Below are 72,089 nucleotides of genomic sequence, written 5' to 3'. Positions count from 1 at the left end.
ATGTTCTGCAGATCTCTAGAGAAGTCAGTGGTGTAATAATCTGCAGAATATATCACTATGTATCTGTCAGGGGTAGAGGAGCAATGTCCTGCAGATCTCTAGAGAGGTCACTGGTGTAATAATCTGCAGAATATATCACTATGTATCTGTCAGGAGTTAGAGGAGCGATGTTCTGCAGATCTCTAGAGAGGTCAGTGGTGTAATAATCTGCAGAATATATCACTATGTATCTGTCAGGAGGTAGAGGAGCAATGTTCTGCAGATCTCTAGAGAGGTCAGTGGTGTAATAATCTGCAGAATATATCACTATGTATCTGTCAGGGGTAGAGGAGCAATGTCCTGCAGATCTCTAGAGAGGTCAGTGGTGTAATAATCTGCAGAATATATCACTATGTATCTGTCAGGAGTTAGAGGAGCGATGTTCTGCAGATCTCTAGAGAGGTCAGTGGTGTAATAATCTGCAGAATATATCACTATGTATCTGTCAGGAGTTAGAGGAGCGATGTTCTGCAGATCTCTAGAGAGGTCAGTGGTGTTATAATCTGCAGAATATATCACTATGTATCTGTCAGGAGTTAGAGGATCAACGTTCTGCAGATCTCTAGAGAAGTCAGTGGTGTAATAATCTGCAGAATATATCACTATGTATCTGTCAGGAGGTAGAGGAGCAATGTGCTGCAGATCTCCAGAGAGGTCAGTTGTGTAATTATCTGCAGAATATATCACTATGTATCTGTCAGGAGTTAGAGGAGCAATGTTCTGCAGAACTCTAGAGAAGTCAGTGGTGTAATAATCTGCAGAATATATCACTATGTATCTGTCAGGAGGTAGAGGAGCAATGTTCTGCAGATCTCTAGAGAAGTCAGTTGGGCAATAATCTGCAGAATATATCACTATGTATCTGTCAGGAGGTAGAGAGGAGAGAGCAATGTTCTGCAGATCTCTATTTCAGTGTGAGGCGGATGCTTCTTTTTACCGCTAGCTGATTTTTTCAACTAGTGGACAAAAGAAGCGTCCTGCCCGATCTGAAGTGAATGGGAGTAGGAATCTTTTGGTTGACGGCAGGAATAATTCTGCGGCCGATTTTGCAGCGGGACCCACCAAGCAAAATCCACCGTGTGAACATGGTCTTAGTGACCCCTTTGCGGTGCAACTTACTCGGCAGCAGCGGCAGTAAAATGGAAGAAACTAGACACCAAAAATAAAAAGTTAGGCCCGCTGTGTTTTACCATAGATAAGTTAGGTCCCCTGTGTTTTACCATAGATAAGTTAGGCCCCTGTGTTTTACCATAGATAAGTTAGGTCCCTGTGTTTTACCATAGATAAGTTAGGCCCCCTGTGTTTTACCATAGATAAGTTAGGCCCCCTGTGTTTTACCATAGATAAGTTAGGCACCCCTGTGTTTTACCATAGATAAGTTAGGCCCCCTGTGTTTTACCATAGATAAGTTAGGCCCCTGTGTTTTACCATAGATAAGTTAGGCCCCTGTGTTTTACCATAGATAAGTTAGGCCCCCTGTGTTTTACCATAGATAAGTTAGGCCCCCTGTGTTTTACCATAGATAAGTTAGGCCCCCTGTGTTTTACCATAGATAAGTTAGGCCCCTGTGTTTTACCATAGATAAGTTAGGCCCCCTGTGTTTTACTATAGATAAGTTAGGCCCCTGTGTTTTACCATAGAAAAGTTAGGCCCCCTTTGCACTAACAAAAATAAAGCTCACCTTACCCGTTCCCACGATGGCCTGATGGGTCCTGTCACAGATTTTTAGTCTCTAAATGACCGAACAATGAAACACAAAGTATATTGGAAAGTTGTAGAAATCTTTACTGTATACTGAATAAACTTTAACCCCTTAAGTACACGGCCAATTTGAGTTTTTTCATTTTAGCCTTTTCCTTCCCGCCTTCCAAAAGCCATAACTTTTTTTTATATTTTTTCGTCGACGTAGCCTTATGAGGGCTTGTGTTTTGCGGGACAAGTTGTAGTTTTTCATGGCGCCATTTATTCTACAGCATAATATACTGGGAAGCTGAATCAAAAATTATTTGTAATGTGAAAAAGGCAAAAAAACAGCAATTACGCCATTTTTTGGGGGGTTTTGTTTTAACCGCGTCCATCAGGCGGTAAAAAAAACTACATGTTTACCTTATTCTACAGGTTGATACGATTACGGCGATACCACATTGTTATGTTTTGTTTTATGTTTTACCACTTTTAGAAAAAATAAAACTATTTGCCTAAGGGCAGATACAGACGGACGTTGCGTTTTTGCGCGCGCAAACAACGCTGCGTTTTGCGCGCGCAAAAACCATTTGACATTTGCTGCGTGTGTCATCCGTGTATGATGCGCGGCTGCGTGATTTTCGCGCAGCCGCCATCATAGAGATGAGGCTAGTCGACGCCCGTCACTGTCCAAGGTGCTGAAAGAGCTAACTGATCGGCAGTAACACTTTCAGCACCCTCGACAGTGAATGCCGAACACAATATACAGCAACCTGTTTAAAAAAAAAAAAAAAAAAGAAAGTACTTACCGAGATCTGCCCTCCCGGCCGTTGCCTTGGTGACGCGTCCTTGGTGACGCGCCTCTCTTGACATCGGGCCCCACCTCCCTGGATGACGCGGCAGTCCATGTGACCGCTGCAGCCTGTGCTTGGCCTGTGATTGGCTGCAGCTGTCACTTGGACTGAATTGTCATCCCGGGAGGTTAGACTGGAGGAAGAAGCCGGGAGTTATCGGTAAGTCAGAACTTCGTTTTTTTTTACAAGTTCATGTTTTTTGGAATCGGTAGTCACTGTCCATGTTGCTGAAACAGTTTAACTCTTTCAGCACCCTGGACAGTGACTATGTCCTGACGTCGCGTACCGGACATTTTTTTGCCGGGTTCGGCCAAAACGAGTTCGGCCGAACCCGGTGAAGTTCGGTTCGCTTGTCCGGGTTCGCTCATCTCAAAGACACTCCGTTTGGATGTTCGGAAACAGAAAAGCACGTGGTGCTTTTCTGTTTACATTCATCCTTTTGACAGCTGGTGCGCTGTTTCAGTCGGTTCGCACGGAAGTGCTTCCGTGCAACCTGCGTGGTTTTCACGCACCCATTGACTTCAATGGGTGCGTGATGCGCGAAATACGCAGAGTTATTGAACCTGTCGCGTTTTGTACGCAGCGAACAAACGCTGCTCAAAAAGCACGGACTGTCTGTACTGCCCCATAGACTTGTATTGGTCGATGCGTGGCGCGTTAAAACCACGCGGCCCGCACGGACCGAATACACGCTCGTGTGAATCCCCCCTAAGAAAAATAATGTTTTGTGTCACCTTATTCTGAGAGCCATAACTTTTTTTTATTTTTCCGTCACTATACCGGTGTGAGGGCTTACATTTTGCGGGGCGAGCTGTAGTTTTCACCGATACCATTTTGGGGTACAAGCGACTTTTTGATCACTTTTTATTCTATTTGTTTGGAGCGCTAAGGTGACCAAAAAACAGCAATTTACTTTTTTTTTTTTGTAAACTCGTTTTATTGAAGAATCGTAGTACAAATGCAATCATGCCATGCACATAATACAGAAAATAAGGCAGAGATGTGTGTGAGACATAACACACCAACATTTCAAATAAAGGAGAAATACAGACATGTATTCAGACATTTAACATGTATCCAAAGGCAAAAAAACAAAACAAATCAAGACACTATTTTATGAATTATATACTGTAGATCCACAACCCAGTAGCTTCAATTGTGTGTCAATGACCGGCGGAGGTCATTATACCTGTGTGGGGTATACTGAGTCACCGCAGAGTCACACCAGGCTTCCCATATCTTATAGAATTTATCAATGCATTCTCTCTGTCTATACATTATCCTCTCATACGGAATGATAGAATTCACAAGTGATTTCCATTTAGCCATAGTGGGAGGAGGAATATTTTCAAATAATGAGGCCAATGTTCATCCTGTAGCATACCAAACAAACAAACTTGTGGACTAACTGGGACTGGTATATGCAGAATTCCAGTAGCTGCCCCAACTACCTCTTCCCAAAAAGAGGAAATAAATGGACATGCCCAGATCATGTGCCAAAAGTCTGACCTAGGGTACCGGCACCTGTGACATTCCGTGCTCGGGTATCTACCCATTTTGTGTAATCTAACAGGAGTAAGGTAACTTTGATGGATTATGGATATTTGTATCATCCTATTGTTAGCGGCTGGAGACACAAATAGTGGAGAGGATAGGATCTCGTCCCAATCCCCTTCCGTAAGGTCAGGTATCTGTGTAGTCCATTTGTCTTTTACCTGCAGGGGTGTTCTGGCTAATTTGGTCGATATGAGAGATGTGTATATGGCAGATATCAAACCTCTGGTGCCTTTGGATCTAAAAATTCCTATCAGAGGAAATTGCGAGAATGCCGTGTCAGAGGAAGGGTACTGGGCCCCGAGAGCATGGCACAATTGTAGGTATCTGTAAAAGGCAGTCCTAGGTATTGCAAAGCCAGACTGCAGTTGTGTAAACGATTTAAGAATATTATCCTCATACATATCCCCAACAGTGCATACCCCGTGCTGAATCCAAAAGGAGGGAGCCAAAGCATCTGACATCTGGGAGAGGAGTGGGTTAAACCATAACGGCATATCAGTTTGTACATCAGAGTACCCATAAATGCTTTTCGCAGCCATCCACACCTGAGACGCCACCCTATGAATGGGCAATACATTTTGAATTGCAGTCAGGGACCCCTCTAATACTGGCCAGAGAGTGGTCATTTGCAGATGAAACGCCAGATGATGTTCCCTATTCGGCAAGGTCATGTTGGCGACCCAAACTTTCAAATATCTTAATTGCCCCGCCAAATAATAGAGGTAGAGATCTGGCAAGGCTGCTCCTCCTAATGTTTTGGGACGCTGCAAAGTAGTGAGACTGAGCTTAGATCGATTGGAACCCCAAATAAATGCTGGAAATAAGGCATGTATCTGCTTGAAAAATGTTTTAAACACTGGTGTCGCTGCGTGTTCGAGGACATAAAGACATTTGGGAAGAACGACCATTTTAATTAAGTTTATTCTGCCAGTCACTGCTAGGGGAAGAGCGCTCCAGATCCTAAACTTAACCTTTACGTATTCCAGTAGCGACAATATATTAGTGGCATGATCATCCCCATGATACAGATTGATAATAATACCTAGGTATTTAAATGAGGAAACCACCCGTAAGCCATGTATGGAGTCTGGCCATCCCACCCCCTGTAAGGGCATAAAAAAAGACTTAGTCCAGTTGATATGGAGTCCAGCGAATCTCCCAAATATCTCCAGAGTAGTAATCGCCTGGGGTAATGTCACAATTGGCTGGCACGTAAAAAGAACCATGTCGTCTGCAAATAAGCCAATTCTATCCTCCCTGCCCCCCAAACAAATCCCTTTGTACGCAGGGTGTTGTCGTATACGTATAGATAATGGTTCAATAGCAAGAGCGAAAAGCAATGGGGAGAGCACGGACATCCCTGCCTAGTACCTCTCTGTAAACTGAAATATGGGGATAGTTCACCATTCACCAGAATTTGTGCCCTCGGCGCCTTGTATAGGAGCGAAATCCATCAAAGGAACTGTGGACCAAACCCAAACCTCTCCAAAGTCTACAGCAGGTATACCCATTCAATGGAATCAAAGGCTTTCGCAGCGTCCAGAGACGCCATTGCCCAATCAGCCTTTATAGCACCCCCTATCTGAGCAAGAATCTGCACCCTCCGGATGTTATCGGAGGTAGACTTCCCTGGCATAAAGCCGGACTGGTCATCATGAATAACTTGGGAAATGACTTTATTAAGTCTGTTTGCCAGAATTTTAGTAAGTAGTTTGTAGTCATTTTTTAATAACGATATCGGACGATAGGAGCCACATTCCATAGGGTCTTTATCGGGTTTTAACAGGACAATAATAGTGGCATCATACATGCTATCTGGTAATTGCCACACACCAAGGGCATAAGAAAACATAGCGCATAGTGAGGGAATGAGATGGTCTGAGTATTTGTGGTATACCTCTATAGCAGGGGTCTCAAACTCGGCCAGGTAAGTGGGCCGTATATAGAATAAATGGGAAGTTGACGGGCCGCATTACTTTCAAATTTGATACAATACAAAATTATTGTTAATCAATTAGTTATTTGAACTACTATAACACTATATTACTAGAATAATAATAATACATTACTATAATAGCGCTAGGTTTAAAATTTGAGATATTTCTCCACGTGCTTATTTCAACAATCCAGCTTTCCAGTTTAAGTGTCGCTAAATGCAGTCCGGCGGCTCAGTTAGCACACATGTCAAGATTGGGCAGCCCCTTTTTAGATAGTGCCGCAGTGCCCTCTGTGGATGCTGCCGCAGTGCCCTCTTTGGATGCTGCCGCAGTGCCCTCTTTGGATGCTGCCGCAGTGCCCTCTGTGGATGCTGACGCAGTGCCCTCTGTGGATGCTGCCGCAGTGCCCTCTGTGGATAATGCCAAAGTGCCCTCTGTAGATAAGGCCACAGTGCCCTCTGTAGATAAGGCCACAGTGCCCTCTGTAGATAAGGCCACAGTGCCCTCTGTAGATAAGGCCACAGTGCCCTATGTAGATAAGGCCACAGTGCCCTCTGTAGATAAGGCCACAGTGCCCTCTGTAGATAAGGCCACAGTGCCCTCTGTAGATAATGCAACACACCCCTAGATAATGCCAGTGTCCTCTTCAGATACTGCCACACACCCACTTGTAGATAATGCCACAGTGCCCTCTGTAGAGGCTGCCACAGTGCCCTCGGTAGAGGCTACCCCAGTGCCCTCTGTAGAGGCTGCCCCAGTGCCCTCTGTAGAGGCTGCCCCAGTGCCCTCTGTAGAGGCTGTCCCAGTGCCCTCTGTAGAGGCTGCCCCAGTGCCCTCTGTAGAGGCTGCCCCAGTGCCCTCTGTAGAGGCTGTCCCAGTGCCCTCTGTAGAGGCTGCCCCAGTGCCCTCTGTAGAGGCTGCCCCAGTGCCCTCTGTAGAGGCTGTCCCAGTGCCCTCTGTAGAGGCTGCCCCAGTGCCCTCTGTAGAGGCTGCCCCAGTGCCCTCTGTAGAGGCTGTCCCAGTGCCCTCTGTAGAGGCTGCCCCAGTGCCCTCTGTAGAGGCTGCCACAGTGCCCTCGGTAGAGGCTACCCCAGTGCCCTCTGTAGAGGCTGCCCCAGTGCCCTCTGTAGAGGCTGCCCCAGTGCCCTCTGTAGAGGCTGTCCCAGTGCCCTCTGTAGAGGCTGCCCCAGTGCCCTCTGTAGAGGCTGCCCCAGTGCCCTCTGTAGAGGCTGTCCCAGTGCCCTCTGTAGAGGCTGCCCCAGTGCCCTCTGTAGAGGCTGCCCCAGTGCCCTCTGTAGAGGCTGTCCCAGTGCCCTCTGTAGAGGCTGCCCCAGTGCCCTCTGTAGAGGCTGCCCCAGTGCCCTCTGTAGAGGCTGTCCCAGTGCCCTCTGTAGAGGCTGCCCCAGTGCCCTCTGTAGAGGCTGTCCCAGTGCCCTCTGTAGAGGCTGCCCCAGTGCCCTCTGTAGAGGCTGTCCCAGTGCCCTCTGTAGAGGCTGCCCCAGTGCCCTCTGTAGAGGCTGCCCCAGTGCCCTCTGTAGAGGCTGTCCCAGTGCCCTCTGTAGAGGCTGCCCCAGTGCCCTCTGTAGAGGCTGCCCCAGTGCCCTCTGTAGAGGCTGCCCCAGTGATGTCAGGGGCTTGCCCAGAGCTGGAGGCTCTTCCTGGGACTCCAGCTGTGCTCCTGACATCACTGGGACTCCTGCTCTGGGGAAGCCCCTGACATCATTGTCGATGTATGGACAGCGATGTCAGAGGCTCCCCCAGAGTCCCGGAGCAGAGCCGATAATAGCGCTCTGCCCGGGACTCCGCTCTGGGGAAGACCCTGACACACTGTCCATATATGGGCAGCGACGTCAGGGAATTCCACAGAGTCCCGGAGCAGAGCCTGTACTAGCGCTCTGCCCGGGACTCCGGCTCTGGGGAAGCCCCAGACATCGCTGTTCTTATGTGGACAGCGATGTCAGGGAATTCCATAGAGTCCCGGAGCAGATCCGACACCAGCGCTCTGCTCGGGACTCCGGCTCTGGGGAAGCCCCAGACATAGCTGTTCATATGTGGACAGCGATGTCAGGGAATTCCACAGAGTCCAGGAACAGAGCCGACACCAGCGCTCTGCTCCGCTCTCGGCAAGACCCTGACACACTGTCCATATATGAGCAGCGATGTCAGGGAATTCCACAGAGTCCCGGAGCAGAGCCTGTATTAGCGCTCTGCCGGGGACTCCGGCTCTGGGGAAGCCCCAGACATCGCTGTTCATATGTGGACAGCGATGTCAGGGAATTCCAGAGTCTCGGAGCAGAGCCGATACTAGCGGCTCTGTGTCCCGCGGGCCGCAGATGACAGCCCCAGGGGCCGCATGCGGCCCGCGGGCCGCGTGCTTGAGACCCCTGCTCTATACCCGATGCTTTCCATTTTGACATACCTTTCAAGGATTCCCGTATCTTCTCCTCAGTCACATCAGCTTCCAGGGCTGCTCTACCTTCTACACTGTTGGGAACGAAATACCATCCATATAGTACTGAAACTCAGACATATCATAACTGGATTGAAAGGTATATAGCTCCCTGTAAAACTGCACAAATGCCTCGGCTATTCCTTGGGAGTCCATCAAACAATCCCCAGAGCTACTGTGAATTTTGAGAATAGCCGGGCTTTTAGAGTTTTGATGGATTAAGTGGGCCAAGAGTTTGCTGGACTGGTTACCCAACTCAAAATACGATTGCTTCGCAAAAATATCTTCCTATTTGCCTTTTCCTGTAGCAGTAATAGGTATTTCCGCCCCATTTGCAGCCATAAATCTTTATTTATGTCAGTGGGATCAGCAGTGTATTTACCCTCTAGAGCTGCGCATTGCTTCTCCAACTCAATTCTGGAAGAGTCCTTTTTTAAATAGGAAATAGTGGACCGGAGACACCCTCTAAGATAGGCCTTCACAGTATCCCATGCAATGCTGGAATTTTCAAATGTGCTATTTTCTATATTAAATACCTCCATGAGCGGCCGCACTGCCGACTGCAGGGAATAAGGGGAGACCGCCATGACAGGATAGGAGGGAACAGGTGAGGAAGGGGTTAAGGTTGAGTAGCAGGGAGTGAAACGGAGTGGTTTGGAAGGGAGGAGGGAGGGGCTGGGAGTCTCAGGCTTCCCGCTGTTTTCCTCAGTGCGAGGGAGACAGCGGGAGGTAACACAGTAACAGGAGGAGCAGCAGCAGCGTTGTAGTGTTATATTTACTTACCTGCTCGTTGGAGATGGCATCTTTCAGTGAGCTTGTGGAGCGGCTCCGGGCGGCAGTTGATCAGCAGGATGTCGGATGGTTCGAGGAGCAGGTGACGAGACTTGTGGGGCTGACTGTGCCCCAGGCAGCTGGGCCCCGGCGCTCTCATCGCGCGGTGTCCAGGGAGGGGGGTGGGGCGGCTTCTTCCCTGTCGTCCCCTGTAGTGCTGGACTTAAATTTAGGCAGCCCTCTGCTGCTCAGCCCTCTGGCTAGTGGAGGGATCATGCCCGATGTCTGTTCACCTGAGGTCGTGCCTGCTCGCAGGTCACGGCGTGCCAGACCCCCAGGGAGACTTAGCCCTGACTAAATCCCGTGGGTACGGCGCCGCAGGGGAAGCCCCTTCAGGGTCGCTGCAGGCCGGTCTCCAGGGAGAGCTGCATCCCCTCGGTGGTCCCGGCCTGGCAGAAATCCCCAGCTGCGGCGGTGCTTGGCAGCTAGGGGGGGGGGGGGTTGGCTCCTGCCTTCCCAAATACCCCCCCTCCATCTGGTGTGGTGCCGGCAGCCCCGCCTGGTGAGGTGCCAATCAGGGGGCTGGCTGCTTCGAGGTCTGAGTCCGGAAGAATGGCGAGTCCGGTGGGCCGTGGAGTGCGGTCTGAGCTCTGGATACCGCATAACGGGCAGCAGGCGGCTGGCCCTATCAGCATCAGGGCTAGTATGGAGGCCGGCCCTTCGGGACAGTCTGGTCAGGGATCTCCGTGCTTGCATTGTGGGTGCGGGCAGCGGTCGCAGACGGCGGGTGACTTAGAAGAAGGAGACGATGTTGAGCATCGGCGTGTTCAAGTTCGTCCGGCTGGCGGGATCACAGCGCCTGAGCAGCCAGGTGGGTGTTTTTCTTCTTTCTCTTCTCCTAATACGCGCATGTTGGGGGGTGCGGGGGATGCGGCGGGTTCTACGGCTGTTGACGGGTCTTCCGGAGGAGGTGGTAGCGGTCTTGATGACTTAGAGGGATGCTTGCGCGAGCTGGTCAACAGATTAGATAGGTCGCAGGACCCGGTATCGGCGGGGGTGTCCCTGGTTGCGGTTTGGACGGCGCCGCCGTTGGTAGGGCAGCCTCAATATAGGGTGCAAGTGCGGGGGCGGTGGCTGTGTCGGTGCAGACAGACGGGGCTCAAGAGGGTGACAGGGTGCGGTTGGATGATAGAGCAAGAGGTGAGGTTTATGTCTGTTTTGAGGGCCCGTTGAGGGCGCATTTGAAACAGGAAGTTCAGGAGCGCATTTGGAAGGACGAGTATGTGGAGATATTTTCTCTCCTTCCATTGGCAAAATTTAATTTGGATAAAGGGAAGAGGGATGAGAGTAAGAAGGAAGAGGAGGAACGTCTGCGTTATCGGCTCATTCCGCAAAAATTTGTGAATTGGCTGCGGGCCTTCGCGATCTTGGCTAGTGTTGGGGAAAAGGCGCCGGAAAATTGTTCCGCAATTTTTTGTTGTATGGATGCTATCGGTGAGGCGCATCGTGCGTATGGCGGTATGGCTTGGCTGCGTTATGATGAGCAATTTCGGCAGCGGAAGGCGGTGCGGCCCAGCATTAGATGGGATCAGAAAAATATCGCATTGTGGTTGAGGGTGACTGCTCCGGTTAAGCCGGGACAGTCCTTTCCAGGAAGCGGAGGGTCTGTAGGGCAGGTCGGTTAGTCCGGTCAAGGTTCCGGTTCAAAACTCGGTTTCTGCTGGCAGTTTAAAGACGGCCAGTGTAAATTTGGGGCAGCGTGCAAGTTCAAGCACGTGTGTTCCCATTGCAGCGGGTCATCTCACGGCGCGTCGAAGTGTTTGCGAAAAGGCAAGAAGGGAGGTGGACCAGGGGGTTCAGCTGGTCAAGTTGGTGACGCCGGTGAAGCTGGAAAGGATGGCCCCCTTTCTAAGTAGATATCCGGATAGGGCTGGGGCGCAATTGATTGCGGATGGGTTTAGCATGGGCTTTGTAATTCCTTCTCCTCCTTATGACATTCCAGTGACTCATCGTAATCTCCGGTTCGCTTATCAGCACGCCGGGGTGGTGACTGAAAAACTTCGTAAAGATGTGGTTTTGGGTCGCATGGCAGGGCCTTTTGTGGAACCACCTGTGTCGGATCTTGTTGTTTCCCCGTTGGGTGTGGTGCCTAAGCGTGAGCCGAACAAGTTTCGGTTGATACATCATCTTTCTTTTCCCCGGGGTGCATCGGTTAATGATGGTATTGATCCGGTGTTGTGTTCGGTGGTGTACGCGTCGTTTGATAAGGCAGTGGCGTTGGTTCGCGAAGCGGGTGCAGGTGCCTTGTTGTCAAAAACTGATATTGAGGCGGCTTTTCGGTTCCTGCCAGTTCATCCCAAGAGTCAACGGTTGTTGGGTTGTTTTTGGGAGGGGAATTTTTTGTGGATCATTGTTTGCCGATGGGTTGTTCCCTGTCTTGCGCCTATTTTGAGGCATTTAGTTCATTTTTGGAATGGGCAACTCGGAACGTCGCAGGTGTGAATTCAGTTATTCACTACCTTGATGATTTTTGTGTGTTGGCCCGGGCAGATCGGCGATGTGCGCCAATATTTTGTTTGCGTTGCAGAGAGTCTTGAGGGATTTTGGAGTCCCGCTGGCTCCTGACAAAACAGAGGGGCATGCTACGGTTATTCGTTTTTTAGGCATTGAAATCGACTCGGTTTTAATGGAATGCAGGCTTCCGGAGGATAAGTTGGTGGCCCTTCGTTTGGAGGTTCAGGCGTTGTCTCGGCTTAAAAAGGTCACATTACGCAGTCTGCAGTCATTGTTAGGGAAGTTAAACTTTGCGTGTCGGATCATGCCCATGGGCAGAGTGTTTAGTAGGCGTTTGGCGGCGGCGACTGCTGGTGTGGTGGCACCGCATCACTTTGTAAGATTGAGAGGGGAGCATCGGGCCGACTTGGAAGTGTGACATCGGTTTTTGGGACAGTACAACGTGCGGTCCCTGTGAATGGCTGGGGCTTTCGATTCCGTGGATCTGGACTTGTTTACAGATGCGGCTGGGGGGGGGCGGTTTTGGGGCCTATTGTGGTGGCCAGTGGTGTGCTGGGGGGTGGCCGGTTAGCTGGGTGGAAAACGGTCTGACAAAAAACCTGGCCCTGCTCGAGCTATTTCCTATCGTGGTCGCTGTGACCATTTGGGGGGATATGCTCAGGGACAAGAAGATTCATTTTCACTGCGATAATCTGGGGGTGGTGTTGGCTATCAATAACATCTCGGCGTCGTCTCCTCTGGTGGTTCAACTGTTGCGGCATTTGGTGCTGGTTTGTTTGTCGTTAAGTGCTTGGGTGGTGGCGGTGCATGTGCCGGGGGTTGACAATTGTGTTGCTGATGCCCTTTCTCGCTCACAGTGGGATCGTTTTCGTCAGCTGGCGCCGGGAGCGGAGCAGATTGGCATGTTGTGCCCGGATCATCTTTGGGAGTTGGTTTCTCTGCGGCAGGAGCATTGATTGAGCGATCATTGGCAAGTTCTACGTGGGCAGCATATAGGGCTGGCTGGGCTCAATGGGAGCTTTGGTTGAGAGGTTTGGGCGACGTCCGGTCAGACCGGGACAGGCTGGTGGCCTTTTTGTATTGGTTGGGGGATGTGTATGAGTCAGGTGTGTCTGTAGCAAAAGTGAATAAGTTTGTGTGCGCTGTGGCGTTTCGTTTGAAATTGCATGGCGAAAAAGATGTGACCAAGGAATTTTTGGCGATTCAAGAATTAAAAGGTATTCGCAGGGGGAGAGGGTCGGTAGATCGGCGGCGGCCAGTTTCTTACCGGATTCTTTGCTTGTTGGGTACGGCGGTGGAGGTGGTTTGTAGTTCGGCCTTTGAAGTCCGATTGTTTCGCTTGGTTTTTTCGTTAGCCTTTTTTTGGGCTTTTAGAGTGGGTGAATTGGTGTCGCCGAGTGGGTTGCGTGCGGGGGGAATAAGTCAAGAGGATGTGGAGTTGTTTGCTGATGCGCAGGTCAAAAACTGACACGGTGGGTAAGGGGACGCGGATTGTGTTGTTTGCTATCGGGCGTTCGGCGGTGTGTCCGGTACAGTGTATGTCTGCTTTTGGGGTACAGGTGGGGGCAACGGGGGTTCCGTTATTGCGGCATGAAGACAGGTCCTTTTTATCCAGGTTCCAATTTGGGGCAGTGTTTAAGCGCTGTTTGCTGGCAATTGGGTTGAAGTCAGCTGAGTATTCTTCCCATTCGTTTAGAATTGGTGCAGCAACTGAAGCGGTGCGATGGGGTTTGGATGAGTCAGGGGTTAGGCGTATTGGGAGATGGGAGTCTAACCGTTTCCGCACTTATGTTCGGCCTCATTTGCTGTCAGACTGTTAAAAGGTTTCTAGGGGGTATGTTGTACCTTTTTGTATTGGTTGGGGGATGTGTATGAGTCAGGTGTGTCTGTAGCAAAAGTGAATAAGTTTGTGTGCGCTGTGGCGTTTCGTTTGAAATTGCATGGCGAAAAAGATGTGACCAAGGAATTTTTGGCGATTCAAGAATTAAAAGGTATTCGCAGGGGGAGAGGGTCGGTAGATCGGCGGCGGCCAGTTTCTTACCGGATTCTTTGCTTGTTGGGTACGGCGGTGGAGGTGGTTTGTAGTTCGGCCTTTGAAGTCCGATTGTTTCGCTTGGTTTTTTCGTTAGCCTTTTTTTGGGCTTTTAGAGTGGGTGAATTGGTGTCGCCGAGTGGGTTGCGTGCGGGGGGAATAAGTCAAGAGGATGTGGAGTTGTTTGCTGATGCGCAGGTCAAAAACTGACACGGTGGGTAAGGGGACGCGGATTGTGTTGTTTGCTATCGGGCGTTCGGCGGTGTGTCCGGTACAGTGTATGTCTGCTTTTGGGGTACAGGTGGGGGCAACGGGGGTTCCGTTATTGCGGCATGAAGACAGGTCCTTTTTATCCAGGTTCCAATTTGGGGCAGTGTTTAAGCGCTGTTTGCTGGCAATTGGGTTGAAGTCAGCTGAGTATTCTTCCCATTCGTTTAGAATTGGTGCAGCAACTGAAGCGGTGCGATGGGGTTTGGATGAGTCAGGGGTTAGGCGTATTGGGAGATGGGAGTCTAACCGTTTCCGCACTTATGTTCGGCCTCATTTGCTGTCAGACTGTTAAAAGGTTTCTAGGGGGTATGTTGTACCTGTGGAAGATAGAGTGCGAATGGGATTTGTAAGATGTGTGTTTTCTTTCTTTCGCAGGTTCGCGTCCTTTGCTGGTTTGGATCTTGGGGCACTCCTTTGTGTATTGAGGCGCACTAAGGGCGGAAGTTCGCCCGGATGGTCGACAACTGAGGATTCCGCGGGAGGATGCTGTCCTGCATTGGCTTGGTTTCCGAGGAATGGTTTGGTCCAGGGTGTTACCAGAGTTTCAGGTGTATACGCAGCTAGACCGGGTTACCGAGATTTTAGTTTTACATGTTGGGGGGAATGACTTGAGTGTGCGCCCTTTTCGTGATTTGGTGAGGGATATTAAGCACGATTTGTTGTGTTTATGGGCGTTACACCCGGGCCTGATTATAGTCTGGTCAGATATTGTGCCCAGAAAGACATGGCGCTTTGCCCGATCCATGGAGAGGCTCAATCAGGCCAGAATAAAAGTGAATAGGGCGGTGTCGGCATTTGTGGCAAAAAATCGAGGTGTGGTGGTCAGGCACAGGGACCTGGAAGCGGGTGTAGGTTGTTATTGGAGACAGGATGGGGTGCATTTGAATGAGGTGGGGATGGATTTGTGGAGTTTGGCCCTAGCAGACGGGATTGAAAGAGGGGTGTTGGTGTGGAGGAGCTCTTGGGCTTGAGGTGGTCAAGGTCCATGTCGCAGTGGCGGGGGGAGTCCTTGAGGTTGGTCAGTAAAACTGGTGGGGGGGTCGCATCAGGGGTATGCGTCCCCCAAAATATGAAGGCTTCTTAGGGTGTTACCCCTTTGAAGTGCTTTATGGGCAAAGCCATCTGCAAGAAGTGAGCGGTGCCTTCGAGCCGGATTACGGCTGGAGGTAAAAACAAGTGGTGGTGGCAGATGGCTATCTTTTCTAAGTTGTGGTAACCTCAAGGGCTTCCCCTGGTCATGTTATGGGTGTTATTTATATTGACCCTGTTAAGGGTTTGGTATGTTTATTCTGGAAGAATTCCAATGTTGGGGAATTCTAGGTTATTTAAGGTTTGGTTATAAAATTTCTAATTTTATAAAATTTATAATAAACGGCTGCTGTGGCCATTAAAATCCAACCTTGGTGTCATGTGTTATTATTCTTAAGGGGGTAAGGAATAATTACTGATCACTCGACTCTACATATCCAAGTCAAGTTGTTCAGGGATCCTATCCTGAGGGCCTGTCAGGGTCAACCAAAAGGGGTGTATTTTCCAGCTCCTAGGTAAGGAGGGGCCAGGGAGACTAAAGCTGGTCACCATAGGAGAATGATCAGACGCCGCTCTAGATTTATAAGTGACAGATTCAACCAAAGGTACAATGAGAGAATTTCCCAACATATAGTCTATGCAGGATAGGGAGTTTCTGCCTAGGGAGGAATACACTTTAGTTGTTGGGTGTTTATATCGGTAAAGTTCTGTCCATCCCATCTCAGCAAACAGTAAACCCAGTACAGATATGGCGGGGGGTACACGGTCCTGCCCAGAAGAAGCACTAAACCTATCCAGACTGCAGTTCACAACCATGTTAAAATCTCCCATGCCCAACACTTTAGCAGTCGGATATGTTGCAGCAAAGGTAGCCGCCATATGCAAAATCTGTAAAGATGCTGGTGGAGGAATGTACCCTCACTATCGGTTTTAGTATGGATAGCTTCCCATCTCACAGATTTGAGTACCAAAATGAACACGTCCCTCGAGTACGATGTGTAATATGAGTGGCTAGACCACTGGACCCAGGGCCTAAGAACGGTTTTCATTTTAGCAGGTGTTAAATGCGTCTCCTGGAGGCACAATATATGAGGGTTAACTTTGCGAATATAACCATACAATATTACTCTCTTCTGCGGGCTGCCCATACCCCTCACATTTCACGACATTACAGTTAAAGAAGACAATCATAAAATATACTTCTCACATGTAGGAGAGATCCACAATGCCTGATATACATCAACAATCCCGCCTTTCTCAGAAGCAGCTGATAATTATTCGGTGCATCCCTTATGCGTTTACATTTGTACATGAGTAGTATCATAACTGCCCGCACCCAAGGCACATTCCAACCTAGAACCCAAAAGAACAGATTGTAAATAGTAGAACAATACCGACAATGCATGTAGATGCATGTTACATTGCCGGAGCGTGCCCAAAAACGTGGCATTTAAGTATACGGGGGCCAAACAGCAACTTAGTTAAGCTTCCACCATTAAGGGGACGTGCGGCAGCCTCCTCAGGTATGGCGCCCCACAAATCCAAGGACACAAAAAGTCGCACTAGCCAGGCAGTAGGTCTAACCGATCTCTGTCAGACCCAGTCCAGATCACCATCAGAATGGAATGTTCCCGAAATCCTACGATTAGTCATGGAAGTCCGGTGATTCAGAATAGCCCAACATCATCAGTCATCCTTACACGAAACTCCATCTGTGTTATCAGGCAGAATTAGTTCCGTCGAGGTGGGCGCTTGTTTCTCACCCATTCATCAGCATCCTGCGGGGAGTTGAAAAAAACCGGATCTTTCTCCATCCACAATTCGCAACCTAGCTGGATATGACATGGAGTATGGAATACCCAGATCTCTCAGGCGCCTCTTAACAGCAAGAAATGTCGCACGTCTCTTTTGCAAGTCAGCCGAGGTCAGGGAATATAGAGACTTTTGCCCCATTATAAGTAATTTCCGGTAGCCTGCGTGTCAGGCGTAAAATCGTGTCCCGGTCATTCCAATTTAGCATGCTTCTCCTCCTTTAGAGCGCTGAGGCAGAGGAGGGCGGCCGCCATCTTGCCCCTCACCCCGTGCAAAGCCTTGCAGCTTCTCCGCGGCCGACTGACCTCTGGTGGGGCTCATACTGGCTCCGGTAGTCACCCTCGACCGTCTAGATCGTTTGGACGGTATTTTTAAAGCCTTAGGAAGCCTCAGGATGTCTGCAGGATAACATTAGCGCGGGCTCACTGCGGAGCTCCTAGAACATGCGACCGCTCTCGCTGCGCGCTAAGCCACGAACCAGCAATTTGCTTTTTACATTTTCTATATATATATATATATATTTTTTTTTTACAGCTTTCACCAAGCGAGTTAAATAACGCTATATTATGATAGTTCAGACTTTTATGGACGCGGCGACACTAGTTATGTTAACGTTAATTTTTTTTTTAACATTGCTTTATGGAATAAAAATGGGAAAAAGGGGTTTTTGAACTTTAAACATTTTTTTTTGGAACCTTAAGAAAAACTTTAACTGTTTTTTTTTCTTATTAGTCCCCCTAGAGGACTTGAACCAGCGATCATTGGATCGCTTACATGATATACTGCAATACTAATGTATTGCAGTATATCGCTATACTGACAGTCTCCTTTAAAGCCCTGCAAGAGGCCCCCAGGCTGCCATAACATGCATCATTCTGGCAGGGCTTCAAAGGAGTACAAAGATGGCTGACCAGGGGGCCTTTATTAGGGGGCCTTTAATAATATATATATAATACATAGATGTGTGGCAAGATAGGATGCAATTCTGTATGAACAAGCCAGGTATTATGGGGCAGGTGTTTCACTGATAGATGGTGTCCTTTCTTATCCCTCTTTTCTGACACGCTCTGCTTCTTTTTAGATCCTTTCCTTCTTTACAGTTTAGAAAACGTTGCTGGGAAAATATTGTGCTAGTATAAACCGGGTGCCCTCGCTTCGGGCAGATGTGGTCGGGCCCTCCCCTACCTGGTTCCCAAATATTAGGGCCTTCATAATGACCTCATGAAACTAATGTAATGTTCCCCTCTGGCCTGCGAGGGGTGAGCTGGCCTGGGCAGGTCCACCAGTAGATTTTTAGGACCCCATCATTCTCATGACCACCCCCATGGCTGCGCTACACCTGTGACGTCTGTTAGAACACTTTTCTACTGGGCTGGTGTTAGGAGGGGGTCAAACTGGGCAAATGCCTAGGGCCACCATCCCCACAGGGTCTCCTGTCAGAGGATAAAAATATCAGCCCACTGTTATCGGGGGTCCCTTTCCCATCTGGGTCTGGTAGCAACCACTACAATCACAACTGGGCCTGGAGGAGAAGGGGGCCTGTTAATGGCAGCATTACTGTATGGGGGGCATAAAGGAGGCACGTTTACTATATGATTGCACAAAGGGGGCACTATTATTGTGTGGGGCACAAAGTGGGTATCATTATTACTATCTGGGGCACTGTGGGTGACGAGTTTGTTTAGAGGATGCGGCATAGGTGGGATGAATGCTAGAAAAGCAGGAAACCAACTTGTCTGTATTTTAAATTCTGCAGAGGCGATCGTGGCTAGAAGAAGTCGTCATAGCGCTCTGGTCAGGATGGAGAAGAAAAGGTAAAATGAACAAATCTAATCTGAGAAGACATCACCTCTGAGTCACTGGATGTCACTGTGCTGTATATGGTCTACAGACCTGTGTAGGAACAGTATTTACCACTATATGGTCACTGGATGTCACTATACTTTAATCACTTATATTGCCTGTAGAGCCCCTGTGTAGAACCGGTGTCTACCACTATATGGTCATTGTACTGTAATCACTTATATGGTCTGTAGGGCTCCTGTATAGGACTGGTATCTACCCCTATATCGTCACTGGATGTCACTGTGCTGTAATTACTTATACCGGTCCTACACAGAGCCCCTGTGTAGGACCGGCATCTATGACTATATGCAGTGGCGTAACTACCGCCGTAGCGGCCGTAGCGGCTGCTACGGGGCCCGCGGCATGAGGGGGCCCGTGTCGCCCGCCGGTACGGGCCCCCACTATGGCTGGAGGCTCCGCTAGCTGCCGCTATGGCTACTACAGCGCGACGCCACTAAACACTATGGCAGAGCAGGGAAGTATCTCCCCGCTCTGCCATTAAAGGGGTTGTTCCTACAAAAGACATGTATCCCCTATCCACAGGATATGGGATACATGTGTGATCGCTTGCAGCCATAGGGAGAACGGGGGACCGAAAGTCCCCTGAAGTTCTCCATCACAAACCTCGGACTTCCGGGGTCTGTGTCGGCAGCTCCGTAGAAATGAATGGAGCGCCGGTCGCGCTTGTGCGCATGCGTGACCAGCGCTCCTTTCATTTCTATTGAGCTGCGCAGACTCCTGAAGTCTGAGGTTAGTCATGGAGAACTTGGGGGACTTTCGGTCCCCCGTTCTCCCTATCGCTGCCAGCGATCACACATGTATCCCCTATCCTATGGATAGGGGATACATGTATTTTGTAGGACACACTATAGGTCAGATATTTTTGGGGGTTTGGGGCTGTATGGCGTTACCTACAGGGGGGGCTGTATGGCGTTACCTACAGGGGGGGCTGTATGGCATTACCTACAGGGGGGGCTGTATGGCGTTACCTACAGGGGGGGCTGTATGGTGTTACCTACATTGGGGGGCTGTATGGCGTTACCTATAAGGAGGTGGGCTGTATGGCCTTACCTACAAGGGGGGGGCTGTATGGCATTACCTAAAGTGGGGGGCTGTATAGCGTTACCTACAGTGGGGCCGTGTAGCGTTACCTACAGGGGGGGCTGTATGGCGTTACCTACAGGGGGCTGTATGGCGTTCTCTACAGGGGGGCTCTATTGCGTTATCTACAGGGGGCTGTATGGCGTTATCTACAGGGGGGGCTGTATGGCGTTATCTACAGGGGGGCTGTATGGCGTTATCTACAGGGGGACTGTATGGCGTTATCTACAGGGGGGCTGTATGGCGTTATCTACAGGGGGGCTGTATGGTGTTATCTACAGGGGGGCTGTATGGCGTTATCTACAGGGGGGCTGTATGGTGTTATCTACAGGGGGGCTGTATGGCGTTATCTACAGGGGGGGCTGTATGGCGTTATCTACAGGGGGCTGTATGGCGTTATCTACAGGGGGGGCTGTATGGCGTTACCTACAGGGGGCTGTATGGTGTTCTCTACAGGGGGACTGTATGGCGTTATCTACAGGGGGGCTGTATGGCGTTATCTACAGGGGGACTGTATGGCGTTATCTACAGGGGGGCTGTATGGCGTTATCTACAGGGGGGCTGTATGGTGTTATCTACAGGGGGCTGTATGGCGTTATCTACAGGGGGGCTGTATGGTGTTATCTACAGGGGGGCTGTATGGCGTTATCTACAGGGGGGGCTGTATGGCGTTATCTACAGGGGGGGCTGTATGGCGTTACCTACAGGGGGCTGTATGGTGTTCTCTACAGGGGGACTGTATGGCGTTATCTACAGGGGGGCTGTATGGCGTTATCTACAGGGGGACTGTATGGCGTTATCTACAGGGGGGCTGTATGGCGTTATCTACAGGGGGGCTGTATGGCGTTATCTACAGGGGGATGTATGGCGCTATCTACAGGGGGGCTGTATGGCGTTCTCTACAGTGGGGGCTGTATGGCGTTATCTACAGGGGGGGCTGTAAAAAAGGCACTATCTACAAGGGGGGGTTGTGTGACACTCAGGGGAGGGGGGGGGCCAGTCAAAAGTTTGCTATGGGGCCCAGTCTTTCCTAGCTACGCCCCTGGTTTTGTTCAGTGTTTTTATTCAGTAACAGTATGGTAATATTATTCACTATATGATCATTGTGTGGCGGAAGTATTCAGAAACAATATGCCGGTAAGAGCAGATTCACATCTGCTTTGGAGGTTCTATCACAGATCTGGGTAAAAATACCGGAAACAATAGCGCAGACTGCTGCGCTTTTGTTTTTGGTATGACCACGGACACCATGACTTGAAACCAGACGATATTTTTGTTGTTCTGCTGCTCAACGGAAACACTGACGCAGGTGTGAACAGGCCCTAAGCAGGATTAGTTTGCGTGTGCAATCCCAACATGAAAACACAATCAGCTGCCGTCTTTTAACAATTTAAAGCCCAGTTTCCTCTGCCGCCTTTATAGCGAAGGTGGAGGTAAACAGGTTAAGGATGGGCCGCTACTCTTGGTCCAGTGCTGTGTGCTTGCACCCCAGGCTAAAATGTGCCAGCCAGCCCCTGTGGCCTGCATATCAGGATGTTTTTTTTATTCAATTTCTCGAGATTCAAGGTGATCATAAAACAGCCATTGGGGCATTGTCTTTTTTACAGCGTTCACCGGGTGGTATAAACAACATATTAACTTTATTCGGCGGATAACTGCGATTACGGCCATTCCAAATTTATATAGTTTTTTTTATGTTTTACTTCTTTTTCACAATAAAAACACTTACATAAAGTCGCCATATTCTGAGAGCCATAACTTTTTCCATCTGCAAAGCTGTGAGGGCGTTTTTTTGCGGGACATGCTGTAGTTTTTATTGGTACCATCTTGGGGTACATTTTTTGGTAGCTTTATATTCCAATGTTTTGGAGAAGATGTGACCAAAAACAGAATATCTGTAATTTTTTTTTATATTTTTCTTACAGCGTTTACCGCGCAGGATAAATGATGTGATTATTTTTGTGTATTTATGGATGTGGCAATACTAGTTGTGTATAGTTTTATATATTTTTTTAATAATGACTTTATAAAGAGAGAGTGGCAGTTTTTGTTTATTTATTTTTCTAAAGCATTTTTTTTAGTTTTTTGTTCCACTAGGGGACTTGAGGATCCGATCACCTCTTAGCTGGTATAATATACTGCATTCTGGCAGGGCCTAATAGGCTTCAGTACATGGCAGACCAGGAGGCCATTGTTAGGCCTCCAGTTGCCATCGCAACCGTTGGCACCCCCGCGATAACCTGCTATTGTATAGAAGAAGCCCCCTCCCTCTGTCAACCACTTAGATGCTGCGCTCGCTATTGACTTTGTCGACTTAGGGCTTATACGGCCTATCAGGACGCGGATCTAGTTGAACTCTAAGACAGAGACCCCTGCCGTTCTCTGTTTTGTAGGATTCAGACTTTCAATCACTGTATGACGCCGCCGCTCCTGGCCATTAACCTTAAAGGCTAAAAGAGGCCTTATCTGCTCTGCTTGTTGTGCAATTCACCGGGTTTGGTGAATATAAATTTTAGTTGCACATTAAAAATAATTTGTTTTTGCATCTCCGCTTTCCAAGAGCGGTAATTTTTGTATTGTTTCGTCAATATCGCTGTATAAGGGCTTTTTTTTTTGCCAGACAAGTTATTTTCTTTAATGGCACCATTTTTGGGTACATATGATATATTGATTAACTTTTATTATATTTTTTGTGGGGGGTATTTTTTTTATTTTTATTACGGTCTTCACCATGCTGTTTAAATACTATGTTAACTTTATTGCTCTGGTCGTTACTATCGTGGCGATACCACATATGTGTATTTTTTTTCCCACTTGTACAAAATAAAACCCACTTTTTATGAAAAAAATGGTTTTGTTTCATTTTTACTGTATATGTAAATGCCCGTGTTGTACGTTTTATGGGTGCGATTACGTTTAAGAAAGCCAGTGGAATTGACCACATTGATTTGAGAATTCTTTGAGATGATAGAAACTTCCCCAGAGGGTGTAGTGAGACCCTACTGTCTGTATTCTTGTACCATATTACGTTTTATATGGCCACCGGTTCACTGAGATACGCTTCTTGTGATGTCATCTAGAATGCGGGCAGATTCTTTTTCTCTACACCTCTTAATCTGGATGTGTAAACATCTTATGACATCATCAAGTCTATAAATTGGGGTCACACATTGACCACGGTGTCGGTTTCTCTTGCTGGCTCTCATCATGAAGGTGTCTTTGATGAAGAGGAGGATAGTGAAGATGTTTTTCAAGATGAGGATTGTAGAGAAAATGGAGGTTGGCGGACGTCAATTTCCTGATGATGTAGAGATGGAGGACGTGGAGGAGGACGAGAAAATGGAGGTTGGCGGACGTCAATTTCCTGATGATATAGAGATGGAGGATATGGAGGATAAGAAAGACAAAAAGGAAGTTCGCGGACGCAAACTTCCAGAGGATGTGGAGATGGAGGACCTTTCGGGGGTTACCGTTACCACCAGGGCCTCAAACCCCCGGAAGAGAAAGTGGGCATTTTAATTCATCTGACACTCGGGGCCCATTTACCATCAGGGCCCCGAACCCCCGGGAGAGAAAGAGGCCTGTTCTGTTCCATCTGTCGCTCGGGGCCCATTCACCATCTTTTGTCACCCCAACATGGTGGTCTTTACCACCTAAACCATCTGAAATTGTCATGAAGACTCCCCCAGCACTGAGAACCAGTGATGTGCAGAACAGAAGCGAGATCCGGTAAGTCTTTAAACTATTTATCTGTCAGGAGGTAGAGGAGCAATGTTCTGCAGATCTCCAGAGAGGTCAGTGGTGTAATAATCTGCAGAATATATCACTATGTATCTGTCAGGAGGTAGAGGAGCAATGTTCTGCAGATCTCCAGAGAGGTCAGTGGTGTAATAATCTGCGGAATATATCACTATGTATCTGTCAGGAGGTAGAGGAGCAATGTTCTGCAGATCTCCAGAGAGGTCAGTGGTGTAATAATCTGCGGAATATATCACTATGTATCTGTCAGGAAGTAGAGGAGCAATGTTCTGCAGATCTATAGAGAGGTCAGTGGTGTATTAATCTGCAGAATATATCACTATGTATCTGTCAGGAGGTAGAGTAGCAATGTTCTGCAGATCTCCAGAGAGGTCAGTGGTGTAATAATCTGCAGAATATATCACTATGTATCTATCAACAGGTAGAGAGGACAGAGCAATGTTCTGCAAATCTCCAGAGAGGTCAGTGGTGTAATGATCTGCAGAATATATCACTATGTATCTGTCAGGAGGTAGAGGAGCAATGTTCTGCAAATCTCCAGAGAGGTCAGTGGTGTAATGATCTGCAGAATATATCACTATTTATGTGTCAGGAGATAGAGAGGACAGAGCAATGTTCTGCAGATCTCCAGAGAGGTCAGTGGTGTAGTAATCTGCAGAATATATCACTCTGTATCTGTCAGGAGGTAGAGGAGCAATGTTCTGCAGATCTCCAGAGAGGTCAGTGGTGTAATAATCTGCAGAATATATCTTTGTGTATCTGTCAGGAGGTAGAGAGGACAGAGCCATCTTGACTAGCCTAAGTAGAGTCATGTGCTGAGTAACCATTTTACCTTTATTCCCCTTCTTTCGCCTTCCCAATAAAGACACGTGACAACCGAGGTTGGATGTGAAATGGCCACAGCAGCCGTTTATTTATTTAACATTAATTAAATGCAATTTAATCCGAAACATTCGGATAACTCTTTTAGGAATTCGACCAGAGAATTCCTACTATAATTCACATGACCCAACATGGGTCAATTAACACTAAACAGAGCAGGGGAAGTCCTTGAAGCCATTTTTCCGATTTCCTTTAAATTAGCCATCTGCAAACCACCACCAACTATTTACCTCCAGCCGTAAACCAGCTCGGAAGCACCGCTCACCCCTGCAGATGGCTCCAACCACCAGAAGACCACTTCAAAGGGATAACACCCTATGAAGTCTTCAAATGATCTACCATTTTTTGGGGGACGCATACCCCCGATGCGACCCCCCCACCATTTTGTACTGACCAACCTCAAGGACTCCCCCCGCCACAGCGAAACAGGCCTTGACCACCTTAAGCCTGTGAGTCCCTCCAAACCACCACCGCCCTCTCAATTCCTTCTGCTAAAGCCAGGCTCCACATATCAATTCCAACCTGGGTCAAATGTACTCCATCACTCCTCCAATAATTACCGACTCCTGACTCCAGATCCTTGTGTCGAACAAAAATGCCCCCGTTCCTAGCAACAAAATGCGACACCGCCCGGTTTACCTTAATACGGGCTTTATTGACCCTCTCAACCGATCTTGCCAAACGCCAAAACTTCCTCGGAACGATGTCCGACCAAACAATCACCAGGTGAGGATAAGATGCCCATAAACACAACAGATCGTGTTTAATATCCCGCACTAACTCGCGAAACGGGCGCACCCCCAGATCATTCCCCACCCGCATGTAACACCAGAACCTCCGGAACCCTATCTAACTGAGAGTATGTCTGAAACTCAGCAAGTACCCGGCTCCACAACATACCTCGGAAGCCCAGCCAGTGTAAAACCGCATCGTGCCGCAGAATGCGAAGCTGGCGGCCATCTGGGCGAACGTCCACCCGCAATGCCCCCCAGTGCACAAAAGAAAGTCCTAAAATCCACACTAAGCAAGGGTGGTGATCTGAAAAGAAAGAACAAAACCGCACATGTCAAACAATCAAAGCTACCTTACCGACTCACAACAAATGAGGGCGCACATAAGTCCGAAACCTGTTGGACTCCCACCGACCGATGCGCCGCACACCCTCGTCGTCCAACCCCCAACGCCCCGCCTCAGTAGCAGCGCCGATCCTAAACGAGTGAGACGAGTAATACCCCTGCCCCACGCCAACCGCAGCCAAGCATTTCTTAAACACCACACCAAATTGATACCTGGACAAAAACGAGCCATTCTCATGACGGAGCAATGGCGACTCCGGCACCCCAACCAGTGGCTTAAAAGCCACCATACAAGCAACTGGACACATCGCCGACCCTGGGAGGGCAAACAACACTATCCGCTTACCCCGACCCGCTTGATCAGTCTTGGACCGCCGCAAAAACAACTCGAGTCTATCCTCATATAGCCCCATGTCCGCCTGCCGCAATCCCCCAGCACTAGCCGCACTAGGAGAAACCAACTCCCCAATTCTGAGTGCTCCGAAAAACGCGAGGGAAAAAGCCAAACGGAACAAGACTACCTCATCAGGCGAATTACAAACAGCCCCCAGCGATGCTCCCAACGACCCAAGGAGGGAAAAAGAACGGGTTGCCTCTGATCTGCTACCGCCCTGCCCCGACGCAAACCTTTTAGAGCTTGCCACACTAAAAAATGTTTGGACACATCCTGAAAACCCCGTAATTTGAATTCAAACGCCAAACCAGCAACAAAACGATTCACTTTTGCCGGGGAAAACCCCGCCTCCCAAGCATCCCCCAACCAGTACAATAATGGCACCAACCTGTCTTGCGCCGTGCTGACGTTACCCAACACTCTTACCCACTCCTCCCACTGCTGCCAACACGCCGAATAAGCGCTCCAAGTCTCGCTAGCCAATGACCTTTCAATCAACAGTTCCACGGGACCGAAACCAGACCCCAGAGATGTTCCGGGCAAGCCAAACCGACCAGCTCCGCTCCCGGTGCCATTTGACGAAAACGATCCCACTGCGAGCGAGAAAGAGCATCAGCAATACAATTGGAAACCCCAGGTACATGCACCGCAACCACCCACGTGTTTAAAGACAAGCACACCAAAACTAGGTGACGCAACAACTGAACCACCGGTGGAGAAGATGCTGATAAGTTGTTAATTGCTAACACCACCCCCATGTTATCGCAGTGGACACGAACCTTTTTATCCCTGAGCCTATCCCCCCAAATGGTCACCACCACCACGATGGGAAACAGCTCGAGCAGGGCCAGATTTCGCGTAAGACCACCAGTCACCCAGCTGTCCGGCCAGTTCCCCGCACACCATTGTCCTCCTGCATACGCGCCAAAACCACCAGACCCTGCCGCGTCAGTAAACAGCTCCAACTCGCCCATCTCCTGTACCTGCGACATCCACAACGATCTACCATTATACTGCCCGAGGAACTCGTCCCAAACCTGCAGATCCGCCCTGTGATCCCCACCAATCCTCACAAAATGATGGGGCGCCCGGATACACGCCGTCGCTGACGCCAACCTCCTACTAAAAATTCTACCCATTGGCATAATTCGACAGGCAAAGTTCAACTTTCCAAGCAGCGACTGAAGATCCCGAAAAGTGATCTTCTTCAATTGGCAAGCCCGCCTGACCTGCCGTAGTGGCAATAATTTATCCTCAGGAAGCCTGCACTCCATTGCCACCGAATCAATTTGCATCCCCAAAAAACTGATCGTAGATACCGGGCCCTCTGTTTATCCAGGCGTCAAAGGGATTCCAAAATCCGTCGCAACCTTCTGCAAGGAATACAATAAATTACCGCAAACCGGGGAACCGCTAGGGCCTACGCACAAAAAATCATCAAGATAATGTATTAAGGAATCGACTCCAGCTACACCCTTCGTCACCCATTCCATGAAACTACTAAACGCCTCGAAGTATGCGCAAGAAAGGGAGCAACCCATTGGAAGGCACCTATCCACATAAAATTCCCCGCTCCAGAAGCAACCCAACAGCCGTTGGCTTTCTGGATGTACCGGCAGCAAGCGAAAGGCCGCCTCAATGTCAGTCTTTGCCAACAACGCACCGGGCCCTGCCTCCCGCACTAACGCCACCGCTTTGTCAAATGACGTGTAAACAACCGAACATAAGTCGTGATCTATCCCATCATTCACCGACGCTCTCCTGGGAAACGACAAATGCTGGATCAAACGGAATTTGTGAGGCTCCCGCTTTGGCACAACTCCCAAGGGTGATACCACTAAATTCTCAATCGGCGGCTCGGCAAAAGGCCCGGATTGACTAGACTGGCCCCCTTGGCCAACGCTCCCGGGAAAGGACTGCTTAACCGGCGCCGTAACCCGCAATCACAATGCAATATCCTTTTGATCCCATCGGATCGCCGTCCGGACCGCCTTCCGCTGGCGAAATTGCTCGTCGTACCGCAAACACGCCTGGCCCCCGTACGCACAATAGGCCTCCCGATGGCATCAAAATAACAAAACAACACCGAGCAATTTTCCGGCGCCTTGTCCCCGATCACGCTTGCCAAAATAGCGAAAGCTTGCGACCAGTTGGCGAACGTCTGCGGGATAAGCCTATACCGCCGACGTTCTTCCTCCTCTTTCTTACTCTCATCCCGCTTGCCCTTATCCAATTTGAATTTCGCAAGCGGCAGAAGAGAAAATATCTCCACGTATTCATCCTTCCAAATCCGTTCACGTACCTCTTGCTTAAGGTGAGCCCCTAAAGGGCCCTCAAAACAGACGTAAACCTCGCCCCGAGCGCGATCATCAAGCCGAATCCTATCCCCATCCTTCTGCGCCTCGGTTTGGACAGACACTGCTACCACTTCTTTTGCCACCCCCGGAACCTCCCCCACCATGGACCGCGACTGTACATCACGAGGACCTTCCCATACCACAACCGGAGACCCCGCCGGCACTACAGGCGCCGCTGCCCTATCTAAGCGCCGGACTAGCTCGCGCAAACAACCCACTAAATCTGTCAAGCCATCGCGCCCGGCAACGCCACTACCGACAGCCGCTACCCCGCTCGCTGACCCATCCCCTACACCCGACATGAAAATTGCTGGATACGGTAACGTAGGAGTTACACACTCACCAGACTGCCCAGGCGCTGTATTCCCGCCAGCCGGAAAATCCTGACCACGTTGCGACTCATCCAGCTCTCCATCTTCCAAATCCTCTCTCGCCGCCGACTGGTACTCGCACCGACATCTTCGACACGGGGATCCCGGCACGCTGACAGGTGGGCCGACAACCTGCCGCCCGACCGCAGGGAGCCAGACTTCCGACCGGACCTGTTGCCTCGTCGTCGTCGCTGATCTTGGCGTCCTCACCGATGCTCTCGAGGAAGCCTGCCCCCTGGCCGGAACATCACCATGCGGGGCGGCCGTATACTGCCCTCCGAACACAGCGTCTGAAGGCGGGGGTGTGACAGGGAGCCCGGCCTGCGACTCCCAGTTAACCGCCGAGCCCCGTCGCGGCTGGGGATTCCTGCCAGGACGCAGGCCCTAGGAAGAGGCACCCGTCCGAGCAGCCTGGCCTGCAGCGTCATTAGAAGGGCTCGCCCTGCGACGCAGGGCCCGCGGGGCCACGTCTGGACTAAGACGCTCTGGTTGGCGAGTCCTATGGGAGCGGCGGGGTGACTTAGCCTGGGCAACCGCCGCTCCCGCCGAAGCCCTCTGCTTTATTACAGCAGGGGCCGACATTAACAGCTCTCCCCCCACCGCCATATCCCCAGCGTCTGAGAGGGGGGCGGGGGAAGGGAGCGCATCAGCGCGGGCTGCCGACCAAGACGACGGGCCCGCCTGAGGGATCTGGGCCAGCGATGCCACAGTCTCCTCCAGCCAGCCCGGATCGTGATAAGCAGCTTCTGCCCGCAGCTGATCGAGCAGCAAGGCCGGAGACGCCATAACAGGAAAGTAGCACTATCTAACCTGACCTAAGTTTTTTGCTTGTTTCTCCTCCCGCTGCCTCCGGCTCAATGCCGAAAACAGCGGGAGGAACAGTTAACACACCCCGGCTCCTCGCATCTCCCCCTCCTCCCTCACCTAACCTGTCCTTCCTATTGGTTGAACCCTCCCTCCTACGGCAATCATGGAGGCTTCCCGTTGAGACCTCGGTGCTGCCGTCCAGCCTCTGCTGTAGATCTCTAGAGAGATCAGTGGTATAATAATCTGCAGAATATATCACTATGTATCTGTCAGGCGGTAGAGAGGAGAAAGCAATGTTCTGCAGATCTCTATTTCAGTGGGAGGCGGATGCTTCTTTTTACCACTAGCTGATTTTTTCAACTAGTGGACAAAAGAAGCGTCCTGCCCGATCTGAAGTGAATGGGAGTAGGAATCTTTTGGCTGACGGCAGGAATAATTCTTCGGCCGATTTTGCAGCAGGACCCACCAAGCAAAATCCACCATGTGAACATGGTCTTAGTGACCCCTTTTGTGGTGCAACTTACTCGGCGGCAGTAAAATGGAAGAAACTAGACACCAAAAATAAAAAGTTAAGCCCCCTGTGTTTTACCATAGATAAGTTAGGCCCCCTGTGTTTTATCATAGGTAAGTTAGACCCCCTGTGTTTTACCATAGATAAGTTAGGCCCATGGCCGACCTTATATCCGTTCGACCAGAGCGGTCGCACAGGGCGCCAGCCGCCATACTGCAAGGGGGGCGCCAGCGGGTGTGTGTATCCCTGCGCCGTTGCAACTAGCAGCGCGGATACACACACTAACTACAGTCGCCTTTCCACCCGGGCGCTTCTTCACTTAGTGGCTACCGCTGTATCAGCCATAGCAGCTGCTAGCGGTGACACCGGGCATGAGGGCGGTGGCGCCGCTAGCAGCTGCTGCGGCTGCTATAGCGGTAGCGACGGCACTATAGCAGAGCGGAGAGGTATCTCCCTGCTCTGCTATCTACTAGCGCCACTGTAGCTCTCTGAAGGAACGGAATCCCCGTGTATTCCGTTCCTGGAGCGCTGCTTGATGTCTCTGTCCATATATGGACAGTGACATCAGGGGAAACTCCTGAAGTGGAATCCCTGGTCACAGCGTTGCAGACGCTATGACCGGGGATTCCACTCCATGAGAAGCTAATGACGTCATGGACACAGACGACAGGAGCTTCTCCTGGAGTGGAAGCGAAGGTCACAGCGTCAGCAACGCTGTGGACGAGGATTCCGCTTCAGGAGTTTCCCCTGATGTCACTGTCCATATATCAACAGAGACATCAAGCAGCGCTGCAGGAGCAGTATCCCTGGCCACATGGGGATTCCGCTCCTTCAGGGAGCTACAGTGGCGCTATCTATACTGGAAGGGGGGGGTTTCAATCTACAGGGGGGTGTGGGCTGAGTGGCACTACCTACAAAAAAGGACAACTGTGCAGGAGCACACAAAATACCCAGCTTTCCCAGCTATCAAATAAATGTGTGGAAATAAACTAAGATATAATTTTTATTTAATCTAGCTAAGAGGATTAATCCTTTACCTAGACTAAATAAAAGTTATATCTTATTTTATTTCCACACATTTATTTGTTAGCTGGGAAAGCTGGGTATTTTGTGTGCTCCTGCACAGTTGTCCTTTTTTGAATGTCTATTGCCCGCCAGCTATCAGGGTCATTTCGTAGTCCTTGCACTACGTACAGGGGGGCTGTGGGCTGTGTGGCACTACCTAGCAGGGGGCTGTGCGGCACTCTCTAGCAGGGGGGCTCTGCGGCACTTCCTACCAGGGGGCTGTGCGGCACTCCCTACATGGGGCTGTGCGGCACTCCCTACAGGGGGCTGTGTGGTGCTCCCTACAAGGGGGCTGTGTGGCGCTATCTACAAGGGGCTGTGTGGCGCTACCCTCAAGGGGGCTTTGTGGCGCTACCCACAAGGGGGCTGTGTGGTGCTACCTACAAGGGGCTGTGTGATGCTACCCACAAGGGGCTGTGTGGCACTACCCACAAGGGGCTGTGTGGCGCTACCCACAAGGGGCTGTGTGGCGCTACCCACAAGAGGCTGTGTGGCGCTACCTACAAGGGGCTGTGTGGCGCTACCTTCAGGGGGAATCTGTGAGTGGTGGGCTGATGGTCATTTTACTGTTAGTGGTGGGATGATGGTCATTTTACTGTGAGTGGGGAGCTGATGGTCATTTTACTGTGAGTGGGGGGCTGATGGTCTTCAAGTGGTTTCCGACTCTGACCTCCAATTGAAATTAATAGTTACATAGTTACATAGTTACATAGTTAGTACGGCTGAAAAAAGACACATGTCCATCAAGTTCAACCAAGGGACGGGAAAAGGGAAGGAAAAATTTCTACACATAGGAGTTAATACTTTTTTGTTCTAGGAAATTATCTAACCCTTTTTTAAAGCCATCTACTGTCCCTGCTGTGACCAGCTCCTGCTGTAGGCTATTCCATAGATTCACAGTTCTCACGGTAAAGAAGGCTTGTCGCCTCTGCAGGTTAAACCTTTTTTTCTCCAGACGGAGGGAGTGCCCCCTTGTTTTTTGAGGGGGTTTTACAAGGAACAGGATTTCACCATATTTTTTGTGTGTGCCATTAATATATTTATATAAGTTAATCATGTCCCCCCTTAGTCGTCTTTTTTTTTTTTTTTTAGGAGGCAGAAAATACCTGCGGCGCTCGTTTGGAGCTTTTTTTTCCTGCGTCTTTTGCATTCGCTTCAACAGCTTAAGAAAAAACACAAAAAAAAGGTCAAACAACGCTGTCAGTTCCTGAAGGAATTTTGGGGCAGATTTTTTTGCCTTAAAAAAATGTGTGTGAACAAGCCCTACGAGTGTAGTGCTTGTTCTCAGCCTTTTTTCTGTCTTTCTCAGAACTATTTTTGGTAGGGGGACCCTGAGGAAATTTTAATTTTCCAGTCCTGCCTCGGGTCCGAAAAGGTTGGGAAACTCTGTACTAGGCCACAGGATCCCATCGTGGAGCAGCTCAGTTCGTCATGGGTCTAGGTGAGTAAAATTTTTGTTTTTGTTTGGGGACACGGTCTACAAGGGGGAGGTGGGGGACTGTATGGCACTGTCTACAAGGGGGAGGTGGGGGGGCTGTATGGCACGATCTACAAAAAGGAGGTGGGGGATTATGGCACTGTCTAGAGGGAGGCTATATGGCAAAATCTACAGGGGGCACTATACTGTGTGGGGGCCAATAAGCGGACATTATACTGTGTAGGGGTACTACAGGGGGCATAATACTGTGGGCAATATACTGTGTCCTTGAAGGGGTTGTAATATATTATATTGTTAAATATTATTATTATACTGTCTAGGGGCACTAAAGGGGCATTATAATTGTTTTTATGGGGCATTTTTTTTTAATGATGGGGTGGGGCGCCGAAAGATCATTTCGCAATGGGCGCCATCTATCCTAGGGCCGGCCCTGGTTAGGCCCCTGTGTTTTACCATAGATAAGTTAGGCCTCCTGTGTTTTACCATAGATAAGTTAGGCCCCTGTGTTTTACCATAGATAAGTTAGGCCCCCCCTGTATTTTACCATAGATAAGTTAGGCCCCCCTGTGTTTTACCATAGATAAGTTAGGCCCCCTGTGTTTTACCATAGATAAGTTAGGCCCCTGTGTTTCACCATAGATAAGTTAGGCCCCCTGTGTTTTACCATAGATAAGTTAGGCCCCCCGTGTTTTACCATAGATAAGCTAGACCCCCTGTGTTTTACCATAGATAAGTTAGGCCCCCTGTGTTTTACCATAGATAAGTTAAGCCCCCCTGTGTTTTACCATAGATAAGTTAGGCCCCCTGTGTTTTACCATAGATAAGTTAGACCCCCTGTGTTTTACCATAGATAAGTTAGGCCCCCTATGTTTTACCATAGATATGTTAGGCCCCTGTGTTTTACCATAGATAAGTCAGGCCCCCTGTGTTTTATCATGGATAAGTTAGGCCCCCTGTTTTTTACCATAAATAAGTTAGGCCCCTGTGTTTTACCATAGATAAGTCAGGCCCCCTGTGTTTTATCATGGATAAGTTAGGCCCCCTGTTTTTTACCATAAATAAGTTAGGCCCCCTGTGTTTTACCATAGATAAGTTAGGCCCATGTGTTTTACCATAGATACGTTAGGCCCCCTGTGTTTTACCATAGATAAGTTAGGCCCCCTTTGCACCAATAAAAATAAAACTCACCTTACCCATTCCCACGACGGCCTGATGGGTCCTGTCACAGATTTTTAGTCTCTAAATGACCGAACAATGAAACACAAAGTATAAGTATATTAGAAAGTTGTAGACATTTTTACTGTATATTGAATAAACTTTAAGCTCTTAAGGACACGGCCAATTTGAGTGTTTTCATTTTAGCCTTTTCCTTCCCGTCTTCCGAAAGCCATAGCTTTTTTTGTATTTTTTCGTCGACATAGCCATATGAGAGCTTGTGTTTTGCGGGACAAGTTGTAGTTTTTCATAGCACCATTTATTCTACAGCATAATATACTGGGAAGCTAAATCAAAAAATTTTTGTGATGTGAAATAGGCAAAAAAACAGCAATTACGCCATATTTTGGGGGGTTTTGTTTTAACGGCGTGAACAGTGAACAGTGAGGTCCCTGTTTTTCTCAAACCTTTTTCCCTACCTACTTGTACGACCCGACCTAAACGACAGCGCACAACTGGGCGGCGTTCTCTATACTAGTAAAAGTGAAACTGACAAAGAAATAAGACAGAGACAGTGCGAAATAACAAAGGGTCACCTGGGAAGTACACGTAGGGAGAGGCAGGGTAATTGCGCCGCGGACAAGTCCGGGCACAAAAGGCGGAGTCAGGCAGGCAGGGTCAAACCGGGAGAATGCGGAAAAACAAAAGTCAGAAGGCAAAGAAAAGTCAGGTGTAATGATGGGGTAGGGAGACAGACAGGTGAGCCCTAATCTACCCGCCACTCAGTCCCTGCCTACTTGCACGGCCCGTCTTAGGCAACGGCGTACACCTGGGCGACGGTCCCTACGCTCAATATGTGCACGACAGACAAACAGACAAGGGTACACAGAAGCTAAGGGAAATGGGGCAGTTGCCCACGGCAACACCGTGAGCAACAGGAGTAGTGAACGAGCTGAGTCAAACCAGGAGTGTAAGAGGTACCAAACAGGAGCGTAGTCAGAAAAGCCAGGGTCAAAATGAAGCAAGGTCAATAATGATAATAGAAGGAGCAGCAGAGCCAGGAAACAGGAAAGAATCACAGGCAAAGTCAAGCAGGAAGTGAAGGTATAAACAGACCGAGGGCGGGAGCTAGAACCGTCTGGCCAGGCTGTGATAGGTTCTCCCACTCCTGAGCCTACCAGCCTGAGTGTTAGCAGATCGAGTCACTCTATCAGACCTAGGAGCAGGTGCAGACTGATTAACCGTGAGCGTCGACACAGAAGCTGTGTCTGGCAGATCCTTTACAGCACCCCGCCTTTTATGAGGGGCCACTGGACTCTTTCTAGGTGGACCTGGCTTATTGGGGAACCGAAGATGGAACCTCCTGAGCAATACCCCAGCGTGAACATCCCGGGCGGGTACCCAAGTCCTCTCCTCAGGCCTGTATCCTCTCCATTGGACCAGGTACTGGAGGGAGCCTTGGACCATCCTGCTGTCCACAATCTTGGCCACCTCGAATTCCACCCCTTCAGGGGTGAGAACAGGGACCAGAGATTTCCTCGAGGTAGCCAAGGACGGGGAGCAGCGTTTCAGGAGGGAGGCATGAAACACGTTGTATATTCGAAAAGACGGGGGTAACTCCAGTCGGAAGGAGACAGGGTTAAGGACCTCAATGACCTTGTACGGCCCTATATACCGGGGAGCAAATTTTTTGGACGTGACTTTAAGGCGCAAATTTTTTGAAGACAGCCACACCAGAACCCCGCCCACAAACAAGGGATTAGCAGAACGTCTTTTATCTGCCTGAGTCTTTTGTATGCTCTGGGACACCTCTAGGTTCTTCTGAACCTGGGCCCATACTATGCACAGTTCCCGATGAACGACATCTACCTTGTCATATAGGAGCCCAGATCGAGTCACTCTATCAGACCTAGGAGCAGGTGCAGACTGATTAACCATGGGGGTCGACACAGAAGCTGTGTCTGGCAGATCCTTTACATCAAGAGACCAGCCGAGGTCAGGTCACAAGATGTCAAAAAGCAAGGGGAGTCTGAAAACAAGGGAAAGCACCAGGCAAGGAAACTCTAATTACAGACAAAGGCCTACTATCCCAGGCTGAACTAATTAAGGTGAGGACGGGAGCTCAGGAACATCAGCCAGGCTTTGATTGGCCTGACGCTCATGAGCTCCTATTGGCTGCAGACTGCCTCAGTCTGCCAGGCCGGGCGACGCCCGAGCAAGTAACTCTCGATGTCCTGGAGAGTACGTGACAGTACCCCCCTTTTACGAGGGGCCACTGGACCCTCAACCCCCGTACCAGGTCTATTCGGAAACTTTTTATGAAAGTTATTTATAAGGGTCCGAGCGTGGAAATCTCGGACTGGGACCCAAGTCCTTTCCACTGGACCATATCCTTTTCAATGGACCAGGTACTGGATAGACCCCTGAACCTTTATACTGTCCAGCAACCTGGCCACCTCAAACTCCTGTCCCTCGGATGTTAAAACTGGGATGGCGGTTTCCCTATGGGAAGGATGGGGGGGGACAAATCTTTTCAGAAGGGAGGAATGAAACATATCGTGGATGCGAAGAAGGTGGGGGGGTAATTTTAAGCGAAAGGAGACGGGGTTGATCCTCTCCATGACTTCATAAGGACCGATGTACCTGGGGGTGAACTTTCAGGAGAGTACCCTCAGGCAGAGGTTCTTGGAAGATAACCAAACCGGATCTCCCACCGAGAAATCAGGATTAGCCGAACGCCTTTTATTGGCTTGAAGCCGCTGGTGGTCCTGGGCTGCCCTGAGATTACTCTGGACGTGGTCCCAGATGACCCTCAATTTCCCAGTGAGAAGCTCCACTTCAGGGTTATCTGATACACATGGGGAAAATGAAGAAAACCGGGGATTAAAACCATAATTAGCAAAGAAACTCCTGGCGATGTGCTGATGTGATTATTGAGGGCAAGTTACCCAAGCACCAAAAACCTGAACCATTTATCCTGAGCGTCGGCCACGAAACATCTGAGATACTGTTCCAGAGACTGATTGGTCCTCTCAGTCTGGCCATTAGTTTCTGGATGAAAGCCCGATGAAAAGGACAAGTCTAGTCCAAACTGCTTGCAGGACGCCCTCCAAAACAATGATACAAATTGGACCCCCCTGTCAGAGACGATGTTAACAGGTACCCCGTGCAAACGTAAAATATGTTTAATAAAGAGGTTAACTCTTTAGCATTGGGCAATTTCTTCAGGGGAATGAAGTGAGCCATTTTACTAAACCGGTCTACAACTACCCAGATCACCGACCTGCCCTGGGATGAAGGCAGATCGGTGATAAAATCCATGGCTAGATGGGTCCAGGGTCCTTCGGGCACCGGCAAAGGACACAGCAAGCCTGCAGGTCGGGATCTGGGAGTTTTAGACCGGGCGCAGGTCTCACATGAGACCACGTAGACTCGGACATCCCGTAGCAGCCCTGGCCACCAGAAACCACGGATGACAAGGTCCCTGGTGACCTGACTGGACTGAGTCATGACACTCCTGGAGGAGCCTAAGCCGGAGGTCTAGGGGTACAAACAATTTGCCCTCTGGAAGGGGCAGAGTCCTGGCTGGCCGTGATCTCTGTGGTCAGGTCAGAGTCTACGGTTGCCAGTACCGCACCAGGAAGCAATACTCCTTCGGGTTTGGTCTCAGGCGGAGGGGTGGCCAGAAAACTACGGAACAAAGTATCCGCTTTAATATTCTTTGAACCAGGCCTGTAGGTAAGAACAAAATTGAACCTGGTAAAAAATAGAGCCCATCTAGTCTTTCTGGGTTTGAGTCTCTTGGCTGAATCTAGAAAGACTAAATTTTTATGGTCAGTGAGGACTGTGACCCGATGTCTTGCCCCTTCGAGAAAATTATGCCATCCCTCCAAGGCCCATTTGATGGCCAGCAGTTCCCGATTACCCACATCATAATTTTGCTCAGAGGGAAAGAACTTATGGGAAAAGAAGGCACAGGGTCGGAGGTGAGTGAGAAGTAGGACCCTGAGACAATACTGCTCCCACACCCACCTCGGAAGCATCCACCTCCACAATAAAGGGTTGAGTATAATCCGGTTGGATTAGTACTGGGGCAGAGGAACAGCACCCCTTAAGGAGCTCGAAGGCTCGGACTGCCTACAGAGACCAGTGGAGGAGATACGCACTTTTACGGGTGAGGTCAGTAAGGGGTTTGGCAATTACTGAAAATTTTTCGATAAAACGTCTGTAATAATTAGCGAACCCTAAAAACCTTTGGAGGGCTTTCAGGGAACAGGCCGAACCCAGTCAGATACTGCCTGGAGCCTGGCAGGATCCATGCGGAAATCCTCAGGGCTAAGGATGCGTCCCATGAAAGGCATCTCTTGAATACCAAAACTACATTTTTCAAATTTAGCGAACAAATTATTGGCCCTGAGAATGTGGAGGACAGTCCAGACATGTTTGACGTGCGGGTCCCAGTCTTTGGAAAACACCAAAATGTCATCTAAGTATACCACCAAGAAGAGCCCCAGATAGTCTCTAAAAATATAATTTATGAAAGTCTGGAACACAGCCGGCACATTACATAGACCGAAGGGCATCACCATTTACTTAAAGTGCCCTTTGGGGGTGTTAAAGGCAGTCTTCCACTCATCCCCCTTATAAACTCTAATCAGGTCATAAGCCCCCCCCCCCCCCCCCCGCATGCCAAACTTAGAGAACCATTTGGCCCCCTGAACCTGATTAAATAGATCGGGGATGAGCTGTGTTGGTTCTTTATAGTAATATTGTTAAGCTGATGGTAGTCGATACAGGGTCGGAGCCCCTCGTCTTTCGGATGCAAAAGGCAGGCAGGGTCAAACCGGGAAAGTACGGAAAAACAAAAGTCAGAAGGCAATGACAAGTCAGGAGTCCAGGAGTCAGAGGTCACAAAAAGTCAAAAAGCAAGTCGCTCAGGGGAGTCTCAAGACAAGGGAAATCACCAGGCAAGGAAACTCTAATTACAGACAAAGGTCAACTATCCCAGGCTGAACTAAATAATTGCCTCAGTCTGGCAGGCCGGGAGACACCCTAACGAGTAACTCTCAATGTCCTGGAGACCGAGGGAGCCGTAGGCTTAGAGTACGTGACACCATCATTCCCATGACCACCCCCGTGGCCGCGCTACACCTGTGCGTCTGTTAGAACACTTTTCTACAGGGTTGGTGTTAGGATGGGGGTCAAACTGGGCAAATGCCCAGGGCCACCATCCCCACAGGGTCTCCTGTCTGAGGATAAAAATATCAGCCCACTGTTATCAGTGGGTCCGTCTCCCATCTGGGTCAGGTAGCAACCACTACAATCACAACTGGGCCTGGAAGAGAAGCGGGTCTGTTAATGGCAACATTAGTATATGGGGGCATAAAGGGGGCACTATTACTGTATGGGTGCACAAAGGGGGCGCTATTATGGTGTGGGGCACCAAGTGGGTGGCATTACTACTATCTGGCGCACTGTAGATGACGAGTTTGTTTAGAGGATGGGGTATAGGTGGGATGAATGCAAGAAAAGCAGGAAACCAACTTGTCTGTATTTTAAATTCTGCAGAGGGGATTCATGGGTAGAAGTCGTTTTAGGTTTCTGGGCAGGATGGAGAAGAAAAGGGAAAGTGAACAAATCTAATCTGAGAAGACGTCACCTGTGAGTCACTGTGCTGTATATGGTCTACAACCCTCCTGTGTAGGACCAGTATTTACCACTATATGGTCACTGGATGTCATTGTACTGTAATCACTTATATGGTCTGTAGAGTTCCTGTGTAGGACCGGTATCTAACACTATATGGTCAATGCATGTCACTGTACTGTAATCACTTATATGGTCTGTAGAGCCCCTGTGTAGGACCGGAATCTATGATTATATGGTCACTATAAGGTGGTGATATTGGTTTTTGTTCAGTGGTTTTGATTCAGTAACAGTATGGTAATATTATTCAGTCACTATGTGGTCATTGTGTAGCGGAAGTATTGAGTAACTATGCAGGTAAGAGCCTATTCACATCTGCGTTGGAGGCTCTGTGAAAGATCTGGACGAAAATACCGGAAACCATAGCGCAGCCTGCTGCGCTTTTGTTTTTGGCATAATCACGGATACCATGACGGAAACCAGACGGTAATTTTGTGGTTTTAGGCCTCCACATAAACACTGATGCAGGTGTGAACAAGCCCTAAGCGGGATTAGTTTGCGTGTACGATCCCAACCTGAAAACACAACCAGCTGCCATCTTTTAACAATTTAAAGCCCATTTACCTCTGCCGCCTTTATACCGTAGGTGGAGGTAAACAGGTTAAGGACGGGCAGCTACTATTGGTCCAGTGCTGTGTGCTTGTCCCCCTAAGCTAAAATTTGTGGCCTGCACATCAGGATATTTTTTTATACAATTTCTTGGGATGAGAGGTGATCATAAAACAGGAATTTTTTATTTTTTTTAAAGCGACCTGTCCACAGAGTTTAAGGCCTGATTTACACGAGCGTGTGCGTTTTGCGCGCGCAAAAAACGCAGCGTTTTGCGCGCACAAAAGGCACTTGACAGCTCCGTGTGTCATCCGTGTATGATGCGCGGCTGCATGATTTTCGCGCAGCCGCCATCATAGAGATGAGGCCAGTCGACGTCCGTCACTGTCCAGGGTGCTGAAAGAGCTAACTGATCGGCAGTAACTCTTTCAGCACCCTCGACAGTGAATGCCGATCAAAATATACACCAATCTGTGAATAAAAAAAAGACGTTCATACTTACCAAGAACGTCCTGCTTCCTCCAGTCCGGTCTCCCGGCCGTTGCCTTGGTGACGCGTCCCTCTCTTGTCATCCGGCCCCACCTCCCAGGATGACGCGGCAGTCCAAGTGACCGCTGCAGCCTGTGATTGGCTGCAGCCTGTGCTTGGCCTGTGATTGGCTGCAGCTGTCACTTGGACAGAATTGTCATCCCGGGAGGTCAGACTGGAGGAAGAACCCGGGAGTTCTCGGTAAGTCAGAACTTCTGTTTTTTTTTACACGTACATGTATATTGTGATCGGAAGTCACTGTCCATGGTGCTGAACCAGTTTAACTCTTTCAGCACCGTGGAGAGTGACTGTCTCCCGACGTCGCGTACTGGAAATTTTTTTGCCGGGTTCGGTCAAAATGAGTTCGGCCGAACCCGGTGAAGTTCGGTGCGCTCATCTCTAATTTGACACTCCGTTTGGATGTTTGTAAACAGAAAAGCACGTGGTGCTTTTCTGTTTACATTCATCCTTTTGACAGCTCTTGCGCGAATCACGCAGTTCGCACGGAAGTGCTTCCGTGCGGCATGCGTGGTTTTCACGCACCCATTGACTTCAATGGGTGCGTGATGCGCGAAAAACGCACGATTATAGAACATGTCGTGAGTTTTACGCAACGCACTCACGCTGCGCAAAATTCACGCATCGTCTAAACTGCCCCATAGAGTAATATAGGTGCGTACGACACGCGTGAAAAGCACGCGCATCGCACGCGCGTATATTACGCTCGTGTAAATGAGGCCTAAGGCAGCACAGAATATTTCAGGAGAGGAGCGTGCAGATTCAGTGCTGCTGTGAACTCTGCTCTTACCATTACGTAGCTCTCAGTCTGTTACCTCTCCCCCACTCCTGTCCTCAATAACACCTTCACATGATTGTCAAGTCACCACCCCGCACAAGATCCGCACGCTCATCTCCTGAAATACTCTGTGCTGCCTTAAACTCTGTGGACAGGTCAGGATCCTGTTTCTTTTAAATGCTGCTGGGGAACCCGCTCGATCCACTATATAAGGCTGCGCCTCCATCCTCTTCTGCCCCAGTCACTTATTCCCAAGCACTGTAGCGCAGCCTTATATAGTGGATCGAGCGGGTTCCCCAGCAGCATTTAAAAGAAACAGGATCCTGACCTGTCCACAGAGTTTAAGGCAGCACAGAGTATTTCAGGAGATGAGCACGGCCGGGCACGGCCGGCCACGCGCAGCCGGTCGTTTTTCCGAGCCGTGCTCCCATTATAAAGTATAGGAGCACGGCCCGTAAAAAAAAAAAATAGAACATGGTCTATCTTTTTAACGGCACGGGCACCTTCCCGTGAGAAAACGGGAAGGTACCCGTGGCTAACAGAAGTCTATGGGCCCGCTATTTCGGGTCGTAATTACGACCCGTAATAACGGGTGTTTTTACGGTCGGGTGCATGAGGCCCCGTAATGACGGGTGGCTACATGTGTGCACCCGTCATTACGGCAGCGTTGCTAGGCGACGTCAGTAAATAGTCATTGTCCAGGGTGCTGAAAGAGTTAACTGATCGGCAGTAACTCTTTCAGCACCCTGGACAGTGAATTCCGATCAGAATATAGAGTAACCTGTAAAAAAAAAGACGTTCATACTTACCGAGAACTTTCTGCTTCCTCCAGTCCGGTCTCCCGGCCGTAGCCTTTGTGATGCGTCCCTCTCGACATCCGGCCCGACATTCCTGGATGACGTTACAGCCCATGTGACCGCTGCAGCCAATCACAGGCTGCCGCGGCCTCTGCAGCCAATCACAGGCTGCAGCGGCCTCTGCAGCCAATCACAGGCTGCAGCGGCCTCTGCAGCCAATCACAGGCTGCCGCGTCAGGAAAGAAGGTCGGACTGGAGGAAGAAGAGGGACTCGTCACCAAGACAATGACCGGGTACGTATGAAATGCTTTTTATTTTATTTTTAATCAGCAGCCTCTTTTCTCTATCAGTGATTGATAGAAATAAGTGGCTGCCGATTTGTATAATATTTTTGACCAGGTTCGGTCAAAACGTGTTCGGCCGAACCCGGTGAAGTTCGGATTCGCTGCGAACCGAACTTTTCCCGGTGTTCGGACCGAAACCGGGTTCGGTTGTCCCGGTTCGCTCATCTCTATTCATGGCATAGACGACCTGTTAACTTTATTCGGCGGTTAACTATGATTACGGCCATACTAAATTTATATTCTTTTTTTTATGTTTCACTACTTTTTCACAATAAAAACACTAAGGCTATGTTCACACAGAGTTTTTTTGCAGGCGGAATTTCTGCCTCAAAATTTCGTTTGTAAGTTTGAGGCAGATTTTCCTCTCCCTGCACGCCGATTTTCGCGGCATTTTTCGCAGCGTTTTTGCCCGCGGCCTTTGAGCACCGCGGGCATAAAACGCCGCAAAATATGCTTTCTCTGCCTCCCATTGAAGTCAATGGGAGGTCAGAGGCGTAAACGCCCGAAAATAGGGCATGTCCCTTCTTTGTCCCGCGAGAAATAAACGGGAGGCATTTTCGGGCCGTTTTTGACGAGTTTTCCGGCGCGGTTTCCGCGTCAAAAAACTTGTAAAAAAACTCAGTGTGAACATAGCCTTACATAAAGTCGCCATATTCTGAGAGCCATAACTTTTTCCATCTGCAGAGCTGTGAGGGCTTTTTTTGGTAGCTTTATATTCCAATGTTTTGGAGGTGATGTGACCAAAAACAGAATATCTGTAATTTTTTTTTATATTTTTCTTACAGCGTTTACCGCGCAGGATAAATGATGTGATTATTTTTGTGTCTTTATGGATGTGGCAATACCAGTTGTGTATAGTTTTATATATATTTTTTAATAATGACTTTATAAAGAGAGAGTGGCAGTTTTTGTTTTTTTATTTTTCTAGAGCATTCTTTTTAGTTTTTTGTTCCACTAGGGGAATTGAGGATCCAATCACGTCTTAGCTGGTATAATACACTGCATTCTGGCAGGGCCTAATAGGCTTCAGTACATGGCAGGCCACGAGGCCATTGTTAGGCCTCCAGTTGCCATCGCAACCGTTGGCACCCCCGCGATAACCTGCTATTGTACAGAAGAAGCCCCTCCCTCTGTCAACCACTTAGATGCTGCGCTCGCTATTGACTTTGTGGACTTAGGGGTTATACGGCCTATCAGGAGGCGGTTCTAGTTGAAATCTATGACAGAGACCCCTGCCGTTCTCTGTTTTGTAGGATACAGACTTTCAATCAGTGCATCACGCCGCCGCTCCTGGCCGTTAATCTTAAAGGCTAAAAGAGGCCTCATCTCTCTGCTTGTTGTGCAATTCACCGGGTTTGGTGAATATAAATTTTAGTTGCACATTAAAAATATTTTTAAACATAAATAATTTGTTTTTACATCTCCGCTTTCCAAGAGCCGTAATTTTTGTATTGTTCCGTCAATAACGCTGTATAAGGGCTTTTTTTTTTTATGCCAAACGAGTTATTTTCTTTAATGGCACCATTTTTGGGTACATATGATATATTGATTAACTTTTATTATATTTTTTGTGGGGGGTAAAAAAAAAACACTTTTGCCATGTTTTTTTTATTTTTTTTAGTTTTTTACGGTTTTCACCATGCTGTTTAAATACTGTGTTAACTTTATAGCTCTGGTCGTTACAATCGTGGTGATACCATATATGTGTATTTTTTTTCCCACTTGTACAAAAAAAAAAACCACTTTTTATGAAAAAAATGGTTTTGTTTAATTTTTACTGTATATGTAAACGCCCGTGTTGTACGTTTTATGGGTGCGATTACGTTTTAGGAACCCAGTGGAATTGACCACATTGATTTGAGAATTCTTTGAGATGATAGAGACTTCCCCAGAGGGTGTAGTGAGACCCTACTGTCTGTATTCTTGTACCATATTACGTTTTATATGGCCACCGGATCACTGAGATACGCTTCTTGTGATGTCATCTAGAATGTGGGCAGATTCTATTTCTCTACACCTCTTAATCTGGATGTGTAAACATCTTATGACATCATCAAGTCTATAAATTGGGGTCACACATTGACCACGGTGTCGGTTTCTCTTGCTGGCTCTCATCATGAAGGTGTCTTTGATGAAGAGGAGGATAGTGAAGATGTTTTTCAAGATGAGGATTGTAGAGAAAATGGAGGTTGGCGGACGTCAATTTCCCGATGATGTAGAGATGGAGGACGTGGAGGAGGACGAGAAAATGGAGGTTGGCGGACGCCAATTTCCTGATGATATAGAGATGGAGGATATGGAGGATAAGAAAGACAAAAAGGAAGTTCGCGGACGCAAACTTCCAGAGGATGTGGAGATGGAGGACCTTTCAGGGGTTACTGTTACCACCAGGGCCTCAAACCCCCGGAAGAGAAAGTGGGCATTTTAATTCCATCTGCCACTCGGGGCCCATTTACCATCAGGGCCCCGAACCCCCGGGAGAGAAAGGGGCCTGTTTTGTTCCATCTGTCGCTCGGGGCCTATTCACCATCTTTTGTCACCCCAACATGGTGGTCTTTACCACCTAAACCATCTGAAATTGTCATGAAGACTCCTCCAGCGCTGAGAACCAGTGATGTGCAGAACAGAAGCGAGATCCGGTAAGTCCGACGTCTTCTGCTCCATCTTCATATCCTTGTGGTGAAGGTTTTGTGAATTTTTGGGCTAATTCACATTGTTTGTCTTTTCTAGGATACAACTGTGAAAAAATAGAAAAATGTTTTACGCTCTCTTATGATCCAGGACTGAGCTGTGTAAGGGTGGACTGGCGGCCATATCCACGTGTGAAGAAGGACCCTCCTCTTCTTCATGTCACAGATCATCACATGTTAAAGGGCCGGAGAAAACCGCACAGCAATTCTACTGGATTCTGGAATAAACATATATTTTCTTTACAATTTTCAGTGTTTTCATATATATATTGGGGAATTTATCCAGGGAGCCTTTTATCTACAGGGATCATAAGGGTGTGGAAAAGTCAGGTGTAATAATCTGCAGAATATATCAATAAGTATCTATCAGGAGGTAGAGAGGACAGAGCAATATTCTGCAGATCTCCAGAGAGGTCAGTGGTGTAATAATCTGCAGAATATATCACAATTTATCTGTCAGGAGGTAGAGGAGCAATGTTCTGCAGATCTCTAGAGAGGTTAGTGGTTAATAATCTGCAGAATATTACACTATTTATCTGTCAGGAGGTAGAGGAGCAATATTCTGCAGATCTTCAGAGAGGTCAGTGGTGTAATAATCTGCAGAATATATCACTCTGTATCTGTCAGGAGATAGAGGAGAAATGTTCTGCAGATCTCCAGAGAGGTCAGTGGTGTAATAATCTGCAGAATATATCAGTATGTATCTGTCAGGAGGTAGAGGAGCAATGTTCTGCAGATCTCTAGAGAGGTCAGTGGTGTAATAATCTGCGGAATATATCACTATGTATCTGTCAGGAGGTAGAGGAGCAATGTTCTGCAGATCTCTAGAGAGGTCAGTGGTGTAATAATCTGCAGCATATATCACTGTGTATCTGCCAGGCGGTAGAGGAGTAATGTTCTGCAGATCTCTAGAGAGGTCAGTGGTGTAATAATCTGCAGAATATATCACTATGTATCTGTCAGGAGTTAGAGGAGCGATGTTCTGCAGATCTCTAGAGAAGTCAGTGGTGTAATAATCTGTAGAATATATCACTATGTATCTGTCAGGAGGTAGAGGAGCAATGTTCTGCAGATCTCTAGAGAGGTCAGTGGTGTAATAATCTGCAGAATATATCACTATGTATCTGTCAGAAGGTAGAGGAGCAATGTTCTGCAGATCTCTAGAGAGGCCAGTGGTGTAATAATCTGCAGAATATATCACTATGTATCTGGCAGGCGGTAGAGAGGAGAGAGCAATGTTCTGCAGATCTCCAGAGAGGTCAGAGGTGTAATAATCTGCAGAATATAAAACTATTTATCTGTCAGGTGTTATAGAGGAGCAATGTTCTGCAGATCTCCAGAGAGGTCAGTGGTGTAATAATCTGCAGAATATATCAGTATGTATCTGTCAGGAGGTAGAGGAGCAATGTTCTGCAGATCTCTAGAGAAGTCAGTGGTGTAATAATCTGCAGAATATATCACTATGTATCTGTCAGGAGGTAGAGGAGCAATGTTCTGCAGATCTCTAGAGAGGTCAGTGGTATAATAATCTGCAGAATATATCACTATGTATCTGTCAGGAGGTAGAGGAGCAATGTTCTGCAGATCTCCGGAGAGGTCCGTTGTGTAATAATCTGCAGAATATATCACTATGTATCTGTCAGGAGGTAGAGGAGCAATGTTCTGCAGATCTCTAGAGAGGTCAGTGGTGTAATAATCTGCAGCATATATCACTGTGTATCTGCCAGGAGGTAGAGGAGTAATGTTCTGCAGATCTCTAGAGAGGTCAGTGGTGTAATAATCTGCAGAATATATCACTATGTATCTGTCAGGAGTTAGAGGAGCGATGTTCTGCAGATCTCTAGAGAAGTCAGTGGTGTAATAATCTGTAGAATATATCACTATGTATCTGTCAGGAGGTAGAGGAGCAATGTTCTGCAGATCTCCAGAGAGGTCAGTGGTGTAATAATCTGCAGCATATATCACTGTGTATCTGCCAGGAGGTAGAGGAGTAATGTTCTGCAGATCTCTAGAGAGGTCAGTGGTGTAATAATCTGCAGAATATATCACTATGTATCTGTCAGAAGGTAGAGGAGCAATGTTCTGCAGATCTCTAGAGAGGTCAGTGGTGTAATAATCTGCAGAATATATCACTATGTATCTGTCAGGATGAAGAGGAGCAATGTTCTTCAGATCTCTAGAGAGGTCAGTGGTGTAATAATCTGCAGAATATATCACTGTGTATCTGCCAGGAGGTAGAGGAGTAATGTTCTGCAGATCTCTAGAGAGGTCAGTGGTGTAATAATCTGCAGAATATATCACTATGTATCTGTCAGAAGGTAGAGGAGCAATGTTCTGCAGATCTCTAGAGAGGTCAGTGGTGTAATAATCTGCAGAATATATCACTATGTATCTGTCAGGATGAAGAGGAGCAATGTTCTTCAGATCTCTAGAGAGGTCAGTGGTGTAATAATCTGCAGAATATATCACTATGTATCTGTCAGGGGTGGAGGAGCAATGTCCTGCAGATCTCTAGAGAGGTCAGTTGTGTAATAATCTGCAGAATATATCACTATGTATCTGTCAGGAGTTAGAGGAGCGATGTTCTGCAGATCTCTAGAGAGGTCAGTGGTGTAATAATCTGCAGAATATATCACTATGTATCTGTCAGGAGTTAGAGGAGCAATGCTCTGCAGATCTCTAGAGAAGTCAGTGGTGTAATAATCTGCAGAATATATCACTATGTATCTGTCAGGAGATAGAGGAGCAATGTGCTGCAGATCTCCAGAGAGGTCAGTTGTGTAATAATCTGCAGAATATATCACTATGTATCTGTCAGGAGTTAGAGGAGCAATGTTCTGCAGATCTCTAGAGAGGTCAGTGGTATAATAATCTGCCGAATATATCACTATGTATCTGTCAGGAGGTAGAGGAGCAATGTTCTGCAGATCTCTAGAGTGGTCAGTGGTGTAATAATCTGCAGAATATATCACTATGTATCTGTCAGGAGTTAGAGGAGCGATGTTCTGCAGATCTCTAGAGAAGTCAGTGGTGTAATAATCTGTAGAATATATCATTATGTATCTGTCAGGAGGTAGAGGAGCAATGTTCTGCAGATGTCTAGAGAGGTCAGTGGTGTAATAATCTGCAGAATATATCACTATGTATCTGTCAGGAGGTAGAGGAGCAATGTTCTGCAGATCTCCAGAGAGGTCAGTGGTGTAATAATCTGCAGAATATATCAGTATGTATCTGTCAGGAGGTAGAGGAGCAATGTTCTGCAGATCTCTAGAGAGGTCAGTGGTATAATAATCTGCAGAATATATCACTATGTATCTGTCAGGAGGAAGAGGAGCAATGTTCTGCAGATCTCTAGAGAGGTCAGTGGTGTAATAATCTGCAGAATATATCATTATGTATCTGTCAGGAGGTAGAGGAGCAATGTTCTGCAGATCTCCAGAGAGGTCAGTGGTGTAATAATCTGCAGAATATATCAGTATGTATCTGTCAGGAGGTAGAGGAGCAATGTTCTGCAGATGTCTAGAGAGGTCAGTGGTGTAATAATCTGCAGAATATATCACTATGTATCTGTCAGGAGGTAGAGGAGCAATGCTCTGCAGATCTCCAGAGAGGTCAGTGGTGTAATAATCTGCAGAATATATCAGTATGTATCTGTCAGGAGGTAGAGGAGCAATGTTCTGCAGATCTCTAGAGAGGTCAGTGGTATAATAATCTGCAGAATATATCACTATGTATCTGTCAGGAGGAAGAGGAGCAATGTTCTGCAGATCTCTAGAGAGGTCAGTGGTGTAATAATCTGCAGAATATATCACTATGTATCTGTCAGGGGTAGAGGAGCAATGTCCTGCAGATCTCTAGAGAGGTCAGTGGTGTAATAATCTGCAGAATATATCACTATGTATCTGTCAGGAGTTAGAGGAGCGATGTTCTGCAGATCTCTTGAGAGTTCAGTGGTGTAATAATCTGCAGAATATATCACTATGTATCTGTCAGGGGTAGAGGAGCAATGTCCTGCAGATCTCTAGAGAGGTCAGTGGTGTAATAATCTGCAGAATATATCACTATGTATCTGTCAGTCGTTAGAGGAGCGATGTTCTGCAGATCTCTAGAGAGGTCAGTGGTGTAATAATCTGCAGAATATATCACTATGTATCTGTCAGGAGTTAGAGGAGCAATGTTCTGCAGATCTCTAGAGAAGTCAGTGGTGTAATAATCTGCAGAATATATCACTATGTATCTGTCAGGAGGTAGAGGAGCAATGTGCTGCAGATCTCCAGAGAGGTCAGTTGTGTAATAATCTGCAGAATATATCACTATGTATCTGTCAGGAGTTAGAGGAGCAATGTTCTGCAGATCTCTAGAGAAGTCAGTGGTGTAATAATCTGCAGAATATATCACTATGTATCTGTCAGGCGGTAGAGGAGCAATGTTCTGCAGATCTCCGGAGAGGTCAGTGGTGTAATAATCTGCAGAATATATCACTATGTATCTGTCAGGGGTAGCGGAGCAATGTCCTGCAGATCTCTAGAGAGGTCAGTGGTGTAATAATCTGCAGAATATATCACTATGTATCTGTCAGGAGTTAGAGGAGCGATGTTCTGCAGATCTCTTGAGAGTTCAGTGGTGTAATAATCTGCAGAATATATCACTATGTATGTCAGGAGGTAGAGGAGCAATGTTCTGAAGATCTCCAGAGAGGTCAGTGGTGTAATAATCTGCAGAATATATCACTATGTATCTGTCAGGAGTTAGAGGAGCGATGTTCTGCAGATCTCTAGAGAAGTCAGTGGTGTAATAATCTGCAGAATATATCACTATGTATCTGTCAGGGGTAGAGGAGCAATGTCTTGCAGATCTCTAGAGAGGTCAGTGGTGTAATAATCTGCAGAATATATCACTATGTATCTGTCAGTCGTTAGAGGAGCAATGTTCTGCAGATCTCTAGAGAAGTCAGTGGTGTAATAATCTGCAGAATATATCACTATGTATCTGTCAGGAGGTAGAGGAGCAATGTGCTGCAGATCTCCAGAGAGGTCAGTTGTGTAATAATCTGCAGAATATATCACTATGTATCTGTCAGGAGTTAGAGGAGCAATGTTCTGCAGATCTCTAGAGAAGTCAGTGGTGTAATAATCTGCAGAATATATCACTATGTATCTGTCAGGAGGTAGAGGAGCAATGTTCTGCAGATCTCTAGAGTAGTCAGTTGGACAATAATCTGCAGAATATATCACTATGTATCTGTCAGGAGGTAGAGAGGAGAGAGCAATGTTCTGCAGATCTCTATTTCAGTGGGAGGCGGATGCCTCTTTTTACCGCTAGCTGATTTTTTCAACTAGCGGGCAAAAGAAGCGTCCTGCCCGATCTGAAGTGAATGGGAGTAGGAATCTTTTGGTTGACGGCAGGAATAATTCTGCGTCCGATTTTGCAGCGGGACCCACCAAGCAAAATCCACCGTGTGAACATGGTCTTAGTGACCCCTTTGCGGTGCAACTTACTCGGCAGCAGCGGCAGTAAAATGGAAGAAACTAGACACCCAAAATAAAAAGTTAGGCCCGCTGTGTTTTACCATAGATAAGTTAGGCCCCCTGTGTTTTACCATAGATAAGTTAGGCCCCTTGTGTTTTACCATAGATAAGTTAGGCCCCTGTGTTTTACCATAGATAAGTTAGGTCCCTGTGTTTTACCATAGATAAGTTAGGTCCCCTGTGTTTTACCATAGATAAGTTAGGCCCCCTGTGTTTTACCATAGATAAGTTAGGCCCCCTGTGTTTTACCATAGATAAGTTAGGCCCCCTGTGTTTTACCATAGATAAGTTAGGCCCCCTGTGTTTTACCATAGATAAGTTAGGTCCCCTGTGTTTTACCATAGATAAGTTAGGCCCCCTGTGTTTTACCGTAGATAAGTTAGGCCCCTGTGTTTTACCATAGATAAGTTAGGCCCCCTGTGTTTTACCATAGATAAGTTAGGCCCCCTGTGTTTTACCATAGATAAGTTAGGCCCCCTGTGTTTTACCATAGATAAGTTAGGCCCCTGTGTTTTACCATAGATAAGTTAGGCCCCCTGTGTTTTACCATAGATAAATTAGGCCCCTGTGTTTTACCATAGATAAGTTAGGCCGCCTATGTTTTACCATAGATAAGTTAGGCCCCTGTGTTTTACCATAGATAAGTTAGGCCCCCTGTGTTTTACCATAGATAAGTTAGGCCCCCTGTGTTTTACCATAGATAAGTTAGGCCCCTGTGTTTTACCATAGATAAGTTTGGCGCCCTGTGTTTTACCATAGATAAGTTAGGCCCCTGTGTTTTACCATAGATAAGTTAGGCCCCTGTGTTTTACCATAGATAAGTTAGGCCCCCTTTGCACCAATAAAAAGAAAACTCACCTTACCCTGATGGGCCCTGTAACAGATTTTTAGTCTCTAAATGACGGAATAATGAAACACAAAGTATATTAGAAAGTTGTAGAAATGCTTACTGTATACTGAATAAACTTTAACCCCTTAAGTACACGGCCAATTTGAGTTTTTTCATTTTATCCTTTTCCTTTCCTGCCTTCCAAAAGCCATAACTTTTTTTATATTTTTTCGTCGACGCAGCCTTATGAGGGCTTGTGTTTTGCGGGACAAGTTGTAGTTTTTCATGGCGCCATTTATTCTACAGCATAATATACTGGGAAGCTGAATCAAAAATTATTTGTGATGTGAAATAGGCAAAAAAACAGCAATTACGCCATTTTTTGGGGGGTTTTGTTTTAACGGCGTCCATCAGGCGGTAAAAAAAACGACATGTCTACCTTATTCTACAGGTTGATACGATTACGGCGATACCACATTGTTATGTTTTGTTTTATGTTTTACCACTTTTAGAAAAAATAAAACTATTTGCCTAAGGGCAGATACAGACGGATGTTGCGTTTTTGCGTGCGCAAACAACACAGCGTTTTGCGCGCGCAAAAAACATTTGACAGCTGCGTGTGTCATCCGTGTATGATGCGCGGCTGCGTGATTTTCGCGCAGCCGCCATCATAGAGATGAGGCTAGTCGACGCCCGTCACTGTCCAAGGTGCTGAAAGAGCTAACTGATCGGCAGTAACTCTTTCAGCACCCTCGACAGTGAATGCCGAACACAATATACAGCAACCTGTTTGTAGTGGCAGGAAAGTGGTGAAGGGAAAGTGAGCCCTAATCTACCCACCGCACTGTCCCTGTCTATTTGCAACGACCCGCCCTAGGCGACGGGGTACAACTGGGCGGCGGTCCCTACGCTGTCTAAGTGCACGGGAGAACAAACAGGGAACACGCAAGGGAAGGGGCAGTAGCCACGGAACGCCGCGAGGAAACGGAGCGGTGAATGAGTAGTCAGGACCAGGATGAAGTGGAGTATACCAAAGTGAGCACGGAGAAGGAAGCAAGCCAGGGAAAAAGCAAAGCAGGTTAAGCGGAACTGCAGCAAGGCAGAAGCACGGCAGAAGCAGGCTGGAGCAAGCAGCAGTGAGGCCAGGAATCCAGAAGAATTACAAGCACTGAGGAAGAGAGCACGGCAGGTAATAAAGGACAGGGGGCGGAGCTAACTCCGACTGACCAGGCCGCGATAGGCTCTCCCACTCCTGAGCCTGCCACCCTGGTTGGTGGGAGATGGTGTCAGTCGAACAGGTCTGGCCTTAGGTGTGGATTGATTAATCACAGGAGTATACCTAGATGTAGTACCTGGCAGATCCCTAACAGTACTCCCCCTTTTATGAGGGGCCACCGGACCCTTACTAAGAGGACCCGGTTTAGTAGGGAAGAGAAGGTGGAACCTCCTGATCAATACCCCAGCATGAACATCACGGGCAGGTACCCAAGTCCTCTCCTCCGGCCCGTATCCTCTCCAATGGACCAGGTACTGGAGGGAGCCCTGGACCATCCTACTGTCCATAATCTTGGCCACCTCGAATTCCACCCCCTCAGGGGTGAGAACGGGAACAGGAGGTTTCCTCGAGGGGGACCAGGACGGGGAGCAGCGTTTAAGGAGGGAGGCATGGAAGACGTCATGTATGCGAAAGGATTGGGGCAGCTCCAGAAAAACCATTTATGATCACACGTGGGGTATAGCCGTACTCGGGAGAAATTGCTTTACAAATGTTGGGGTGCATTTTCTCCTTTATCCTTTGTGAAATTGAAAAAATGCACAATTTTAGTGGAAGAAATGTTGATATTCATTTTCACGGCCTAATTCTAATAAATCCTGCAAAAGACTTGTGGGGTCTAAATGCCCACTATATCCCTAGATAGATTCTTTAAGTGGTGTAATTTCCACTTTTGGGGGGTCTCCACTGTTTTGGCCTCTCAGGGGCTTTGCAAATGCGACATGGCACCCAAAAACCATTTCAGCTAAATTTGAACTCCAAAAGCCAAATAGCGCTCCTTCCCTTCTGAGCCTTGCTGTGGGTCCAAACAGCAGTTTATTACCACATATGGCATATTTCCGTAATCGGGAGAAATTCTTTACAAATGTTGGGGTGCTTTTTCTCCTTTATTCCTTGTAAAAATTAAAAATGGCTACCTTTTTTCAGAAAAAAAGTAGATTTTTACCTTTACAGAATAATTCCAATGAATTCAGCAAAACAACTGTGGGGTCAAAATGCTAACTTTACTCCCCTAGAAAAATTCCTTGATGAGTGTAGTTTCCAAAATGGGGTCACTTTCCGGGGGTTTCCACTATTTTGTTCCCTCCAGTGCATTGCAAACGCGACACTGCACTGAAAACTATTCCAGCAAAATCAGAATTTCAAAATCCAAATGTTGCTCCTTCCCTTCTGAGTCCTGCTGTGGGTCCAAACAGCAGTTTATTACCACATATGGGATATTGCTATAATCGGGAGAAATTGCTTTACATATGTTGGGGTGTTTTTTCTCTTTTATTCCTTGCAAAAATTAACAATTTCTAAGTTTTTTCAGAAAAAAGTAGATTTTCATCTTCACATACTAATTCAAATAAATTTAGCAAAAAAACTGTGGGTTCAAAATGCTAACTATACCCCTAGATAATTTCCGTGAGGGGTGTAGTTTCCAAAATGAGGTCACTTTTGGGGGTCTTTATTGTTTTGGCCCCACAAGACCTCTTCAAACCTGACATGCTGCCTAAAATATATGCAAAAAAAAAAAGGAGGCCCCAAAATCCACTAGGTGCTCCTTTGCTTCTGAGGCCGGTGTTTCAGTAAATTAGCGTACATGGGCCACATGTGGGATATTTCTAAACTGCAGAATCTGGGCAATAAATAATAAGTTACATTTCTCGGGTAAAACCTTCTGTGGTATAGAAAAAAAAAGTATTGCAAATGAATTTTGTAAAAAAAAAATGAAATGTGTAACTTTCACCTCTACTTTGCTTTAATTCCTGTGAAACGCCTAAAGGGTTAAAAAACTTTCTGAATGCTGTTTTGAATACTTTGAGGGGTGCCGTTTTCAAAATGGGGTTATTTATGGGGACTATCTAATATATAAGGCCCTCAAAGCCACTTCTCAACTGAACTGGTCCTTTTTAAAAATCGCCTTTTGACATTTTCTTGAAAATATGAGAAATTGCTGCTAAAGTTCTAAGCCTTGAAACGTCCTAGAAAAATAATAGAATGTTCAAAAAACGATGCAAACATAAAGTAGACATATGGGAAATGTTAACTAGTAACTATTTTGTGTGGTATTACTATCTGTTTTAAAAGTAGATACATTTAAATTTAGAAAAATGCAAATTTTTGCAAATTTTCTCAATCTTGGTGTTTTTTAGAAATAAATATTGAATTTATCGACCAAATTTTTTCCCTAACATAAAGTACAACATGTCACGAGAAAACAATCTCAGAATCGCTTGGATAGGTAAAAGCATTCCGGAGTTATTACCACATAAAGGCTCAGTCCTGCAGGGGTTAAAAAAAATTGATATCTGTTGTGAATAATAATTAGCATTTTGAATTTTTTACTTCTAAAAAAAAAAATCTGTTATCATTAGGAGATTTGTTCAATAAAATTTGCATTATACTCCAACGGTTGATGGCGTGAAGATTATACTGACCGTCATTTGCATCGACTATTTCGTAAAATCAGCGAAAAATAACATTTGCATAATAATTTGGAACGCGGTGTAAATAAAAATCACTGTTGTTATCTACATTACAGCGCCGATCACATTATGTAGAATATAGGGCACTTATAATGGGGTGACAGAGCTGCGGTCATGTGACCTTATGTCTAAAGGTCTTTTTGCAGGACAAATACAATGCTGTTTCGTCGCGTTTTTTGCCGCAATTCGCTGCAAATAGTGCCAAAAACGACATTGTACTTTGGGTGGCTATGGGCCCCCTGGGAGTCTCGGGCCCCGGGCGGCCATCCAAAACACCCTATGATGATCCGCCATGGGGCATGGACACCCATCCCTAAAAATCTGCAAAGGTGTCCATAGGCCATTGAAATGAATGGGTCCGTAATAACGGATGAAAAATACGGACGTGTGCATGGGGCCGCGCCGTATTATTTAGGCCACACGGTCTTGGAAGTCGTTTTCCAGCGTTGGCTGTAGTCACATGCTCAGTGTACCTAAAATGCACCACCAAATTAGCTAAACCATTCGGCTGCTTCCATTACTAAAGGTCGGGCCCATGCATAAAAGTGTCAAATATGAAGGAATTATTTCATCCTACAGGAAAACTGACATAATCATTCCTCTCCAGGGAACTCCATGGAACAGCGCGCGCCGCCGAACAGCTAAACGAAAGACTACATCTCCCAAGATGCTTTTGTGCTTCCTTTACAATCACGTGGTATGTTTTAGCAAATCATCTCAAGGTACTCGAGAAGACAGCTGCGGTGGGCAGGCGCGTCACGTGACAGGTCTCGTAGTAGACCAATCAGACAACAGTTACTTTATTTCAAATCTGGTTTGTGTAGCGGCGTAGACTCCTTGAGCTGCGGAGATAACTGCACGGGCGGTGAGTGACGTGATGTGCCGGTGGAATATATCGCTAGTGATGGAGGGCAGCTCGTGGTGTGCGCCGCCCCCCGCTGGACCCTGTAGCGGCGCTGCCACAGTTTGCCCTCCATGTCGTAGATTATGTGCACTGTAACCTGGGGGGAGGGTTTATAAGCAATATGTGAGTAGGCGTTATCAGTACTTATACAACGGAGCGTATATAATGTAGAATTGTCTTTCAATTCTCTACCAATGGGCTGATCTTGGGAGACAGTGACTTTGGGGAGGGGCGTTGTGGAGGGTATACACCGTGTGTGGTATATATGTGTGTATATCCTTATCTCTGCGATGGGCACATGTGCATTTTTAAGAACAGGCTTATTTTATTCGCGGAGGCGCGGGGTCATGGGCACAGCTTTGGCTGTAGCACATTTTTTCTAATCTACAACATTTATAACCGTTGCATCTGCACGTCCCCAGCAGACTGGCCTAAAATGTAAGGCTAAATTCACACTTTCGTTGTATAATCTCTTAGGCCCCATGCACACGAACGTATTTTTGTCCACCCGTAAATACGGGTCCTTGGTCACACGTATGCGACCCGTATTGCACCCGTATTTCCGGGCACGTTTTCTCTGCAAAATTGCGCTGCGCTAATCGGCAGCCCCTTCTCTCTATCAGTGCAGAATAGAGAGAAGGGACAGCCCTTACCGATATAAAAGTAAAAGAAATTCATAACCCCTCTCTTCACATCCAGCCCGACCTCCCTGGATGACGCGGCAGTCCATGTGACCGCTGCAACCAGTGATTGGCCTGTGATTGGCTGTAACGTCATCCCAGGAGGCCGGACTTGAGGAAGAAGCAGGGAGTTCTGGGTAAATATGAATGTCTTTTTTTTTTTTTTTTTTTTACAGCTTTATCTATATTTGATCGGTAGTTTCTGTCCCGGGTGCTGAGAGTTACTGCTGATCGTTTAACGCTTTCAGCACCCTGGACAGTGACTATTTACTGTTGTCGCCTAGCAACGCTCCTGTAATTACGGGTGCACACACGTAGTCACCCGTAATTACGGGAGCCCCATAGACTCCTATGGGCTGCCCGTGCCGTAATTACGGCCTGAAATAGGACATGTTCTATAATTTTTCAACGGCCCGACACCTTCCCGTAAGCATACGGGGAGGTACACGTGGCCAATAGAAGTCCATGGGCCCATAAAAACGTGCCGTAATTTCTCTATTCAAAAAAATGGATGTGTAATGGATGGTTCTTTATCACTGGTGTCAATGTAAGGGCCTGTTCACATCACCGTTCGCTTTCTGTTCCGGGGTTCCGTCTGTGGTTTCCATCGGGTGAACCCCGCAACGGAAATTGAAAGTGAAACCACAGCTTCCGTTTCAAACTCCACAAACATCCCCAAAAAAAAATCACAACTGACACACAATTGCTACGTGTGGGGCCATTGCATTCACAGCCGTCTACAGAGATGAATTAATTTCAGTTCATTGGATATCAGTTCCTTGGTATTCTGCACATGGACACTGGACCAATGAGCTAACACCTTACCTCTCTCCCGTAGCGGACAGTCTCCCTCGACAGGCGCAATCTTCTCTCTCCCTCTCTCTCCCTCTCTCTCTCTCCCTCTCTCTCTCTCTCCCTCTCTCTCCTCCCCCCCTCTCTCTCTATCTCTCCCTCTCTCTCTCCTCCCCCCCTCTCTCTCTCTCTCCTCCCCCCCTCTCTCTCTCCCCCCCTCTCTCTCTCCCCCCCTCTCTCTCTCCTCCCCTCTCTCTCCCCCCCTCTCTCTCTCTCCCTCCCCCTCTCTCTCTCTCTCTCCCTCCCCCTCTCTCTCTGTCTCCTCCCCCCCTCTCTCTCCTCCCCCCTCTCTCTCTCTCTCTCCTCCCCCCTCTCTCTCTCTCTCTCCTCCCCCCTCTCTCTCTCCTCTCTCTTTCTCCTCCCCCCCTCTCTCTCTTTCTCCCCCCCCTCTCTCTCTTTCTCTTTCTCCTATAGTCATTCAGTTATGTGTACAAATGAAAGGAATAGGTGCAGCCACGTGACCATGGGGATACTAAAATTAGCTGAAGAAATTTAGTGTTACTCAGTGGCCACTAAAATCTATGGGCCATCATGTAATACATGCTCATCCCCAGTATTTCACAGCGAGCTTCTCAGCTTTAGTCTTTGTAAACATCTGCGTTGGTGTTTCGGTTTTCAAAGCGTTCAGGATCCGTCACACCGCAAATACCAACATGCCTGACAGACCCCATTGACTTACAGTGAGTTCCGCCAAGGTGTCTTTTTTTGATAGGAGAATATAGTGCAGCATGCTGCACCGTTTTCCCTGTCAAATTTTACGGAATCTGCGACAGCGGCCCTGAATGATGCCTCCGATGCAGATGTATCATAGGGAAGATATTGGTCATTGCTGATATACCTGTTATCTTTACAATATTTTGTATCCGTTTGTACAGCAGAGTATGGCACAGGACGGAGATGAGTGGGAACTCAGTAAGGAAAATGTTCAACCTCTTCGACATGGGAGGGATATGTCGACTCTGCAGGAGGTTCTCTCCCAGCAAGTCCATGCCAACCATAATGCCATCCTGCAAAGGAAACAGTGAGTAATTCACTAAACAGACAATAACTACTACATCAGGAGAGTCCAAGGAGGAGTCATTACCGTGTATACACCTGTATATTGTATCAGCATGTTACAAACCGTTCCTCCAGTTACTTCTCCACTGGCAATAAATATGTATGTTCTGGGGAGGGTAAAATAACATGAGTTAGGCTATGTTCACACTTCAATAATTTATTTTCCTGTTCTCCGTGACAACCCGGATAGCATAGTAAACCGTAAAATCTGATGGACCCATCGTGAGTTAATTGGATCTATCCGGATCCTTTGCAAAACGGATTCATCATTTCCATCATCGTTCACATAAAATGTAAGCCATGATACTAGTGTCAAGTCCGAATTTCAGGGTAGCTTCCTTCTCCCTGTTATTCCACACCGAATAACCACCTCTGTAAATTGAAAGCTGAAGGCATGCCTGGAAAGAAGTAAACCAGCCAAAGAGATGTTGGTACACAGCTTTCCTCAGATAGGACAGGAAGCGAACTAACTTTATTCAGAACAAAGAAACACAGGAAAAGACACATGCTCCCTCACTAGGGATGTGGGAGTGCCCAAGCCCCCACCGGCTTCTCAGCTGCAAGTTCTTCTGTACACTCTTCTTGCATTCCAGGGGGCGGTGTCTTCCATAGGTGTGTCCGTCATGAACAAAGAACTTGTTATATATATATCAGTATATTACACAAAGAACTGAAATGTATATACATATGTGTGAGGATAATATTTTTGCAAACAATATACATGGTAATGATCCCTGACACTAGTGTGAACATACTCAAGTCCGCATGTGACTTACCCACGTGCTCTGAGTGACATGTAAGGCCTTGTAGTCCCACAACGGCTGTAGTGTCACCGGTTGGAGACCTCCGCCTTAGAGCTCCTGTAGAATCTCCGTACCGAAAGTCTGCAGCGTTTTACGCAAGATAAGTTGAAATGCTGCAAATTGAGAATCTGCGCCGCGGGTCAATTTCTGCAGCATTTATGCAACATGTGCGGGAGCTGTAAGTGCCTATTCACCAGAATGTTCCTCGGCCATGTGCTTAGGTGCCATGGGCTCCTCCGTTTAAAAATTTACTAACAAAACTAAAATGGTCACAAATGCAACAAAAAAAAAATTGTTTCCATCTGAAGCCGTCTTACAACGAGATCCTCCACGTCTTTGTAGTATATGATTATATAGGGGGATCAGTGGATGAAGGATCTATAGTGACATGAAATAAGCGCCTAAAAAAGCTGAGATGTGTAACCAATATTTGTATTGCCAAAACATGGAGGGATAATGTTTTGGTTCTTTATTCATTTAGTTCTTTTTTTTTTTAAGGGCCTTTGAATTGGAACTTCACTTTTACACTGGAGATGATCCTTTGGATGTTTGGGACCGGTATGTCAATTGTTGATGGACTCTTCTATAACAGTAATGATATTTAGGTTGGCTAATAGTTTGTTGGTGCATTGTAAGTGAGCACAGGATAGATGGGGTGCTTGTATGGAGAGAAGTTTTTATTTTGTTTCATTTCAATTTTACAGAAAAAAAATCACCTAAAAGAAAGTTGTTTTCATTGACCGTCATATTGCACTTATTTGTATGAGGTCGAGTTACAAGAGTCATTACTAAGCATATGGGGATTATGGAAGAAGGATAAAGGAGGGGGTTTACAGCATGACTTGGTGGAGCAGCCATGGGGGATGAAATCCTGTAAAGCATAATCATTACATTGCTGTCCTTATTTGAGAATATTGTGGCCCCTCTGTGGGGACTGCTTTTTCTGTCAAGAATGTCATAATCTTTAAACCTTTGATTTGTTAATGGGTAGGACGGAGCTCCAGAAAAGTGCCATTTTTTTTTTTTTTTTTTAGAAGACTTCATAGATGAGTGACCTGGAAAAGGTTTTATGCATCTGTTTTATGCCGAGAAAGTGGAAACCATTACCCTAAACCCATGTGAGCAGGACTTCTCAAACTCCATCATATGATCCTTTTCTTAACTGCTGACTGGCTAAGAGGGATCATGTGATCACATAACCAGGAAGTTCTTGCTTTTCAGTCCCTCTTATTGGCACTTTGGGTGTTTAGTGGAGGTCATTGTGCCCACTAGTATAACTCTATCATTTTTTTTATTTTATTCATAGAGGTTTTCATTTTAAAGTGGTTGTACAGGATAAGGAAATCATGGCTGCTCAACATGGCGCTGAGCTGCAGTACCACACACAACCTGTGGGCGGCTGTAGCAGTGTTTTTTGGAAGAAAGCCGCCATGTTTTTATGATCCTGTGCAATCCCTGTGCTAGCTATCGGATTGTTAAAAACCGTTCTCATACTTGAACTTATTCTATGTTGTAGGTATATAAAATGGGCAGAACAAGCATATCCCCAGGGAGGTAAAGAGAGCAACTTGTCTCCACTGCTAGAGAGAGCGGTCAGGATATTCCACCAAGAGCAGAAGTATTATGGAGATCTGCGCTATCTCAATATTTGCCTCAAGTTTGTAAGTTCAGCAAAATAATTTCTCATTTTCTTTGTAAGGCTATGTTGACACCATGTAATCCATTTAACGGCATATGTGCAATTGGATTAAATTACAGTGAATTAACATGGATGCACATCAATTTCCATCGCTTTTTAAGCATATCAGTTTTTCTTTGTTCTATAAAAAAGACCCCCCCCCCCCACACACACACACCAGCAAAGCAAAACCGAAAACAGATGCTGTTTCACAAATTCCTAATGTGTGAATATAGCCTAATAGAATACAGACACCTTTTATGTAAAAAAAAATATATTATATTTTTACAGGTTAGTGGTTACCTGGAGTTAAATAAAAAAAAAAAAAAAAAGTTGCAAGCTGTAATCCTCAATCCTTCATTCACTTTCACACCCCTGATATTCACTTTTTTTTTTTTTTTCATGTCCCTCCCAGGATTACATGCTGGATGTTGAGGTCTGATTCCAGGATGCTGCAGCATTCACTATCTCATGTATCAGCACAGGTTCATTTCTGTACTGCTTTCTCTTTCTACAGCTCATGAGGGATCTCTTCTCCCTTGTGCTGACCAGCACTGATGCTGAGGAGGTTGATTTTCCCCCTACCTTCCCCAGCAGACTCTGCCGTGGGTTCTTTTATATACTGATTTACAGCCTGTGTGCTTCACTCCCTGCAGACTGCCATGTGTGCTCTTTATTTTCACCCTATACGAACAGCCTGTGTGATCTGCCCTTCCTGGATACTTTCCTCACTCTCTACACTCTGATCTGCCATGTACAACCTTCTTCTCCTCCTCCTCCCTACTGTTATATCTAACACTAAGAAAAGTGAGGGTGTAGAGCAAAGAAAGCAGGTGTCAGCACCCGTCCGCAATAACTTTTGCCTTACTGCGCTGGGTTTATAGGTTTGAATCCGACCAAGGACAACATTTGCATGGAGTTTGTATGTTCTTCCCGTGTTTGCGTGGGTTTCCTCCAGGCACTCCCGTTTCCTCCCACACTTCAAAATCATTAGGCTTATTTGGAATGTAGATTGTAAGCTCCAATGAGGACCGGGACCGATGTGAGTGATTACTATATACAACACTGTAGAATAAGTTGGCGCTATACAAATGAATAAAATACATGAATAAGCAGCAGGACAACCAGCTATGTAAAGGAGTTAAACAGACTCTACAGCAGCAAAATGGTAGGGTTTTTAACGGACTCTTTTGAGAGTTGTTTAATTTTGCATCTAGGAAGCAAATCAATTATAAAATTTCATTGCAAAGGTGTCCAAAGCCTTTAATTGAAAGCCTAGATCAGAATTCCGTGTTTATTCGGGCATATGGATGTCATTGAGATGGGACTCCCGGTCAGGCCCCTCCACTAGGAGCCAGAGCAGAGAGCCACTGCACAGAGCGGTTTTGTGCAAGTGACATTGCCCAAATAAGTACTCTAGCCCTGGGTAAGCTCCTGACGTAAAGAGAACCTGTCACCTGCCCATACAGGTGCAGCATGTAATGGGAAGGGGTGCGCAAACCCTGGGGCACTTTACATTTTTTTCCTTTCCTCCTCTGTTATTTAGATATTGGTACCATTTATATTTAAATAACCCCCTGAATGGTCAATGGGGCGTGTATTTGGCAAGGGGGCGTGTAACGTTGCCGCTACGGACCGTGCCACAGCAAGAGCTGGAGTGAGGATAGAGCGCGCGTACATGTGTGCGTGCATGCACACTTTCACACTCTCTCTTAAAGTTCTCGCCAGACAAACGACAAGACTGATCTCTTGTCTGCCGTGAGCGAGTGTGCTTAGCACGGAGCTGCGTGCGTGCGCTCGCACACTCCTCTCTCCAGCTCTTGCTATGGCACTGTCCGTAGCTGATTGGACAGTGTCACAGCGATGTTACACGCCCCCTTGCCAATTACACACCCAATTGACAGTTCAGGGGGTTATTTAAAAATCGGGTGCCAAATATAATGCCACCAATATCTAAATAACGGAGGATAGGAAAAAAAAAATTTTTTTCAGAGTGCACCGAGAAAACGAAAAATCACTGTTAACGTGACACTTCCTCTTCTATCCGCCCCTAGAACGATATGTCCTTTCTCTTGTGTCTTCTGTGGCTCTTTCAGGAACGCTCCCTTATGCGAATGTCACAGGTCATGTGACGCATCGTCCACAAGAAGTCACAGGAGGAGTAGCCTTTAGGATGCAGGCAAATAAAGTTTGTGCTCAGATGAAAAGCCAGCAGAGGAAGGGATATTTACAAAACGGCAGGGGTCGGTGAAAACTCAGACGGGGGAGGGAATAGCAGATGATGGGGAATCATGGGAAACTGAGGGACCACCTAATTCAGAGTAACAGGGAATGTAAACAATGGCCCAGTGGGAATTAGCATTATTTGCAGAAACTTTCACAGAAAACTACTCGTGAGGAACCTGTGAGTATTTTTTAGTGTAATGCAGGTTTTTTTTTATTGAAGTCCGATAACCCCTTCAATGTTAACTTTTGTCGGACATCAGGCTGTAAAATTTCATTTATACTTGTAAACCTGAGATGATGGGTGTAGTAAACGTAAACCTAATGTACAAGATTTTACATCCTTCTCATAAAATATATAATATATACACGTTTTTGTACAGAGCCTGTAGACTTGTACAGCTAGTTACACAGCCAAGGTATTGGTACTCTACACGCACAACTCTATATCACCTGGGCAGAAGAGTATGAAGCCAGAGGCCAGTGGCGTAACTACCGCCGTAGCAGCAGTAGTGGCTGCTACGGGGCCCGCGGCATGAGGGGGCCCGTGTCGCCCGCCGGCACGGTCCCCCACCATGGCCGGAGGCTCCGCTAGCAGCCGCTGTGGCTGCTACAGCGGGACGCCACTGAACACTACGGCAGAGCAGGGAGGTATCTCCCCGCTCTGCCATTAACTGGTTCCCGACCGCTGGCTGTATTTTTACGGCCAGCGGTCAGGGTCCTTAAAACCCGAGCCATAGACTTTCTACGGCTCGGGTTTTAACTTGCTGCCCGCGCGATCGGGCAGCTGAATGTCGGGTCTCCGTCTGTCAGTGACTGCCGGGGACCCTGAGGAGAGGATAGAAGCAGCTTTCGCTGCTTCTGTCTTCTCTGATCACTTGTACACAGCGCTGAATGCGTGCTGTGTACAGGAATAGAGACAGCAGCAGCGCCGCTGTCTCTATTCCTCCCGGTGATCATGTGACTGGTCACATGATCGCCAGGTGCCGTTAGTGGCAGACTGCTGCTGGGTCTTACTAGACCGAGCACAGCCCTATTAGTGACAATCGTCACTATGAGAGGGCTGATTTCCCCTGTAACTGGGGCTGCTGTGCAGCTCCAGTTACAGTGGAAAAACATGGTGTAAAAGAAAGAAAAAATATATATAAAGTTCCCCAAAGGTCTTCTTTGACCATTGGGGGACAGACCATAGTAATAAAAAAATAATAAAGTAAAGTGCAAAAAAAATGTAAATAATAAATACACATAAAATACCCACCCAAAAAAAAAAACAGTTCCCCCCCGCCCATCATTGCTGTAACGCTAGCGCTGACCCAATTAACCTAATATAGACATGTAATATATTAAAATTTACGGTAGACAATGATGATCACAAATAAAAGGTCTATTTTAGGGTAAAACTATGTTATTACCAAAAAAAAAATAGCTGAAATGTAAAAAAGCTTATTTTTTTACTATTATTTTCAAACTTTATGAATAAAAATTCTAAAATAGCAAAAAAGGTGTGTATAAAAACGATAAAAATTAAACCTGCATTGTCTATGGAAAAAACATCGCAAAAATCACGTCGTTCGCAAAAACAAATAAAAAAGTTATAGCCATTTAACGAACACGTGCTAAAAAGGGCTAAACGGTGTCTGGTCCTGAAGGCGCAAAATAGAGCAAAAGACATGTATCCCCTATCCACAGGATAGGGGATACATGTGTTATCGCTGGAATTGATAGGGAGAACGGGGGACTGAAAGTCCGCTGAAGTTCTCCATCACAAACCTCGGACTTCCGGGTTCTGTGTCGGCAGCTCCGTAGAAATAAATGGAGCGCCGGTCGTGCTTGTGCGCATGCGTGACCAGCGCTCCTTTCATTTTTATTGAGCTGCGCAGACGCCGGAAGTCAAAGGTTTTTCATGGAGAAGTTCAGGGGACTTTCAGTCCCCCGTTCTCCCTATCGCTGTCAGCGATCACTCTTGTATCCCCTATCCTGTGGAGATCCTGTGGAGAGGGGATACATGTATTTTGTAGGACACACTGTAGGTCGCATTTTTTTGGGAGGGGGGACGCTGTATGGCGTTCCCTACAGGGGGGGGAACGCTGTATGGCGTCCCCTACAGGGGGGGGGGTGGCTGTATGGCGTTCCCTACAGGGGGGAGCTGTATGGCGTTCCCTACAGGGGGGCTGTATGGCGTTCTCTACAGGGGGGGCTGTATGGCGTTCTCTACAAAGGGGGCTGTATGGCGTTCCCTACAGGGGGGGCTGTATGGCGTTTTCTGCAGGGGGGCTGTATGGCGTTATCTACAGGGGGCTGTATGGCATTATCTACAGGGGGGCTGTATGGCGTTCTCTACAGGGGGATGTATGGCGCTATCTACAAAGGGGGGGGCTGTATGGCGTTATCTACAGGGGGGGCTGTAAAAAAGGCACTATCTACAAGAGGGGGGGGTTGTGTGACACCCAGGAGAGGGGGGGCCCCAGTCAAAAGTTTGCTATGGGTCCCAGTCTTTCCTAGTTACGCCCCTGATCGTGTTCTTTACTTGCTCTTATTAAGCCTTGCCAGGGGTGCAAAGATGGCAGACCTGAGGGCCTACATTAGTCCTCCAAGCTGCAATGACGACCATTGGCACCCCACAATCGCAGGGGGGCAATGGGCCGTCAGAGATGGCCACCCCCATCTTTCTAATGGCTTAGTTACCGCAGTTACTATTGACCTCAGCATCTAAGGGGTTAAACGAGTGGGATCGTAGTAATCTACGATTTCGCTCGTCGCAGTGAACTGTCAGTTGTAACATACAACCAACACCAGCAAATTATGGAGTGAGCTCAGTCCGTGACCCCACTCCATACTTCCCTCCTGGCCTACACCGTATATATACACGTTGGTTGTCGTGGAAGGGTTATGCTGCAATAAAGCAGATCTTCCCTTACAAAAACTAATGACGTTTTGGCAACCAAAGGTGCCCCCCGCAGCATCAGAGCCCCATAGCAGCTTCTATGGCTACTAGGGCTATAGTTATGTCCATGTACAGGGGGAAGATTTGACAGTAACACTACAGGTGATGTATTATCACAGTATACATCTAGTATTTGGATAAAATAGAATGACCTACCAGTCCCCAGACATTAGTAGATACGGGTCACTAAGCAAATCATGGTGGTTCCAAGTACCAGGCTCAGGACCAACACCTAGAAGAGGAGGAGAGAGAATAAGGAGGTTAAAACGTGGCCAGGTGCGGTGGATTCACTGCTTGTACACAATGCATCTTAAAGGGTTTATGCGGGGACTAAAAATTATTAGCAGTGTTCTCACTGCATTATGTGATGTCACGGTTTGTGGGTATGTGGACCCACCAGGCCGCACCGCCATAGCAGCGAGGCAGCTGGCAAAATAACAGGGAACCCCAGAAATAGAAAAGTCCCGCACAAGGGTACCAGGATAGTCCAGACAGTGGCCGCAGCTCTGGCACGGATGGAGGTAGGTAACACAGGACGTGGCGGATGACACAGGTGCAGTAGACACGACTCCAACTAGTAGGCACAGGAACAAGAACACAGTACGGGATACAGGAACGGGTAACAGGGCACGGGTAACAACTGGAACGGGAAACAGTAAGGGACCATTTGAAAGACAGACTTGGGGTATACTAACAATGCTCAGGCAAGGATCAGATGGGTTGGGCCCTTCTTATAGTCCAGGAAATCATGTGTGTTGATGATGGTGATTTCCTACATGTGCGTGCACTGGCCCTTTAAGAGAGGGCACGAGCGTGCGCGCGCACCCTACGGGACAGAGCAGATCGTAGCAGAAGTGAGCGCTGGCGTCTCCTGGGATCCAGATTCAGATCCATGGCTGCGGGCGTCAGGTGAGTGGACCCGATGGCCCTGGACGCTACAGTATCCCCCCCTCTTACGCACCCTCTTCTTGGGACTAGAGCGAGAGAGGAACTTCTTAACAAGAGCAGAGGCATCAAGGTTCTCCTCCGGCTCCCAGGACCTCTCCTCAGGACCAAACCCGCTCCAGTCCACCAAATAGAAAGTCCTTCCTCCTACCCTCTTGCAGTCCAGGATCTCCCTCACCTCGAACACATCAGAAGAACTGCTGGGAGCAGTTGTGGAACAGGAAGTCTTGCTGTAGCAGTTCAGGACCACTGGTTTCAGGAGGGACACATGAAAGGAGTTGGGGATTCTGAAGGTAGGAGGCAGCCGCAGTTTATAGGAGACATGGTTAATCTGTTGCCGAATCTCAAAAGGACCGAGAAACCTGGGAGCAAACTTGTATGAAGGCACCCTCAAACGAATGTTCCATGAGGACAGCGAGACTTTGGTACCTGGAAGATACTGCGGCGGCTCTCTTCTTGTATCCGCTTTTCGCTTCATGCCCGGGTCTGTTGCCAGATTTACAGGAAGTCCCCAAATGCAGAGTCAGCAGCGGGTATCTGAGAAGTAGTAGACACTGGAAGAGGGACTCTAGGATGTTGACCGTATACAATGTAAAACGGAGTGGAAGTGGTGGACTCGCTTGTGTGGTTGTTGTACGAGAACTCGGCCCATGGAAGAAGTTGTACCCAGTTATCATGCTGTAAGGAAATGAAGTGACGGAGATAATTCTCCATGATCTGGTTGATCCTCTCGACTTGTCCATTGGACTGGGGGTGATAGACTGTGGAAAAGTCCAATATCACATCCAGGAGTTTACAGAGAGCCCTCCAGAACCTCGAGGTAAACTGAAACCCCCGATCGGACACAATGTGAAGGGCAAGCCATGCAAGCGGTAGATGTGCTGGATGAAGAGATTCGCCATTCGGGGAACAGAAGGTAGGCCGGTCAGCGGGATAAATTGTGCCATCTTCGAGAACCGGTCCACCACCACCCAGACAGTGTTGCATCCTGCTGAGGGAGGAAGGTCAGTGACAAAGTCCATCACAATGTGCTGCAAGGTGGCATTGGGTATAGGCACAGGTTGATGGAGGCCGGCAGGCTTGGAATTAGTAACCTTGTTAGAAGCACACACCGTGCAAGAAGAGACAAAGTCCACAACATCCTTGGGCAGCATGGGCCACCAAAAGTGACGAGCAATCAGGTCTCGGGTTTTACGAACACCAGGGTGCCCAGCCAGTTTAGAACTGTGTCCCCATCGGAGAATTCTTCTCCTGCCTGCTAATCGAACAAAAGTCCTCCCCGGAGGGATGTCTCTAACCTGCAAAGGATTGGCAGTGATAATGCAGGACGGGTCTATGATAGTTTGAAGAGACTCCACCGTGTCATCCGTTTCAAATGACCTGGACAGGGCATCGGCCCTCACATTCTTGTCAGCGGGACATAGTGGAGCACAAATTGTAAACGGGTGAAGAACAGCGGCCACCTGGCTTGAAAGGGATTTAGTTGTTGAGCGGACTGAAGGTAGGTGAGGTTCATGTGGTCGGTGTAGATTAGGATGGGGTGTGCTGCGCCCTCCAGCAGATGTCTCCACTTCTCCAGAGCCAATTTGATGGCCAGTAGCTCCTGATCCCCAACAGAGTAAATGCGCTCTGCAGAAGAAAAAAGTCTCGAGTAGTAGCCACATACTACTGCCTTTCCTTTGGGGCTCCTCTGGAACAGAAGTGCGCCTGCACCAACATAAGAGGCGTCCACCTCCAAAGAAAACTGTATATATAAGTCAGGATTATAGAGGATTGAGGCAGAAGTAAAGGCTTTTTTGAGACTAAAAAATGTGGACTCTGCCTCTGGGGTCCACACCTTGGCGTTCACACCGTTCTTGGTAAGGGTGGAAATAGGAGATGTCAGTGATGAGACGTTTGAGATAAACTGCCGGTAGAAATTGGCAAATCCCAGGAAACGCTGTATGGACCTCAGACCTTGAGGACGTGGGCCACTCCAGGACAGCTCTCACTTTCTCAGGATCCATCTTGAGACCTTGATCCAATATGATGTAGCCCAGGAAGTGCAGAGAACTCCTCTCAAAGACGCACTACTCCAGCTTGGCGTATAAATGTTTCTCCCTTAATCGTAGTAGAACTTGACGGACATGCCTCCGATGAGTCGTCGGATCTGGGGAGAAAATCAAAATATCATCGAGATAAACAACAACACAGATATAGAGGAGATCTCGGAAGATATCATTAACGAGTTCCTGAAACACTGCAGGAGCGTTACACAGTCCGAAGGGCATCACTACGTATTCGTAGTGCCCGTCACGGGTGTTAAATGCCGTCTTCCATTCGTCGTCACCCTGGCGGACCGGAGCGGAAGTGAGATGGGGACCAGCGCTCACAGATCCATGGCTGTGGGCGTCAGGAGGTGAGTGGAACCGACGGCCCGCGGCCATAGATGCTACATGTGAGTAAACTCGCTAATATACATTCCCGTCCCCCTTGGTGCTGTTTCTGAGATTTTCATAGATTTTTATAGCGCTGATGAGGAACCGGAAGTCTAGTTGTACAGTCTTCTTTGGTGACGACACGACTCTTCGTCATGTGATTGGCCCCGCTGTACTCTATGTACTCGCTGTACTACTGCTCCTGCAGTATTCGGAGCACAGCGCCGCTCTCTGAGAGGTTCCTCTGAGAGGTTCCTGTTGTTTCTCCTTTGCTTTATCCAATGCTAAAAACTAATAATGATTTTTTTTTTTTTTAAATGCAAGCCCCTCAGTTGGAGTCACTGGGACCCAACACTAGAATTTAATCTGATTTGACAGATTATGGCACCATTTTCTATGGGGAACTTAAGGTGGTTATTTTGGTATTCCCATACTGTTTTTTGACACAGACCACCTATCTAAACATTGCTACAGACAAATCCACCTCTTCATGGTAAAGGTATTCTCTAATGCCAGTGCTGTCTTACAGCAGGATAATGCCCCCGCCACACTGCAAAAATCGTTCAGGACTGATGTGAGGAACATGACAAAGAGTTCAAGGTGTTGACCTGGCCTCCATATTCTTAATTCAATCGATCATCTGTGAGATGTGCTGGAAAAACAAATCCAATCCATAGAGACCCCTACTCACAACTTACAGGACTTAACCCCTTAATGACGAAGCCTAGGTTGGGCCTTAAGGATCAGAGCCCATTTGTCTATTCTGACATGTGTCACTTTATGTGGTAATAACTTTGGAATGCCTTTATTTATCCAAGTGATTCTGAGACTGTTTTCTGGTGACACATTGAACTTTATGTTAGTGGTAAAATTTGGTTGATACATTCAGTGAAAAACAGAAAAAATTACAGAAAATGTGGTGTAAGGCATATGTTTATACCACACAAAATAGTTATTAATTAACAATTTGTTTTTTTAAATAAAGGATTTAATATTGAAAAAAGGTTTTTTATACAACTGTTTTTTTTTTGTCTCACTAGGTGACTTGAAGTCAGGAATCCCTGATCGCTATTCTAATACACTGCACTACATGCGTAGTCCAGTGTAAAAGTGCTGTCAGTTACTCACTGACAGCAAACCTAAGGCAGGACAAACTAGGCTTCCGTAGATGACAAACCCGGAGGCCATTGTTAGGCCTCCTGTTGCAGTAACATGATGGAATAGAACGTCAAGGAGCAGGAAGGGGTTAAAGGATCTGCTAACGTCTTGGTGCCAGATACCACAGGACACTTTTAAAGATCTTCTGAAATCCAAGTCCCAACGGGTCAGAGCTATTATGGCAGCACGAGGAGGACTACACAAGGCAGGTGGTTTTAATGTTATGTCTGGATGGTGTATATGTTAGTAATTAATTTCTATTCATTTGTACATTGATGGAAATTAGGGTATGTTCACACGCAAACTCAAAAATATCTGAAAATACTGAGCTGTTTTCAAGGTTTTCAGCGTTTTTTACGGCCGTTTTTGGAGCTGTTTTCAATATTGTCTAGGAAAAACGGCTCCAAAAGCGGCCCAAGAAGTGACTTGCGCTTCTTTTGTGAACATACCCTAAAAAAAGAGTAACTTTTCTGTGCTTTTTATTTTTACAATTTATATCAATCACCCTAAATATTGTAATCTTGGGGCCTACATTGCTCCTATGTAAACATGGGAACGCCACCATTCTCACCAGTTTTAAGGCGTAATGTAAGTCTTAGGCCAAAACGTAGTAGTAGTCGAAACGCCAATCCAACCGAGATGGAATATGAAATATCCAAGATAGAAGGGAGTCCCAGGCATAAAATAAGATAAGATAACTTTATTAATCCCCGAAGGGAAATTCCAGTATCACATAAATGGATTCTGGAAAACGGCATCAGGGATCTTTTATCATTAGCTCTCTGTGCAGATTGAGATTCTGGCGTCCAAGGTGAAGATGATGAAGAAGACTAGGTGGTACTGTAGACAAAACAAAAAATAATCAGACCAGACGATAATCACTCAGCAATATACTGGTGCCGAAGCTCCAGCCATGATTTCACAAAAATACTATAGATGTCAGTGATCATACCTGTACTGCTGGTGTTTCTTCTGTACCACAGCTGTTGGTACTTCTCTCCTCTTCTTTCTTTGAAAGGCATGGACGCGGCACAAGGGACAGCGTGGATTTGTCGGGATCCAATGTGCAATACAAGGCAGATGGAATATGTGAGAACATGGCAGAACGGTGACTTGCTCTCCAATCTCATAGTCCTCTAGGCATATAGTGCAGGACTGGATGTCTTCGTTTTCAGTAAAGGTTCGAGATGGGAGTCTATCAATCTGC

At 47.3% G+C, this 72,089-nt stretch overlaps 1 protein-coding gene across 5 annotated transcripts; it reads left to right on the top strand.

Annotated features, from left to right (window-relative positions):
- The first annotated feature begins 55,831 nt into the window (after window positions 1–55,831).
- Window positions 55,832–61,283, top strand: LOC142664683 (mitotic checkpoint serine/threonine-protein kinase BUB1 beta-like). 5 transcript variants are annotated; one of them, XM_075843916.1, is made up of 4 exons: window positions 55,832–55,916; window positions 58,531–58,676; window positions 60,016–60,075; window positions 61,034–61,283. In XM_075843916.1, exons 1-4 carry the CDS (start codon window positions 55,887–55,889, stop codon window positions 61,194–61,196), a joined length of 399 nt encoding a protein of 132 aa, XP_075700031.1. In that variant the 5' UTR covers window positions 55,832–55,886; the 3' UTR covers window positions 61,197–61,283. The 5 variants fall into 5 exon arrangements, with proteins under 5 accessions (XP_075700031.1, XP_075700035.1, XP_075700033.1 ...); XM_075843920.1 differs by lacking the exon at window positions 55,832–55,916 and adding an exon at window positions 55,937–56,084 and having other exon boundaries at window positions 58,534–58,676; XM_075843918.1 differs by lacking the exon at window positions 55,832–55,916 and adding an exon at window positions 55,937–56,084.
- Window positions 61,284–72,089: the final 10,806 nt, after the last annotated feature.

This window comes from Rhinoderma darwinii, chromosome 12 (assembly GCF_050947455.1).
Source record: "Rhinoderma darwinii isolate aRhiDar2 chromosome 12, aRhiDar2.hap1, whole genome shotgun sequence".
Classification (NCBI taxonomy): Eukaryota; Metazoa; Chordata; class Amphibia; order Anura; family Rhinodermatidae; genus Rhinoderma; species Rhinoderma darwinii.
This window is presented reverse-complemented; position numbering and strand designations above follow the sequence as displayed.

Bases quoted from the DNA above. Each gene is read 5' to 3' on its own strand.
- LOC142664683 (XM_075843916.1), top strand. From the start codon at position 55,887: ATGCTTTTGTGCTTCCTTTACAATCACGTG. The intron at 55,917-58,530 runs GTATGTTTTAGC...CCGTTTGTACAG, and splicing joins GCTTCCTTTACAATCACGTG to CAGAGTATGGCACAGGACGG. The intron at 60,076-61,033 runs GTATGTCAATTG...TCTATGTTGTAG, and splicing joins CCTTTGGATGTTTGGGACCG to GTATATAAAATGGGCAGAAC.